The following is a 70,310-nucleotide window of genomic DNA, read 5'->3' as shown; positions in this document are numbered from 1 at the left end:
TTTATTGTAGCTGGATTAAGATAGGGAAGAAACAGTGACTCTCCACCAGTTAAGAGAAGTTGTAATTTCTCTTAATTATTTTGACTGAGTATTTTGCAAGCTACTTTCTTAAGATAAAAAGTGGACGTTCGTGCATTCATTAAAAGTGGCAGCAACAGGCCAGTTTCTGAGCTCGGGCTCTAACTGCAATTAAGTCTGGTTAGTCTATAGAAGAGAAATCACTTGACTGTGAAATTAAAAAAGAAAAACTCAACAGAAAATAATTTCAGCGTTGCATGCAAGATTAAATCTAGTTGAACTAGTTCCGTATTTGCAGACTTTGGCAAATGTAAGGTATCTGGACTTCAACTCCCAAAATTCCTTAGCCAGCATGGAGAGAAGTTTGGGAAACTCTGATCTAGTCGTTCCATGATAGTATCAGTTCAGAAGCTATCTACAGCACTTGCAAAGTCACTACTGTAAATCTATGTTTCTCAACCTTGGTCGCTTGAAGGTCTGTAAAACTTCAACTCCCAGAATTCTCCAGACAGCCATGCCAAGACTGAGAAACAATGCTGTAAGCTATGGCTACTTAAATAAATGTGTTTATTGTGCAACTAACACTGTTATGGCTTAATTGTCAACATCTCTGCCCAAGGAAGTTAGCTGATAAAATGCAGCAGAGTGCTATTTGCATATACCACAAGCACATGACTGGATACAGTTTAGATATTAAGAAGAATCTTTGCATGCTTGTTACGTCCACTTGAACAAGTTTGAGTTGCTTGATATCTACATCCAGAGTTTGCTCCCCAGAAACACGTCCTTTAAAACACCCAGTTTTGACATTATTTCTATCTGTCTAATCAAATCACACTCGGTACATCAGAAAATTAAACCATTACCCAGAGATAATATGTTAAGAAACAGAAACTAGTGTCTATTCTAGACCAAAACTTTGCAATACAAATAAACTTAAAAGAGGAACCTTACAAGCAAAATGTCACACTGGATGGGTAAAGCTAATGCAGTGTCAGCATTCTTTATTAGTAAAAAGAAAAAAAAAGTGTTTTCAGTATGCTTGGGTCCCTTGTAATTTGAACCGACTCCTGAGGAATAACTAAAACATTGCAATTAATATTGTCACTGGGAGAACAGAATGCATATTCCAGGCCAAGCACCACTCAGCCTAACAGTCACCATGCTCAATCACTGCAGAGTAAATCTTGTCTTACATGATTGAGCTGAGTTCCTGTAATTTTGAGTCTTTAGCAGGGGTGAAATTCAAAAATTTTTATTACCGGTTCTGTGGGCATGGCTTGGTGGCCGTAACAGGGGAAGGATACTGCAAAATCTCCATTCCTACCCTACTCTGGGGCCAGCCAGAGGTGGTATTTGCCGGTTTTCCGAACTACTCAACATTTCTGCTACCGGTTCTCCAGAACCTGTCAGAACCTGCTGAATTTCACCCCTGGTCTTTAGCAATAGCACTTGGACTTCTATACTGCTTTGTAGTACTTTACAGCCCTCGTTAAGCAGTTTACAGAGTCAGTTTATTGCCCCCAACAACATGGGTCCTCATTTTACCCACCTAGGCTCTTTATTAGAATCCAGTCCTTTAAGCAGTAACTCATTTGAAAAGTCCAGAGGGATCCCATTATTAGACCAGTGTTTTTGTCAGACTGGGTAACTTTTGTGTGGAACTTCAATTCCCAGAATTCCCCAGCAAGCATAGGACTCTGGGGAGTTGAAGTCCACCCAACTTAAATTTAAACAGCACTGAATTAAGCTGAGTGTCTTCATGTGGGAGTTGCTAAAGAAACTTTTAAAAAATTATTCCCAGTGCACCCCTGAAAAACACAGGACTAGATGTTCATTTAAATTTAAAGTCACTTCCTGGGTGGGCCAGCCTGAACTCTTATAATCATTTACTTCTGAGTAAATACACACAACTGCAGGTTAAATTAGTGGAAAAGGCCAGGATACTTTAGTTTGTATTTAGATACAAACTCAAGGCAAACTGCTCCAAACTGGATTGCAGAAAATACGACTTTAGCAACAGAGGGGTCTGTTGTTACATCCTCAAACCCCCATAACTTCAACCTTAAACTGTCTACCGTGGACCTCACCCCATTCCTAAGAGGTCTGTCCATAAAGGAGGCGTGCATAAGCAGACCAGCATGCCTACTATTGTCCCAATTTATTGGTAGTATCCATTTCCTACGTTCATATCCATGTTTATACTTATACCTATTACATGTTTGACAAACAAAAAACTAAATAAACAAAAGAAACGAAATACACAAGATACAACAAATACATAAAATAAATACAATAAAATACCAATTCTGCATCTCAGCCTCCCAGACACACCACAATTTACTTCCACGTGCAAACTTCCTCGTTTCCTGCCCCGAATGCAAGTTGCCTCACTATGCAACCAAGCGAACCTTCCTTCTCTCTCCCTCCCCCCGCCCACCCTCTAAAGAGGAAACCGAGGCATGCACAGGAAAAGGGCCCGTGCGAGAAAACCCACGAACCCTCGGACGCAACCCGGGAGCGTCTCCCCGCCAGGAACCAGCCCGGAACCTCCCCGACGTCTCCTTTGCAAACGAAGGCGAAGGGCTTTCCAAACTGCGCTCCTTCGCCCGAGGTGGGGGAGACCCTCCGGCCGCCCGGGGAAAGAGGGCCGCATTTCCCCCCCTCCAGCCTCCCGCTCTGCCCCTGGTTACCCACCCACCCACCCAAGTAGGAAGGCAGCCCCCCTCCGGACCTTCGCTTCCCCCGGCTTGTTGGCGAGGCTTGCTAACTCATTTATTCGCATTCATTATTCGTGTCCATGTTCGCACTTATACCTGCCACCTTGTACACGTTTGACTAAATAAATAAATACATTAAATGGATTAATTAAAATGCATACATACATACACAAACTAACTAACTAACTACCTAACTCAGCTCCCGCCGGAGATTTGGGGCAGGGGCAGGGAGCCATTGCAGGCTTAAGGGAAGGCGCACGGAGGCCTGCAAGTAGGGAGGCTGGCTGGCTGGCTACCCCGGGGAGCTGCCCTGGGCGCCGCTTTGGAGTTCCCACCCGGCCGCCCCGCGCCAAGACCTTCCCTGGGAAGAGGACCGGGGGGCAAGGGGGAAGGGGCTTCCCGGGACACGACGCCCCCCCTCCCGACTCCTCAACGCGGCACCCCGGTTTCTTGCAACCCTCCTCCCCCTCCCCGGGCCAAGCGGACGCTCACTTTCCTGCGAAGCCCCCGAGGGTCTCCTCTGCGCCCCCTCCCCACGGCGGCGGCGGCGGCGGCAGCAGCAGCATCAACAGCGGCATCCCCTCTCCTCCTCCTCCCCGTCCTCTGCCTCCCCCTCCACCACCCCCTCCAAGCGCCGCCCGTTCCTAGTCCGGGCCCCGAGGCGGACCTACCCCAGCAAGCGAGCCAATGAGCCCCGGCCTTGTCGCAACCGCCCCGGCGCGTCGGCTGGCTGGGCAGCCGGGCGAAGGTGGAGCTTGGGAGGCGGCAGCGGCAGCGGGGCGGGTAGGCAAGCCGACCCAGCAGTAGCAGCAGCAGCAGGAGCCTCCCCTCGGGATGGTCCCGCCGGCGCCAGCTGCGCGCTATTTAACCCTAAGCGCCCGGACCGCGCCCGGACCGCAGCTTCGGCGGGCTTAAAGGAGACGGTCGGTCGGTCGTGTTTCGGGCTTGCTTGTTGCTTGTTTTTTTCCCTCTCCTGCCCCGGGGATGCGCGCAGGGCGAGGAAAGCTGCCTCGCCTTGGCCGAAGTGCGGGGAAGGAGGCGGAGGCGCCTCCGTCCTGCCAACAGGGAGGGCAGTGGGGACGGCAGCGGCAGAAGCAGCAGCGGGGGCGCCTCCGGGCTCCGGCCATGCGCGCGCCGTCCGGCAAAGCTCGCTTGGATTGAGCGCGCCGCTGGACCTACCTCGCCATGGCCAAGGAGGAATGCAAGGCGTTGCTGGACGCTCTGAGCAAAGTCACGGCTTGCTACCGGCACCTGGTGCTGACCGTCGGGGGCGCGGCGGACTCGCAGGAACTGCGCGAGGAGCTGAAGAAGACCCGGCAGAAGGCGCAGGAGCTGGCCGGGGTGACCCGGACCCAGCTGACGGCCGCCCTGCGGGACAAAACCCTGGCCAAAGAGGAGCGAGCCGAGTTTGAGCGCCTCTGGGTCATCTTCTCCGCCTGCCTGGAGATCCTGGAGGGCGACATGCGGCGCGCCCTGCAGCTGGGCCAAGCGTTCCCCCTCCACGTGCCCAAGAAGCCGCTCATCCAGACGGGGCTGAGCGGAGGCACCTCCGGGGTGGCAGCCCGGGCCATGAGCGTCCAGAACATGAAGTACAACGCCGAGGCCAACATCGACATGATGGACCTGACGGACCTGGAGCAGGAGATCAGCCAGGTGGGCGAGATGATCTACGAGATGGAGATGAAGGTCAACGTGCCCCGCTGGACGGTCGAGGCCAAGCAAGACCCGGGCGCCGAACTGAATTCCAACGTCAGCGGGGGCGCCTCTTCCCTGGGCGCCATCTCGGGGGTCGAGAACAAGACCCTTTGCGATCCCAGCAGGGTCCTGGCTGGCATCATTTTCACCGCCGTCCTCCTGATGGCCATCGCCCTGGCGGTGTGTGTGGCCAAGCTCTCCTAAGGCTGGACGGGGAGAGGGGAAAGGGCTCTTCCTTGCACCGGGTAGGATTCAGCCGGTTCGCACCACTTTGGGAGAACCAGTTCTTAACTTTCTGAGCAGTTGGGTGAACTGGTTGTTGTAAGAAATCACTAGGGCAGACAAACGGTTGTTAAATTATTTGAATCCCACCATTGGGCCGGTTTACCTTTTTTGCGATCTGCAACAGCCGCGACAGGGACGGGGACAGGATCGGCTGAGACGGATGAGGGGTTTTTTTAATACTCCGGGACTGTTGATCCAAGAAAGATCTCATTGGGTATATTTACACATACGGTATATATTTTATTTTTTCAAAGCCTGCTGGCTGGGCCTTTCACGGTTAATAATGTGCGGGTATTATAACTAACCACAGTAGGGATTTGACTGCTATTTTTAGAAGACCGTTCTCGGGAACTGGGACGGAAATATGGTTTGTGATTTTAAGCTTGGGATGATGGGGAGGGGGTTCGTGTTTACACACGGGTAGTAATAATAATAATAATAATTCGCACACGATGTGGAGAGGGCTGTGAGCCAGAGGTCAAGATGGGAGAGGGGCATATATTGGTTTCAGTATAAACGGGGCATTAACTCTGAAAGCTGAAGGAGTGCATTACTCTTTTTCCCCTCAACCAAATGGTGTGGCCTAATGGCACGGGAAACTCATCTTTGTGAATGTAAGATCTGAACTGAAGTTGTTTCTGTTTAACCATGTGCAGTATAAAAATCCGCATTTGCAGAAGAAAACCGTCAGCAGCATTTAGAGAAAGATAAGGAGTAATTTTCAGTTCAGGTTTGTTTTGCAGGGGACAGGAGGAATTTTTTTTTTTAAAGAACACCTTATCAATAGGTTCTTCGTTCCGCACTAGCCAATTTTAAACAACTTTACACATAAGTGTAAATCAGTGTTTCCCTTCTTGAAACCTACTGCTGTACCACTGAATCCCATGGAATTCAGTGAAGTTTAATTCTAAACGTGCATCAGATGACATTGTGGTTTCCTTCGGCCGGCATACTTTTTGTGCACCGATGCTGGGATTCGTTTTGTGACAAGATCTTCAGCGAGTTCAGGATTTTAGACAGGACTTTTTCCTCTGGGTTTAGAGACTTAATCCTAAGGGAAGCAATTCTATTTAAACCTCCTGTCTGTCTGTTTTCAGATACTGAAAACTCTTACCTTCTAAACCAGACAAGTAAGGTTTTATCAATAATTTCTCAAGTGTGTGTATTCATTAATACATCAGAAAATCAGGGGACTCTTGAGTAAACTTGTTTCTATACTTGTATAGATGGAATTCATTTAAAAGATTAACAGTTTGAAAAATTGAAGTTGGTGAAGACAGAAACTTTCAGATTGATCTAAAATCTCTTGAGTTTGGATGTCCTGCCAACTATGATTATTATCTTGATTAATTGAAAAATTATATTAGAGTCCCTGGCGTTACTAGATAAAAGTAATCAGGCAGCAAAGAGTAATCCATTATATCTAGGCTGAATTTGCATGTCAACAACAGCCCTTCTACAAGTATAGACTACCTCCACAGCAAAGTTGCTGTGTAATTATTAAGAGACAAACAGGAAAATAAAGTGTCTAAAATTCTGTTTACCAATCTGTTAAAACCATCCTATTTTACAGTTGTGCATGGCTTTAGGATCAGTATACTGATCCCATTAAGTTCCTTGCAGTTGGACAGATGCGGGTGTTGTTTTAGATAAGCTTTACGAGGCAAATCCCCAGATTCAGGGGGTGAATTTCTAAAAATTGAGGTTCGTTGAAATGAGTAGCTCTAAACTTCCGAGAGCACGTTGAGTTATGAAGCTGAAACCCTATGGGTATCTTTTTAGAAATGAGATCTGTTTACAGGTAACCCTCGACTTACAACGGAGCTCAATTTTGTTTTTGTTAAGTGAGACAATAGTTAAGGGAGTCTTGCCCCATTTTATGACCTTTCTTTTCAGTTAAGTGAATCACTGCAGTACATAAGTTGGTAACCGGTTGTTAAGCGAGTCCGGATTTCCCATTGACTTTGCTTGTCAGAAGGTCGCAAGAATAGAATAGAATAGAATAGAATTCTTTATTGTCCAAGTGTGATTGGACACACAAGGAATTTGTCTTTGGTGCAAATGGGGATCTCATGATCTTAGGACACAGCAACGGTCATAAATATGTTGCCAAGCATCTGAATTTTGATGACGCGATTGTGAGGATGCTGCAAAGGTCATAACTCTGAACAACGGTCATAAGTCACTTTTTTCAGGGCCGCTAACTTTGACCGGTCACTAAATGAACTGTTGTAAGTCAAGGACTACCTGTATTTAATACGTCCACTTCTCAAGCTCCTGAATCAATACGCAAACGAACAGGGCTGCAAGGCAAAGAAAGACATAAATAATTAAAATTTGCACTTTGAGTGGCTAGCGCTAATGGATGCTGTGTGGTCAAAGCCAGATTCTGCATTTGCAACCAAGCGAATCTTCTAAGTATGTTACTTCAAAAATAAGTAGTCCTGTGTTCAGTAAGCAAGAAAACACTGCATTCCCAGGCACTCTTAAGGCATCAATATATTTTTGAATGTGGATTGTAAATATCTGATTTTAAGGAAGTCCTAGGAGCAGGGCTGGGAGCAACAAGGATGTCAAAACTGTGTATTCCTTTTGGTGCTAAAGTACCCACCTCTCTTTATTGTAGCACGATTCAGACGGCTGCTATTGTATTGTTCATTTTCACTTGAAGAGAACAGTCCTTATTCATTGGAAGGACCCACAGTTGTATGTTGACAAGGGCTAGAATATTTATCTTCAATACGTCTCATATATTTTATGGGAGAACACCTAGACTTCAAGTGCTCTTACATAGGCTGCATGCAACACTGTTATAGGCTGGGCGAATGCTCCCGAGACACTTTTTTAATTTGGAATTAAAACAGTATTCTTTGCACATTGAAAACACAAGTGTAAAAATTATCAGTATGGATGAAATAACCTCTCCACTCTTGTTTTACACGGTTTGTTTTGCAAAATCCAGGTTAAAGTGATAAACACATCACTGCAAAATACTTATTTTCCTGAGAACGAAGTTACTTTTAGAAAAATGTTTACATTCAGGAAACAGTTCCTAATCCCCAATAAGGTTTATTGTCCAAACAGACCTGATTTAGAAAGGTGTTTCTCATGTCTGTACATCCATTAACTGTCTCTGCATTACTTGTTTTTTCTCTCTCTCTCGCTAAGCTATTTCTAAATTACATCTCATCCAGTCCTGACACAGGGTTGTCACCATCTGATTAATTAATATCTTCTTTGCTCAGCTCTCATCACATCTGCTCAGCACCACCGACTGTGCGATATGGTTTAGGGATAGTTGTTTTCTCACGTGGGCAAAGCTGACCAGATGCAAAGGAGATTGAGGCTGGTGCTATCCTTAAATAATACTATGGAAGAAAAAGCTTCTTATGGGGTGTGTATGAGTGTCAGATTGATCTGTGGGAACTGATGAAATAATCCAAAAACGTGATATGCTTCTGTTCATCCATAAAAAATATAGGACATTTGTTCATTTTCACCTCTGTTCTAAAGTTCATAAAAGCATGACATGTTTCTTTCTGGAAGAAAATATCACGAAGTCTCATTTTTAGGCCATACATAACCAGAAACATTAGCACACAATTTTATTGCTGATCAAAGTTTGACCCACACGGAGGTTTTGTTTTAGCTAGGTCTTAAAGCCTACAGACTCTGTATAGATGGTTAAATCATCAGCCCTACAACCATCGTACGTGACATGGTTAAAATTATTTATTTATTTAAAGTTTATTTAAAGCCAAGTTGTTTTATTTTATTTTTTTAAAAAAACAACTATTGTTAACTGTCTTGTGTTTACAGCCATAGGTATTCAATTTTCATTGTTAACAAAAGTGTATGTTTTCATTGAAAAGAAACAAAAAGTCCCTTTTGGATAGGATTCTTTATTTTAAAAAGTCAAACACTGCTGTATTTTACAAGTATGATGAAGTTGAGAATTACGACAGGAGTGGTAATCGGAGAATTACGATCTCTGAATGTTTGGTTTTTTTAAAAAAACAGTGTTGATTTGTCGCATTTCCAGTGAATGCTGGGTCCATATTAAAATGATTGTTTCAGTATTAATGTGAAAAAGTAAGCATTATAAACTGGCATTCCGTGGTTCAAGAGTATTCTTTTATGCTCAGGATAAAACCTATTGCTATTATTTATTTAAAATAAAGCCTCTTCTGTTAACTTGCCAGCTTTTGAACAGATTGCTTTTCAAGACAAACTCCTAAACATACCTGTGTGTGTGTGAACTTCTTTAGCAATATTTAAATACTTACCTTTCACATGTTTTCATAAAGTCATTTGGCAATAATGCTGAATTACAGGCTCTTCAATCTTCTCCTTCACTGTGTTTCTAAGCTTACAGTGCCAAGCTGGGGACAAAAAATCAACCTTTTTTCTAAACTCAGTTTCAGTGTGCAGTATATCCCAAATGGCCTGTTGTTATTAAGACTTCAAAATTCGCTCACAAATTGGGGTCCAATTGAAAAGTGGCATTAAAAGAAACACTGATCCATTTTACACTTCATTCCACTTTTTTCTTGCATTCCAGTTGGAGCTGGATTCTACTTCACTGCTTAAGGCAGAAGAGATGCACATTAAATTTTCTTTGTCAAGAGTAATGGAGAGTATTCAAGCGAAGCAAAGAATACAATTTTGGATGTTAAGGTTGAATATTTGTGAATATTACTGTGTAGATTCAGCCAGGTAACCAAGGAGAGATGCAACCAAGAACTCAGGGCGGGGGGGATTCCTAACAGAGCAATCAACCAATGGAACAACTTGCCTACAGAAGTTTTGGATGCTCCCATCACTGGAGGCTTTCAACAAGCGAATGGACAATCATTTATCTGAAATGGTCTAGGTCTCCTGCTTGAGCAGAGGGTTGGACTAGGAGACCTCAAGTGTCCCTTCCAACTCTGTTCTAAGTATCTATGATGCAGAAGAATAAAACACACTTTCAAATTCTCCTTTGAAATACTGCAAAGCATTTTGTACATTGAAATTGTGAGCTGTGTGATTCCCTTGGATGTAAGCACAATTAATAATGTTGTGAGTGATTTAAGAGTAATCTTGCAGAACTAAACCACGGAGTCCATGTTTCCTAATTATTGCTCAGTTTAAACATTTCTTGCTTATGAAATAATTACAAGGTGGAATGGTCGACACAAGAATCTGGCCGTTTCATCTGCAGGATTTGAAATTGCCAAAATGTCTCTTAATAATCGCTATGCTAAAAAATTAAAGAGTCATTCCCCCCCCCCCATCTAACGGTATGTACTAAATAGGTTTTCTGGCCTTGAAAAACAGGCTCATCACCGAACTGCAATTTTATTTTATTTTATTTTTTTATATCGGCGAGCCCAGGGTAAACATTCATCTGTCCCATCTGCTACCTCTTTTATTTGCCGGTTCTCCGAGGAGTTAGGCTCACTTAAGTTCACTTGTTTCAGTGACAAGCGTTCCATACGATCAGCAGCAAGTTAAAAATAGGCCAAGCTACATAACAAGCTTACCTACAATAATCTGAAAGTAAGCAAACCAACTTTGCATGATCTAACAACACCTGTGGCAGCCCTGTAAGGTAGACCAGCCCTGAAAAATCAATTCCAGGGATGGACTAAAATCAACTTCATTAAGACCGGCTATAAAAAAAATTGGGCAAGTTTGTTTCTGCTTCACTTCTGCTCCCTTTTATTAAGGAAGAGACCAATATGATAACGGTAAAGATAAAAGTTTCCCCTGTCCCCTCCTTTATAGGAGCTTGGGGAGGGAGAAAAATGGCTTTAAAACAGGCTGAACTCAGCTGGCCAGTGCGCGCATGCAAATGACTGCGTGCCACCTGTGGCACGCATGCCATAGGTTCACCATCCCGGGTATAGGGTTTCCTGCCTAGGCAGGGGGTTAGACTAGAAGACCTCCAAGGTCCCTTCCAACTCTGCTATTCTATTTATGTTTGTATTTATATAACCGCACCAGCATGCCTACCATCCCTGTCCTACTATACCAGTGGTGGTGAACCTATGGCACGCGTGCCAGAGATGGCACTCAGAGCCCTCTCTCTGGGCATGCGGGCCGTTGCCCCAGCCCAGCTCCATCGCATTTCTCCCACAGGGGGGAGTGAGCGAGAGGGGGGGGAGGGAAAGAGAGAGAGGGAGAGAAAGAGGGGGGGGGGAAAGAGAGAGGGGGAGGAAAAGAGAAATGATATTACAAAAGTTTTTCTTTTTTATTGTTGCCAATATTGTTGTTCAAAAGCAGGGGAAAAAAGTGAAGGCGCATAAAAATTGCATTGATCCCGTTTTTCTTAGAACAATTAGCCGAACTCTGCCTTGTTTCTCATTATTTTAGGTAGTAAAACCTCATTATTTCAGTGTTCAATGGCCGTGTTGGCACTTTGCGAGAAATAAGTTATTTCAGTGTTCAATGGCCGTGTTGGCACTTTGCGAGAAATAAGTGGGTTTGGGGTTGCAGGTTGGGCCCTCCCTCGCTCTCTCAAAGGTTCGCCATCCCTGTCCTATCCCCATTGATCTGTACCCATTTCCTGGGTCCTTCTTCATGCTCGTTCTTATTCCTGTTATCGAATTCATGCTCGACGCAATAAAACAGGGGTGTCCAAACTTGGGAACTTGAAGACTTGTGGACTTCAACTCCCAGAATTCCCCATGGCTGGGGAATTCTGGGAGTTGAAGTCCACAAGTCTTCAAGTTCCCAAGTTTGGACACCCCTGCAATAAAACAAATAAAAATCAGAAGCAATAGATATATCTACCAACTCCCCGTAAGGCTGGGAGGAGGCGGAGCCGGCTTCTCGCCACCCAAGCCTCCCTCGCAGGGCTGGCACTGGCGGGACACTCGCCCAGGAGAGAGAGGAGAGGACAGGCGGGCACCACCGTCCCCGCGCAAAGCCCCGCCGCCCTTGGCCGGCTGCCCTTCTCCGCCCTGGCATGACTTCCAGGCCCTGGAGAGAAGCCGCCACGCTGCTCCTGGCGGCGGGCGGCGGGCGTCCTCCTTCTCCGCGCCCGGCCGCCTTCGACTACCAGGTGCTGCTGCTGCGCCGGAGCGCTCAGAGCGCCTTCCTGCCCAGCGCCCAAGTCTTCCCGGGCGGCCTGGCCGTAGCCGCCGACTTCTCGCCCGCCTGGCGGGAGCTGCTGCCCAAGGCGCCGCGCTGCGGGCTGGACGCCGAGCCTCCCGCCCGGCCTCCGCTCTTCGCCGCCCGGCGGCCCGAGCTAAGCGAAGCCGCCCTGCCGGCCGACGTGGCCTTCCGCATCTGCGCCATCCGGGAGACCTTCGAGGAGAGCGGGCTGCTGCTGGTGGTGCCCGCCGGGAGCGACGCCCAGCCGGCTTCGCTGCTGGGGATGCCGCCCGCCGAGAAGCTGCTGCCGGCCGGCCAGTTGGAGGCGTGGCGGCGGCGGGTGCAAAGCGACCCGGGGGATTTCCTGCAGCTCTGCCGCCGCCTCGGCTGCGCGCCCCACGTGCGGGCGCTCCACGAGTGGGGCAACTGGCTGACCCCCGTGCGCGGAGCCGGGGCGTCCGGCCGCCGTTACGACACCGCCTTCTACCTGTGTTGCTGCCTCGGGCGGGAGCTGCCCGCCGCCTCCCACGACCGGCAGGAGGTGGCCGATTGCAGGGTGAGGAGGAGGAGGAGGATGCCCCGGGCAAGGCAGCTGGCACGGTTGGCAAGCGGGGGTAGGTGGGCTTCAAGCAGGGGCAAAGAGACTGGGCAGAGAGGGGAGTTCCCAAGCTGGGATCTGGTCGGTTAGAGGTTGTCCTCAATTTACAACAGTTCGTTGACTGTTCAAAGTTTCAAGGGCGCTGAAAAAAGGGGCTTGGGACAGGGACCGTAGGGGGTGTGGTTTCTGCCTGCGTCCCACGGATAGGGGACACATTCTGCCTGCATCCTTCAGGAGCCAACAGGCAGGAGGTGGCTGATTGCAGGGTGAGGAGGAAGATGCCCTGGGGAAGGAGGCTGGCACAGTTTGCAAGGGGAAACACTTGGCATAGTTGGCAAGGCAGGGCGTGCTGCAAGCAGAGACTGGGTGCAGAGGGGAGTTCCCAAGGTGGAATCTAGCCGGTAACAGGTCATCCTCGACTTGCAACGGTTCGTTTAGTGACTGTGCAAAGTTTCAAGGGCACTGAAAAAAGAGGCTTGGGACAGGGACCACCCCCCAATCTATTGGGCACCAGGGACCAGTTCCTTGCGGAGAGGCTTTTCCACAAACCGTAGGGGGTATGAGTTCTGCCTGCATCCCACGGATGGGGACACATTCTGCCTGCATCCTTCAGGGAGATGCTTCAAGCAGGGGCAGAGAGTGGACATAGAAGAGAGATCCCAACTTTATTTTTGATTTATGTTGATTTATTTATTAGTTTGTCAAACATGTACAGGATAGCAAGTCTAAGTATAAACATGGACATGAACAAAGGAAATGAGTACAAATAAATGGGGACAGTAGGACAGGGTCAGTAGGCACGCTGGTGCGCTTATGCATGCCCCCTTATGGACCTCTGTCCATGGTAGACAGTTTAAGGTTGAAGCTGTGGGGGTTTGGGGATGTAACAACAGAGTCAGGCAGAGCTTCAAATAATATTTAAAACAATTTATTTCTGAACTTGTCAGTTGACATATATAGCATCCATTATCAGACTGATATCTAATAAAAAAATCTAAAAAATAAATACTAATATAGAATAAAATAGTCACTGAAAGTGCCAGAATCCGTTCTACAGAATATCCCTTTAATTTGGAAATTACATGGCTTGGAGATTGATTTTAATGCTTTATACTTTTTCAGTGGTCAACCCCTTTAGAAGCTGTTGAACTTTTTAACTCTGGAGAAATCTGGATAGCACCACCTCAGCTTTATGAGTTATGTAGGCTGTGCCATTTTTCATCCCTTCGTGATCTGGAGAGGTTTAGCTCAGAACGAGCTTTAGAAGGTTGTGAACGCTGGATGTCAGTTATGTTGATGGCTTCAGATGGCCACATGCAACTGTTGCCAGGTAGGTAAAAATGAAGGACTGGCCTTTAAAAAAAAAAGTAAAACACCGGTTTACTGATGCACTGAACACTAAACAAAAGATGCAACATGAATCTCTCTATCTGAATAAGTGGGTTGCTGGGGGCATACTCCAAAAAGTGGACTGCTTAGGGCAAAAGCTAAATAATGAAATTAAAATTTCCTGATTTAAATTTCACCTAGTACACTTAGTAGGATTAATCGGAAGATATCATTAATCTTCTGTTATAATGGAACATACAGTATACTCAGCTATAATGTTACATACTTGGTTGTAGAAGTGTTGTGTACTGTGAAAGCAGCAATCAAGGTTTGTAAATCTTAAATCATTGCGTAACTTATTTATGAACTGAGTAAATAAAAAGTACAATTTGATTGCATTCATATCTTCCTGTGCTTCTCTAAATACTTCTGCTCTTGGTACGTGGAGACAAAAACTATTAAAAATAGTGTCTCCTAATCCATATTTTGTCACAACTTTTCATACCACTGTTTATAGACTGAAGGTATTGTTATATCAAAAATTCACATTTATGCCTGTAATTATGAATGTAACCGAGAGAAATAATTATATTTTAGGTGACGATTTATATCCAAAAGATCCCGATTTTACTGGCGAAAAGAAATCTGTGTTGACAACAAATAAAAAGATCGAAGAACTAATGAAGGAGGCCAGAAACCTTCATCGTATAGTAACACGAAGCCGTAATAATGTAACTATCCACATGAATATTGAATCAAAATATAAACATATAAATCCAGTTCGACTGGACTCTAAAATGTGAAATAATGCAGATTGTAACAGTCAGTTGTAGTGTTTCTCATACTGGGATTACTAAGTTTTGAGAGATGTTGGAATAAAAACGAATTAATAGCACTGTGCCATTTCGTGGACCTACCTCAATATCGTATTCATGTAAATTATTTCAGTTTCAAGTTGGGTTGATCAATGTAATTATTCTTGCGATGCCAATTCTGGAATAGAGATCTATCTTCTAAGTTTTAAGTTTAAGTACTAAGTTTACTTTGTATGTTATAGCTATACTGACATATCCTTAAAAAAGAGCCAAGGTAATTTGCAACTGAATGACAATCATTCAATACTGGAAACAAAAGATGATCACATTATATTTTAACATATGTATTTGAATTATTATTACAATGATCATAAGTGATAAATAGCCATCCATCCAAAGTATATGGATTTGAGTCATGGCAGTGATCGCTTGCCTTGACGTTGATTTCAGAATAGTGGCTATGACCTAATGATTGAAGCCGTGTCTTTTTCAATATGCATTTAGTACATGCAACACACATCAGAAGGGTCAAAACCTTGGTCACCCGGGTGCATCTGCTGTTTTAAAGGCAGGGACCATTCCTGCAGATGCTCCTGTTGACCGATAGGTCATTTGCCAAAATTGAAAAAAACCCAAACACTTGAAATGTATGTAACAGTATATTTCTCTCTACCCGGGAATCATATTCAAAATAAGTGCATTGCAGATTGTAAATGCATATATTCAGAACTACTTCTTGGAAGCACTGTGTTAGAACACTTAGAAGCAAACAAAGTAATAGCCAAAAGCCAACATGGGTTTGTCAAAAACAGATCATGCCAGACTAATCTTATTGCATTCTTTGATAATGTGACAAAATTAGTGGACCAGAGGAATGCCGTCGATATAGTTTTCTTGGACTTCAGTAAGGCATTTGATAAGGTAGGCCATAACCTACTACTAGATAAAGTAGAAGAATGTGGGTTAGACAGCATCATCACCAGATGGATTCATAACTGGCTGACCAACTGCACTCAACGTGTAGTCCTCAATGGAACTGCATCTTCATGGAGGGAGGTATGCAGTGGAGTGCCCCAAGGCTCTGTTTTGGGCCCAGTACTCTTCAACGTCTTCATCAATGATTTGGATGAGGGAATAAATGGGGAACTCATCAAATTTGCAGATGACACCAAGCTGGCAGGAATAGCCAACACTCCAGAAGATAGGCTAAAGATACAGAAGGATCTTGACAAACTTGAACATTGGGCACTATCTAATAAAACGAAATTCAATGGTGAAAAGAGTAAGGTTCTACATTTAGGCAACAAAAACGAAATGCACAGGTACAGTATAGGTGGTACCTTGCTCAACAGTAGTAACTCTGAAAGGGATCTTGGAGTCTTAGTGGACAACCATTTAAATATGAGTCAGCAGTGTGCATCAGCTGCCAAAAAAGCCAACACAGTTCTAGGCTGCATAAATAGAGGGATAGAATCAAGATCATGTGAAGTGTTAATACCACTTTATAATGCCTTGGTAAGGCCACACTTGGAATACTGCATTCAGTTTTGGTCACCACTATGTAGAAAAGATGTGGAATAGCTTATTACAATCCTTCCTAGTCAATCATATGAACATCTTCCTCCTATGCAATCCTTCCTTCCTCTTCACATGCTTAAAACAGACATTTCTTTATCTATAACTACCTACAATGAATTCTAGACTTGACAAGAACAGAATAGAATCTTGAAGGGATCTTGGAGGTCTTCTAGTCCAGCCCCCTGCTCAAGCAGGAGAACCTATGCTAATTTATTTTTATTCAGTTGTCAAACTTGTAAAAGATAACAGGTGTAAGTATAAACAAGTATGAACACATGAATAAATGGAGACAGTAGGACAGGGACAGTAGGCAAGCTGGTCGACCACAATTTCTGGTGGCAAGCTGTTCCACTGTTTAATTGTTTTCAGTTAGGAAGTTTATCCTTAATTCCAGGTTGCTTCTCTCTTTAGTTTGTTTCAATCCATCCTTTCTTGTCCTGCCCTGTTCTATATAAAAGGGCATTTTATGTTTAGTACACATATATCTTCCTACGCATAAGATGTGTGTTTTCCTTTACATCACTTTTTGCTACGTATTTTGTTTATAACGGCAGGAACCAGTCCTTGTTTTGTTTTGTTTTGTTTTCCTTTGAGAAATAACAACATAAATAAATAGAAATAAAACTTCCGGTTCTGCGCAGACGGCCCGAACCCGAAGGCAGAACTGGGGAGGATGCTGGCGCATGCGTACACGCCGTCGTCACACCTCTAGAGGAGGCGAGACGGGATAAGTGGGCGTGGGTCAGGCCGCGTCGGCACGGAGGGAGCAAGTGAGCATGCGCGGGTGGGTTCGAATGGCGCCTTTGGCGGGAGCCTCGTGCGGGGAGGGGAGGGAGTATCCGAGGAAGGCGCGGCGGGTCGGGCGGCAAATTGGCCGTTGTCTCCCGGCAAGTCGCCCCCTCTTAGGTTAAAAGCCTGCGTCTAGGCTGCGCTTGCTTGGGGAGTGGGGGGAGTAGTGATGGTGGTGGGTGGGAAGGCGATAATGATAATAATACAATTGGTGTGTCGGTTGGTCTTCAGCCCAGGGAGGTTCCCGTCTCAGATAAAGGATTTAAAACCCCCAAATCAGCCTCCGTCGTATTAAACGCATGATTTTAAAAGAGTGGTAAAGGTATCTCCTAAATCCTACACACTTGGTGGCATTTACTTATTTTAATTGTTAAAACGTGGGAGCCGTCCAATTGGCATCACTCTTGGGAAGGAAGTAACTTGGCTCTTTGACTTTTCATTTAAATTTTGCCTTTCATTTAAATTTATTTTTCTTGATTTCCCACTAGCTGCCTGCTCTGGATTCCCGGGGTGTTCCTTTGCTTTATTGTAATTTCATTCCATTTTTAAAAATATTTTATTTCCCTGATTTTCCAATTAGCCCTCTGTTCTGGATTCTCTGGAATCTCACCTGGTGCCATTTCTGGATAGCACTTTCCCCCCCACGCACCCCAGATCTGAACAGCTGTAAGTGAAATGGGGAAATGAAATTCCTTGGAAAGAAAAAAAAGCAGCTTAAAAATTTGGGAAGAGCTGTATCTATTTGGAGGGGGAAGGAGCTGCAAGGGCCAGCTGAAGAGTATTGTGAAGTGAACACTTTTTATTTAACACAGAATTGGAGCTGCATTTGCAGTGATAAATGCTACAAGATTGACGTTTTTTTTTAAAAAAAAACTTTCTCATTTCAAAATGGCAGAAAAAGGATGCCGCTGGCTGTTAGCAGGTGTGATTAAAGGCAGGTCTAGCGTAAAAGGAATCTGGGACTACAAGTTGCCCACCTAGGAAACACAGGCTCAAATTGAGAAATCCATTTGCACTGCTGACAAGACGGGTTAACAATTTATGTTGCAATTCTGTCAATAGATGCTCACGTTTATTTTATTGGCAGTTTTTGTATCTGTGAAACCATTGTTTTGTTAATATGCCTTGCAGAATAAATCACAATTCGATTGTAATTTCAAGCCATTATTTTGTTAGTCATGTCTTGCAAAATAAATTGCAAATGCCCTTGTAATTTCAAACTAAACTGTAAATCATGGCTAATAGCCAAATGGCTTGGTTTATTATGTTAAGTCATAATGTGCTTTTGAGAGGGGGAGGTGTTAGCTTAGAATGAGGTATGAGCAAACCCACTGTGTGTAGTGGTTTACACCAGGGGTTCCCCAACCCTCATGCAATGAACCAGCACCCGTCCACGGCATGCAAGAAACTGGGCCGCACAAACAAATGAAGCTCCATCGATGGGATTTAGGCAACATATGAAAACATGTCCCCTCCACGGAACGGATCCCTGATGCCCAAAAGGTTGGAGGCCACTGGTTAAGGCCAGCTTCAGGTGTCCTGTTTGAGTTTATATCAAATAGATTTAGAGGACCCTACCACCGGAACTGTTGAAGTTATTCTAGTTTCTCTTTTTGTCCCTTTTTTCAAGACTTATTGAGATTTTATGTACGCGTTTTCTAAAATTGTGTCTTGGTCATTTCAGCTTCAGAATTACTTCAGCAATATTTTCATTTGGTGAAAGTTTGATTGATGATCTGTTGCATTTTCAGAAGTGCTGATAAAGCTTGCAATTCTCCTTAGAGGAAAAAAATCATTGGAGGGAAAAAATGATTGAAGTCATAATACTGAAGGTATTGTGATTAACATTCCGTATATTTTTTAAAAAATACATTTGGGGCTATGTGAATGTGTTTTAATATGGGTTTTGTCATACTTACTTAGATTGAAAATCCAGATTGCTTTTGGGTCTACATAATAGACAGAAAATTTGTAGACAATGAAATGGAATACGAAACACTTCAGACTGAAATGAATCAATTCTATAACAAACATTATCGATGTGTGGATGCCAAGCCCTTTGCGCTAGAAGAGGGACAGGTGATTTCCTCAATCTGATTTGTTTGGCTATATCTGGGAGAAAGATGAACCTACCTTCCTTCCTTCCTCCCTCCCTCCCTCCCTCCCTCCCTCCCTCCCTCCCACCTTCCCTCCTTCCTTCCTTCCTTCCTTTCTTCCTCCTTCCTTCCTCCTTCTTTCCTTTCTTCCTCCCTCCCTCCTTCCTCCTTCCTTCCTTCCTTCCTTCCTTCCTTCCTTCCTTCCTTCCTGTTGTTTATATGTTTAAAGATAATAAGCCTTCCAAAAATACTGAGATGCAGTGTCAAGTGCATTTGTAATAATAAATATTGGACAAATAATTCTGGAATCTTTGATCATAGCAATGACTTAGTGAGGTGGTAAGATAAGGGCTAAGAAAGCTTTTCTGGTGGTGGAGGAAAGAAAATATTAAAAAGTTAGACTTGTTAATATTAGGTGTAAGATTTGCTTTTTATGACAGTGGAAAATGCATTGTACTGTGTCAACCTTGGATAGAAAACAAGGAAATAGGTGTATCTTTTGCAAAATTCTTATGCTAGAATAATATTTAAATAATTGATTTTGGTATGAAAGCCAGCTGAGTGATTTGGGGACACTCATGTTTTCTCACCCCATGATCAGGTCGTATGACAAGCCAGTAAATCCATTTCTGTTGCAACCAATGGATTAACGCTTGCAGAGACTGCATTTATAGAAGATGATTTAAATAAATAATTTAAATATCTGTGGAAGAATATAGAAATCTCCAATTCCTGTCTGACATATATTCCATTACACATGTATTTACTCTGCCAATTATCTGTTATCAAAAAACAACCTAGATTGTATAACATTGAACATTTATTTACATATCTTTCTTAGGTTTGTGCTGTTTACTGTGAGGAACTGAAATCTTGGTGCAGAGCTGTTGTGAATTCAATCATATCGTATACGGATTATTACATTGCAGAATGTTTCCTTGTGGACTATGCCAAAACTGTTCCCGTGAACACTAAAAAGTATGTGTTTATAATCTGTAAAATCATCCAGCAAAGGATTGGACCAAGAATTGAAACATTTTGGTCATAATGTTACCTATCTGCCCAATGATATGGGCAATGGCCCTGCTGTATTGGTTTGATCCAGCTGATAAATTAATATAGGCATAGTTGGACATTTTTGGATTCATTTAAAGCCTAGGATTTTTTAGAAAACTTGGGTTGACTGGTTTGTAAATTTAAGAAATGAGAACAGAAATAGATTTGTCGGAAGGGTTTGAAGAATACAAGTTTATGCTCATTTTTCAGGTCACTATCTGGTTTTGGCTATAAAGCAGCAGCGCTTTTTTGTAAATAGAAGTTATAATCTGCAGTTTTGAGCACCAAATCTATGAAAATTATTGGTAGAACTTTGTGTGTTGTGAAATCTATTTTCTTTCAGGATCTGCGTGGTCGTAAAATCATTTATGAGACTGCCTTATAGAGCTACAAAGTTTAGGTTGTACTGCGTCAAACCCGTTACACTACGTGTCAACTATAACAATGACAACGCAGAGATAGTGTAAGTACGGCTGCTGAGAGATGATGTTAAATATTCTAAGAAGTCCTTCCACTAACTTCAGAGAGGATCTTTCCTGCATAACTGCTGGATGACTTTGGGCCAGTCCCTGTCTCTTAGCCAAACTCTCCTCACAGGGGTAGTGGGGTTGGGTTGGGGGGAAATAGGAGGAAGAGTATTAGGTATCTTTACTGCCGTGGATTGTTTATAAAAATAATAAAGGTGGGATGAAAATAAATCAATAAAAAACAACTTTACAGTCAACAGAATTTGATTGTTTTATACCTGCTTGTGCAAATGCCATTTGCCGGAGTTTTGTATGTTTCCTGTTTATTTTGCTGTAGTATAATACATTTAAAAAGCCTCGTGTTTCTTTCTAGGCCTGCTAACACATGGGATGTTGCAGCTATCCAGTACTTCCAAAACCTCCTGAATGGTAAAGAAAAACTAGAATAGCCTCTTGTATAATTTCAGTTATATGACGATTTATATTGTCATATTTTATTGTCTATTTTATAAAATTGTCATGAAATAATGCATTTAGGAGACGTATATTTGTAAATGGAGAGTTGTACAGAATTCATCTTTGTAGCAACATCCATTTCTCTTTTTAAATCTAAGCAAGTAAATGTCCCAAAGGTGCTTTTATTTCCCCAAGAGGCAACTGGACTTTCTGGTTTTTCTTTGAAGATGTTTCGCTTCTGATCCAAGAAGCTGCTTCTGTTCTGAAGAGCTGAAGAAGCTTCTTGGATGGGAAGTGAAACGCCTTCAAATAAAAACCCGAAAGTCCAGTTGCCTCTTGGGAAAAAAAAGCACCTTTGGGACAACTATGACCTGGATGACTGAGAATCTCCATAGATAAGCAAGCAAATATATATTTTGGACACAAATTAATACCTCATAAACTCCCCCCTCCTCCTCAGTCCCCATGGCCTACAACCATTGTAAGTACAGGTAGTGTTTCACTTACAGCAGTTCGTTTAGTAACTGTTCAAAGTTTCAACTGCATTGAAAAATGTGACTTAATGGCTGTTTTTCACAGTTATGACCTTTGTGACTCCATGATCATGTGATCAAAATTCAGCTGCTGGGAAGCTGGCTCATATTTATGGCCCAAGGTCATGTGATCTCCTTTTGCATCCTTCTGACAAGCAAAGTCAATGGGGAAGCCCGGATTCACTTTACTAGGTTACTAACTTATGAACTGCAGTGAAACTTCAGACAACTGTGGCAAGAAAGGTCGTAAAATGGGGCAAAACCCACTCAACAACAGAAATGTTGGGCTCAATTGTGGTCGTAAGTCAAGGACTGCCTGTACATGCGGGTTGCCAAGTTCCCGAAACACAATCAGTAACCCGGGAACGCCGTGACAGTCATAACTTCAAGGACCAGTCATAAAACACTTGTTTCAATGCCATCATAACTTCAAATGGTTGTTAATGAAAGGTCGGTTGTAAGTCGAGAACTGCTTGTACTTTGGTCAATGTCCAGTATAAAGAACTGATATTTTTTTTAAAAAAACACTGCTATGGTAATCTAATAAGCCTCATTTTAATCATAGCAGCCACTCAAGTGGAGGCCAAGTTATGTGCTGTTGAAGAGGATAATTTTGCTGTCTATCTTTATGTCACAATAAGTGATGAAAAGGTAATATTTACAAATTACATACAATCTTTTAAATTGAGTGTTGGCTTGCTGGCCATGTTAATCCTGTGCAGCAGAGTAGAAAACAATACACTCTTCTACGCTGTGCTTATAGTCAGGTTTGTGCTGCAGTATTTGAATAGAATTACATTACTTAGCGTTGCTCTGTGAATTGAGGTCTAAAAATCTGTTTTCAAAGTTCTTCATACAAAGACCCACAGCTGCAGCTGTTAAAACAACTAGAAGACAATTAATACAGTTCAGATTAATATTGCAGTGCCCATTTCTGCTGCTCTTAATGTGATATTCCTATTTTGACAAAACTCCTTAAACGCTAGAAATGCCTCATTACTTAATTATGTCATTCCTAATATATAACCTTGAAACCTCTGGTGTATTTTAATTTATCCTCCTCTTTAACCTTCATATGCAAAACATTGCTTTTGTCCCAGGTGTGTGTGAACGATGATCTTGTTGCAAAGAACTTTGCTTGCTATGAACTCAGTAAAACAAACCAGAAACGAGGTTCAGAAGGGGCCAAATGTCTTTCAGAGGAGAAGAATCCTGTAATGCTACTGTGGCCAACATTACTGCGAGAACCTAAGATTTCTGAGATGGGTAAGCATGAGAAATCGGTCCCTCAAGTAATATCATATTTTTTTGAGTATAAGACGCGCCAGGATTTTGAAGAGGCAAATGAAAAAAAAAGTTTTTGCACTCTGAAGACCTTTCAAAAATGGCCCTTTTTTCGTGAAAACAGGCCCATTGTTTTTTTTTTTTTAAAAAGGCATAAATGGCCTTTAGGAGGATTGTAGAGTACTACTGGGGGGGTGTTCCCTCCCCCCCCCCAAATGAGCAAAAATACGGTCTGTTTTTTTGTGAAAACGGACCTGTTTTTGTCAAAAAAAATGCATGCATAGCCTTTAGGAGGCTTATAGAATGCTCTGGGACGGGGGGCAGTATTGAGCAAAATAACGGCCTGTTTTTCGCTCATTTCTGCCCTCCCCAGCCTCCAGGAGCACTCTGCAAGGCTCCTAAAGGCTCTGCACTGCCATTTTGGTGAAGGGGGCGGAGTTTCAGGGGGGCAAAAAAATGCTGTATTCGGTGTACAAGACGCACCCAGATTTTCAGCCTCTTTTTGGAGGGAAAAAGGTAGGTGAGTGGTGAGAGCAGCTGAGATGAAGCCTCTTTTGGAACACACTCTGCCTGCACTCTAGATGCAGGATGGCCCAACTACGAGAAATGGGCTAGCTAGCAGGCTATTCCAATGTTTTGTGGTTAGAATGCAGTAGCAGGGATGAAACCGGGAGGGCAATGAGTCCGGGAGGTGAAGGAGGCGCTGGCACTGTGCCTTTCAGGGCTGAAGAAGCTGCAGGAAACCATGTGAAGGTGGCTGATTTCTTCCTGGCTGCTTCAATGTTTTGCTGCGGAGTTGTTAAAAAAAAAATAGCAAAACACAGAAAGATAAATGACAGGTGCTTGGAGTTGTCCCAATGTTTATAGCCTACACTGGAGCGGGGATGTCAAACTCAAAGCCCACTGGCCGGATTTACGGTGCGTAAATCTGGCCTGGAAATAGCAAAGGACCGACCTGCGGTGCCTTTGGCAGCCAAAACGGGGTGCAGGGAGTCTCACGTGGGGGAGCCCATACCCCGTTTTCTACCTGGATGGCCTCCAGCACCCTGCCAGCCAAAATGGGGTGCATGGGGCCCTGTGTACGCCCGCCACACGCCACGTTCTGGCTGACAGGGTGCTGAAGGAAGTGTTCATCCTGTCTCTCCTCCCTCCGCATTGGTCGGCTTGCGGGGGAGAACTACAATGCTGATCCAGCCCTGGAAGAAATCCAGTTTGACATCCCTGCACTCAAGTATCTGCCATAAATTATTCCCAATCAAAAAGAGAGGAAAAATGAAGGGGCATACTTTGGTTCATTGGACACTGAATTAGACCACCATTTACTACTAAACCAAAATTGGGAGTTCTAGAGTGTGCTATATTCTATATTCTATACTCTATACACCCAGAGTCCCTATACGAGATGGGTGTTTGTATAAATGAAAAGTGTACTTTATTTTATTTTTATTTTTTATTATTTTATTTCTAGGGCATGGCCTTCAGAAGATATATTTTTAAGCGTTTTAGTAAAAAGTCACTTGTACGTTTCTTTTAGGTGCTGCTCCTATTTGTGATAATTCTGAGAAAGCAGAGTTTACACATTTCCCAGAAACTAACTTACATAAAACAAAACAGCCTGTAAGTACTAAATACATCCTTTTTTTCTTGGTTTTTAAATTTCAAGCATTGCTGGATTGGGAGGGGGGGGTCCATTCAAAATTTGAATGGTTTATTCTAAATAAACATATACAGGTTATGCAGGAGATGATCGCACATATCTAGTATTTAGCTGCTTTGAGAAATATGATCCCAAGTATCTTGCTTTTTATTCTGTAGTGAAATGCATTCAGTTAACAAACATAGACATGGCCCTGTTTAAAAATATAAGATTCCTTTATTTTCCTGCTTAGGATATAATGGTACCTGTTTCCACTTTGAAGCAAGGAATAACTTTTTCTGTACCAACAGACACGCAAACAGTCAGGTATATTTTAAATTTTTGTATTTCGTTTTTTATGTTTCACTACTGGTAAAATACTATTTTCTTTTTTAAAAAACCATAGAAAATAGTTGGTTGAAATTCTTGAGCAAAATGAATGAGTAACCAGGGCTATTGTGGAGGGCGTGGGCGCCCACTCACCCACAAGGCCTTGCTTCAACCAAGATGGTGGTGGGTGGACGAGCCCGTATCCCCTCACAGAGTGGCTGCTCCTGGATTTGGTTTATAATTTCCAATTGCCCTCACATAGTCCAGACAACCAAATGGCCAGATGTGGCCCAGCAGCCGTAAAATACTCAGGTCTGTTTCTATTTGCATTTTTCATAATTAGCTGGGATCCCCCCCCCCCCCCCCAAAAAAAAAAAAACCCAATCCTGTGAGCAGAGGACACATATCCACTTCTCCCCATGCTGTTTTTCAGGGAGAATAAGACTCTCAGAATTTAGAAAGGTTCCTGATTCTTGCGTGCAATCTCTCGGCCGTTACGTTTACAGATCTTGCTAAGATTTTCTCAAACAGTTGTGCTTCATTTTAGCAACTCGCCTAACCCAAGTACCAAAATCCAGGAAGAGGAGAACGATCTCCACGAAAAGAACCTTGGGGTGAAGTAAGCTTTTTCTCATCACGACAGCCAATATTTATGAAGTCCAAGCAATTAATGTGCTTTGTATAAAGAACAGGCAGGCGCATTTACAGCTCTTCCTTGAAATAGGTCTGATTCTGTGTGTTTCAGGAAAGGACACTGTTGGGAAAAACGAAGTTGGCTTGTTATTACAAACTAGGAGACTCTAATTTGAGCTGGCCTTAATATTTAGCTGAAATGTGTGATTGCCAGCAATTCTTAATTTTCCCACAACAGCACAATCTTGACCGCAAAGATACGACATGCTTCAAAAAAAAAATTGAGCTCCCTGAATTTCAGAAAAGCAATATTTTGTACTCCATTACACTTGGGAAAAGGTACACCTTTTTCTCTGAATTATTCCTTGGAGAGGCTCAGAAAGTAACCAGAAGGCATACAAATGTTTCTTGAGCCTTTCCAAAATCAAGAGAAGTAGTGAAATTTATCCATGAAAAAAATAGAAAACTTACCAGTTTAAATAAATAAATAAACGTGCTTCTTAATGGTGAGTTGATCAATACCTTTGTTAATTATATTTTTCGGATATTAAACTACTGGAAAAGTATACTGAACTGGAGTATTGGGGTTAATCCTCAAGCCGTGGGGTGATCCATGTCCTGTTTATTTCAAACAATATAAATTGTTGCTAAACAGCAGTTCAGTTCCTACCACAAATTTTTTAATATAAGGAATTAAATGTGGTAAACAAAAAAAGTTACATTGTCAGGGGACTGGATGTGTTTTAATAGCTGAATAAATCTGTTTATAACATCTATCATTAGTTTAAAAGAAAAATTCTAATTTGGGATTTGGATTGCTGAGACTTGGGCCCAAAATTTGTTAAGTAAATGAACCAGGAAATGTTAATCCTTCAGCCCAAAACAGCAAGAAGTTTTATATTTGGCCCTCAACTCTTTGTAAAGCTTAGAGAAAAACGAAGGCTGGATGAATGAACTTTTAACGGATACTTGAAAAGTCAACTTGTGTGTTTTCAGGCTTCTACAGTTTTTAAACCCTGATCCTCTGAAAATTGCCACCGGACAAGAAACTGAGGTAATTGAAGCAACAAGTAGATTTTAACTTTTAATGTTTTAATTTGTGTGAACAAAGTAATATCTTTCTGAAATGAGAAATGTTTTAATGAAGGCACTGAAGCTTCAGATATACATATTCTTAGAAGTTTCTTGGATGTTGCAAGATCCAATTATCCTGGGACACGTATATTTGCCTTCATGGGTGCTTTTGTTTATTTTATGAAGAAAAATAAACTAAACAAGCTAGAAAACATTTGTGTCAGGTTGAACACTAAGAAAGTTGCATATGGCCTTTTAGTCTTTCATTGCTTTCTTTTTAGGAGCTGAAGCTGAATATCACTACATGTCTTCCTGTTGTGCTGAGTAATAAAATTGAACCATGTTCATCTCTTGAAACCGCACCTCTGTTTCCAGCTTTAAAAAAGGTATTATCATTATTATGATTGTTATTACTTGCAATGTACTTTGCAAGTACATTGAGAGCTGCACCAGAGAAAATTTCCTTTATGCCTAATTACACTTGGTTAAATTAAGTGTTCTGTTCTGTTTCTTGCAAGCAAAGTCTAACTCTATCCAATTATTCTGTGTTTCTTTTCTGAAAGGAGCTTTTAAGAAAGCAATTCCAAGGACCTAATCATGTACAGTCTTATTCCTGGCCTGCAATTGCACGTGGATATGATTCGCTTATTATCTCTTCCGAAAGTAACCCACTTTCATATCTTCTGCCAATCATTACATTTTTGCAGTCAAGAAATTGCTACATATCGTTATCAGCTAGACAGGGTGTAAGTGAAATATTCAATTAATGCTTCACAATTGCCTTAACTACTGACAAATACTTAAAATGGGCTACAGTTAGGTTATTATTGTTCCTAGTCCTATTGCATTTTTGAACATGCATTTTTTTTTAATGAAACTAGTTGATAACACGGTGTTGGTATTTATTTATAGGGGGGTAATGTCTGGACCAAATGTAATTTCTAATGTTGGATTTCCCCCCTTACTACAGAGAGCTCCCTTGTGAATGACTGTGAAGCCATTACCATGGCAACTTTGCTGCGTTGTACAGTATAAGCCATTTTATGGCAGTACAGTAGAAGCCATTTTAAGCCACAACAGGCTGTATCTTAACAGAACACACACCCCGAGGGGTGTTAGGGGTGTCTTACCCCCACAGTGTTTGTTTCCAGAGAGTCCAGAGTTATGTTGGAACACACACACGCACGTTTTTATATATATAGATTCTTTATGTAGAAGGAATCATGATTTTGGAAAGGTGACAGTGATTTAAAGATAGCAATAAATTTTAAAAAATGCTGTGTCTTAACTCATTGTAAAATGTTTGGGTCTCTGCACAAATTTGTATTGTTTGTAATGGCTAATCAACTTACTTTTTTAAGAGGTCTGATCTACCTATGTCTGATCCATCTCTGTATAATGTTTTGTATATGTAGCCAGTAGCATTAATCATATGCCCTGGCCAGAAGAAAGCAGAACTGGTATTTGAGCTCCTGAAAACGTACAGCCATTGCTCCAGGCCTCTCTACCCAATGTTGCTTTTCCTGGGAATGAATAAGGAAGAAATCAAGAGTGTAAGAATTCCAAGAGGATGTAAGCAAAACTTGATTAATTGTATTGCCCACGGGAAGGAATGAGCAGATAAAGTCATGACAAAAATGCGAAGGCAGTCCCAAGCATGAGGCGTAGAATTTTAGAATAACGCTGTTGCCTCTTAAAATGTTTTAACTGTAACTACAGACAGTCATCGACTTACAGTAGTTTATTGAGCGACCATTCAAAGTTGCAACATCACTGAATAAAGTGACTTATGGACGTTTTTCACACTTACGACCATTGCAGCATCCCCAAAGTCACGTGATCAGAATTTGGATGTTTGGCAATCAGTTCATATTTACAACCGTCGCAGCCTCCCAGGGTCATGTGATCCCCCTTTTGCAACCTGACAAGCAAAGTCAATGGGGAAGTTAGATTTGCTTAGCAACCGTGTTACTAACTTAACAGCCGGCAGTGATTCACTTAACTGTGGCAAGAAAGGGAACATTAGAGGCAACAACTGTCTTGCTTAGCAACAGAAACTTTGGGCTCCCTTGTGGTGGTGACTGAGGATTATCCATATCGATAGCCCAAACGAATGAAAGCTTCCTTCGTTTCAGGTAATGAGGTTTGTAAAAGCATTAGCGCTTAGATTTATATACCGCTTTTACAGCCCTCTCTAAGCGGCTTACAGAGTCAGCTTCTTGCCCCCAACAATCTGGGTCCTCATTTTTACCCACCTCGGAAGGATGGAAGGCTGAGTCAGCCTTGAGCCTGCTGAGAATCGAACTGCCGAACTGCAGTTAGCTGAAGTAGCCTACAGTGCCGCACTCTAACCACTGTGCCACCTCAGCTCTAAGACATAACTATAAGCCGTAAAGCATAACAAATTACCTCAGATTTCCCATTTTCTCCAGGCTAGAGTGCCCTTCAGAGATACCAGTTAGTGTCAGTGTATTTGAGCCATTAAGTTAATAATGTTTTATTTTCCCTTTCGAAGCCAATGAGCTCGTACCAGTGATGCGTTCCTTTTCATTTGACAGGTGAAATCGTGGTAACAACCCCACCGAGCTTTTTGCGGCTGCTCGAGCATCATAGTTTACTCTTCCTTAGGTTGTGTCATCTGGTGTTTGATGAGGTTGATGTCTTGTTCTCTGACGCAAAGGAGCAGGTGAGTTTGGGTTCGAAAGCACGTTTTGGCCTCTGATGAAGGAATAATAGCAAGACCACTTAGACTTATATACCGCTTCACGGTGCTTTACAGCCCTCTCTAAGCAGTTTATAAAGTCAGCCTATTGGCCCCCAACAATCTGGGTCCTCATTATACCCACCTCGGAAGGATGGAAGGCTGAGTCAACCCTGAGCCTGGTGAGATTTGAACTGCTGGCAGTCAGCAGAAGTAGTCTGCAGTACTGCACTCTAACCACTGCGCCACCACAGCTCTTAAGTGGAAGAAAATATTTTTCCCCTCTGCCCCCCCCCCCCAAAAAAATCAGCTGTGTTTTTATGCTACTCCCTATAAATAAAACATTTCATTGGGGCGCAGAGAGCTTGAACTTGATGGGATGGAATGGAAAGGAAAGAAAAACAGAACAAGTATGGATCTACGTAGCAATACATAAATCATAATCCTAATTCATTTCAAAAGAGCAGCTAGTAGGAAGTTACTTTCTTGTCCTGTCACTTCTATTCATAAATCTCCTGTATAGCAATTCTGTGTTGGAAAGACAGAAGATCATGACGAAGCTTTAATCCCTGTTTACAGATACTTACTATTTTACAATACTACAAATCTAACTTGAGCGTTGAAGAAAAGGAGTTTGCACCTCAGCAAATCGTTGCTGTTGGAAACCACTGGGACAAAAACGTAGAAGTTTTAACAAAAGAATTCATGAATGACCCATATATTGTAATCACCTCCATGGAGGAAGCTGCCATATATGGGAAAGTGCAACAGGTAAAAGGTTTTTTTATATCTTTTTTTATGTCTATATAATAGCAGGTTTTGATTTGGCGAATGCACCAAAGGCAGCTTCTTGAGATGGCTCTTAGTAGGTAATACAATACAATAGCAGAGTTGGAAGGGACCTTGGAGGTCTTCTAGTCCAACCCCCTGCCTAGGCAGGAAACCCTATACCATTTCAGACAAATGGCTATCCAACATCTTAAAGACTTCCAGTGTTGGGGCATTCACAACTTCTGGAGGCAAGCTGTTCCACTGATTCATTGTTCTAACTCTCAGGAAATTTCTTCTCAGTTCTAAGTTGCTTCTCTCCTTGATTAGTTTTCATCCATTGCTTCTTGTTCTATCCTCAGGTGCCTTGGAGAATAGTTTGACTCCCTCTTCTTTGTGGCAACCCCTGAGATATTGGAACACTGTTATCACGTCTCCCCTAGACATACCCAGTTCCTGCAACCATTCTTCATCTGTTTTAGCCTCCAGCCCCCTAATCATCTTTGTTGCTCTTCTCTGCACTCTTTCTAGAGTCTCCACATCTTTTCTACATTGTTGCGACCAAAACTGAATGCCGTATTCCAAGTGTGGACTTACCAAGGCAATATAAAGTAGTATTAACACTCCATATGATCTTGATTCTATCCCTCTGTTGATGCAGCCTAGAACTGTGTTGGCTTTTTTGGCAGCTGCTGCACACAGCTGGCTCATATTTAAATGGTTGTCCACTAGGACTCCAAGATCCCTCTCACAGTTACTACTATTGAGCAAGGTACCACCTACACTGTACCTGTGCATTTCGTTTTTGTTGCCTAAATGTAGAACCTTACTCTTTTCACCATTGAATTTCATTTTATTAGATAGTGCCCAATGTTCAAGGTTGTCAAGATCCTTCTGTATCTTAAGCCTGTCTTCTGGAGTGTTGGTTATCCAGGTAAAAGCATACAAATTAAATCATAAAAATGATCACATTTCTGTGCTGCTCAGCTCATGGCATATAAGACTATCCAGGTGGGAAAAGTTTCCTCTGTGAAAGAAAATATGTTATGGCATCTCTAAAATTCATTACTGGTAGCCCTTGACTTACAGCCATTCAGTTAGTGACCGTGCAAAGTTACAACAGCACTGAAAACAGTGACTTATGATTGTTTTTCACCCTTATGACTGTTGCAGCATCCCCAAGCTCATGTGATCCAAATTCAGATGCTTGGCAACTGATTCATATTTATGACGGTTGCAGTGTCCTGGGGTCATGTGATCCCCTTTTGCGTCCTGACAATCGAAGAGAACGTAGAAGCCAAATTCATTTAACAACCGTGTTCCTAACTTAACAACTGCAGTGATTCACTTAAGAACTGTGACAAGAAAAATAAAAAAATGGGGCAAAAGTCACTTAGCAAATGTTTCACTTATCAACAGAAGTTTTAGGCTCAATGGCAGTTGTTAAGTCGAGGACTTACCTGCATTGTCCTCTCAGAACAAAGGATCAAATTGAGTGTCAGCTGAACCATTGGGGATTTCTATCTTTTGATCCTTGACTGTGTATAACAAAATATTGTGGATTTCTGCTTAGGAAAATAATCCTGAAGGGGTTAGGTTTGCATCACTAAATCACTTGCTCAAAGGCGTTTTTAAAATGAGGAACGATTTCCATTCTAACACATCTGAATAATATGTAATTTCAGGTTGTACAGCTCTGCCTTGAGTGTGACCGGATCTCTACTCTACTTCAAACATTAGATTTTACCCCTACCGATGCTCAAAAGACTATGATTTTTACAGGTTCTCTGGAAGAAAGAGACATGGTATACAAGGTATCTCCTTCCTTAAAAATTGCCAAGGTTGGATGCCCCTGCTTTAGACCCCACATTTAAACAAAGTTAAGAAAAGATGTTAAGCACGGTTCGTTCAGGGAACTGTCATAGATAACTAAGCAATAATGGATGGACTCTCCCATCTTCCCCGACCCAAATAAATGAATCGCATTATATGACTCAGTTATTTTCTGTCAACTGAGCTTAAAACATGTTATGTGACATGATTGCATCCTCATTTTTACGATCAGGCAGTAGAAAGCATTTCACTCTTTTGCTTGAAAATGAACCCGGGAATTGGATTTCATTCTGATTATATTGTAGAGCAGTGGAACAAAACCATCAGCCCTGGAACCCATGTTGTATTGGGTAAGTATCTTCTCTAGGCTCTTTCTCAAAAAACAATTATTTAGCTCCGTACTTATGGTTTGATTGACTAATTTATAAAGCACTAGCCAATAACCTGGCTTTGTCCAAATATTTATTTATAGGAGGAAAATGACCGGACCAAATGTAATTTCTAATGGTGGAGGGAGCCCCCTTGTGGAGTACAGTGAAGCCATTACCATGGCAACTCCACTGCTTTGTAAAATAAAAGCCATTTTATGGCAGTACAGTAGAAGCCATTTTAAGGCACAACAGGCTGCATCTTAACAGGAACACCCCCCCCAGGGGGGGGTATTATCCCCACAGTATTTGTCTCCAGAGAGTAAGACATCTGTGTACCAAGTTTGGTTGAAATTGCTCGCGTTCCAGAGTTATGTTGGAACACACACACATACAGTACATCTATTTTTATGTATATTGATTTTTCAATTTTAGATTAAGATCAGCGTCAGTTCGATTGTGATCAGCTATGATTGTCTCGTTAAACCTCAGGGCTGGAGTTAATCGTATAATAAAAAACAAGAAATGAATTAGTAAGAACAGTATTTATTCTCGATGCTTCTATTAACCCATCTTGTCTACCTGTTCCAGGTGGTTAGTCCCTGCCTATAAAGGATGTGGTTTGTCTGATTTGTAGTTTCCTCCCAAGTAACTAATTATTAGTCTGAAAGCTACTATACAGGAACACTCCTTTAATTTTAGAATCAGGAGGCGAGATGAATCCTTACGTTAGAACTAAGCTTACAAAATCCTGTAGGGTTTGTGATGATTATAAAGTGAGCTAGACATATCTAGAAATATGGATTTTCTTTTCCGTTTTTGACAGCAAGTAAAAAGAGGCTTTTGCATTATGGATCTTCTGGTTTTTGTTTCCAGTTTTAACAGATGACTGCACGACAGCTGTAAAATTTACGGACGCAACCCGTGTCATTCATTTCAGCTTTCCGCCAACTCCAAGAATCTTTGGTGCCCGCCTACATGGCCTCTCCGCCAACTTCCAGAATTCAGTAGAAAAGGTCTGAGTTAAGCCTAATAAATTGTTTGTCAGCATGACGTACAGTTCTGCAATTTCAAAATAGAAACGTTCTCACCTGCCCCTTTCCCTCTTTTCTCTCTAATGCACCCTTCAGTGGCCATTGAGCCTCTCGCTCTACCAGTAATTCTACTTATTAATTATTATTTTTAAAAAAGATTTTTAATTTATGCCTGGAATCTTCTGTCCAACCCACAATGTAACACTCTCTTCTTCTCTCCTTCCGACATTTTTCCCCCTTCCTTGCAAAGAGTCCATCACTGGGAAAAGAACAGAGCAAAGCCAAATCCATCTTGCTCTTGACAGAGAAAAATGCCTGCCATGTAGTTGGAGTGTTGCATTATTTGAAACGGGCCGAAGCCTTCATCCCCTCTGACTTGTACAACTTTACCAGGGGAGTGTTGGAAGCCAAAGAGGAAAAGAGAAGCAGGCAGCCAATGTGTTCTTCCATTAAGTCCTACGGAACATGCAAGTAAGGAAATGCCAAGGCCATTTTAGGTCTTTGGAGATTCTTGGACATCCAGGTCATGGACATACATACATACATACATACACATACATATATATAAATATTAATATATTAATACATGTTAGGTGTAGCAGGTCGTTCTCCTGCTATAGTGGTATAACTTAGCAAAACATACAGAAAGTAATCTAAGGAGAGGAGTTTCGGAGACTTGTTCTGGCTGCTGTCCACATTATATTATCCTTTGACGATGTGAAACACTTGATCCATTCAAGTAACAGAGGAAAGAAGTATAAAATTTGGCTTTTTATCAAAACAACTTGTGAAGGAATGGAGAAGAGCAGCATCAAATCATGGATTTGTCGCAGCTACATCTGATCTTTCACATTGGACAAGGCTCCATACAAAACATGTGCTGAATCACCACGATGGAGCCTTTTGCTTGATTCCTTTAGTGAATCATTCCGGAATGCAGGGACACCCTCTTTGTGTCTCTCATTTGGGATTTACAGAACCTTTGATTTATTCATCATAGCAATCTGTGTTGCTCCAGTGACAGGTTTGTAAATGATCGTTTTGTAGATGTTTCTGCCCCTGCGTTCTCCATGCGAGCAGTGATTGTATAGATTCCTCTTCCGTAACTGCTTGCTTTATTCTGTGATTCCAAACAGTGCAATCTTTTGGAATTGCTACCCTAGTATTCATTTGTTATTTTAATTCTGTCTCCTTACGATCATACAGAAATAAGAAACGCTGTCCCGATCGCCATCGCATTAACCTTCAAATTGATGTGCCTTCAAAAGCAGTTGACGAAGCTCTGCAAACAGGTGGAATTATAACAGTGAGTCCGTAAAACACCTTCCGTTTCTAAATATTTAAAATAGCCTTGTGGATCAGAACAGGAAGCTTGTTCCAACTTTCTCACAGAAAACACTTTTCCTGCTGGGTCGTCTTGATCCCACTATGCCTCTCTCCGCAGCTGGATGTCATCCCAACTGCACCATGTCTTAATATTATTTGGGAAGATCTTGCAGAATTGCTTCATTTTCCTATTCTTTGGGTGCCAGCTCCCCTCCCCCGCCAAAAAAATCCTTGTATAAGAAAGAGAACGGTGAGAAAACAGTTAAAACAGATGCATTTTTAATGGGCATTTACAGTAAATAATAATTACTGATAGAAATCTTCCTTTGTTGACTTCCAGGAAATTTTTACGTGCATTTTCTATTTTCAGATACTGCCTCTTTTTATTGTGGATGCCACAAACTACTTAGGCCGTGTGGTAGGGAAATGGGGTAATCCCTACACAACTCTTGAGACAGAGCTAAAGGATTATTATCAGGAATCAAATAATTGTACCCCGGTTGACAAGGTGGAAAAACTGGCAGTGTATGGACTGCGGGAAGAAAATTCTTTCCACAGGTAGGCTACTTGTGGCATGTAGAAATAAATTAATTTAGCTGTCACCAAGCAATGCAGTCATAAAGCACAGTGCCAAAGGACCACACCAGGTGGCAACAGCAGTCCCAGCTGCGATCATAATTTCAAAATGTGACGAGTGTTAAGAGGTGCAGGAGTCCTAGATAAGGACTCGGGGGAGGGGAGGGGTGCCACAGGCTGCGGGAGGCCAGGGTAGAACTGATGCAGTTGCAGGAGGACAGGTAGAAGCTGCAGAGAGAAAGCAGGCGAAACTTACCGGAGCAATTTGCAAATTTCCCTTCCAGCTTCCCCATAGACTTTGCTTGTAGGAAGATGGCCAGGTTGCAAATAGTGATCATGTGACTGAAGCTCCCTGCAACGTCACAATTGTGAGCAGAGCACCCAGATTCCAATCCGTGTGTGTGTGTGTGTGCAATGGCTGGAACTTCAGCGACCAGGTGTACCTCCATATATTTTTTTAGCACTACTACAATTTCCACAACGGTCATTAAATGAATGGACACAATCAGGATTCTCTGTGTAATGACTGGTAGAGTGATAGTCTAAATTAGAAATAGAAGTGGACAAGGCTGTTTCTCTGAACAGCACTGTGCCCTTAGACTCACTCTTGGTCTGTTGTGGGGTGTCTGTTTTGCCTAATTCTGTTACTGCTAGGGTAACAAAGGGACCATATGTAGGCGCTGTGCAGGGATAGCCAACCTCCTTGTGGGCTATAGGAAATTCTGCTCCAAGCCGACTGGGGAAGCCAAGGGAAATCATCAAAACCACAAAGAAGTGAAAGCTAGAATATTTTGGGCATGTGATACAGTACCCAGAAAAATACGGCATGCTTCACTTAATCCTCCAAGGAAAGATTGAAGGCAAATGAGGTCCAGGCAGAAGAAGAACATCATGGCTTCAAACCTAAGGTTTGACTGGTTTGGACAAAACTCAACAGCACATTTTGGTGCGGCTGTTGATAAAAATAACATCGCCAACATGATCACCAACGTCCGATGACAGATATCGCACAAGAAGAAGAAAGTTATCTCCCCAAACAGGGGAGTTTGAGCATTAGAATCTTGACTGGCCAAAGATGATCGTAAGCATAGGGAATATGAACTGAATGCACAGTTTATTTGTTGCACTGAATTACACACTCTGGTAGGTTGTACAAGTACATAAAAGGCTAATGTGTATGTTTTAATAGTTGGAATTTCCTGGTGCCCTTTCCCCGCGTTCTCTTAAAGGGTCCAAGCGCTAGACGTGGAGCAAAAAGAAGCCCCCAGTGTGCTTTACAACGTCCACATCAAGTACATAGATGAAGGAAGGACTGGCTCTGTTCAAAATCATCACTTGCTTAGTTTACCGGAACACTTTCGAACGCTGCCTCCTCAGGCTGTGGAATTCATCGTTTGTAGGGTTAAACCCATTGATAATGAAGCAGAATGGCACCCAAAAGTAAGTTCCCAAAATTTGGAGTTGGTTTCATTTAGTTTTTTGGTCTTTGCAAACAGTATTTTTTTCTTAATAATCCCAAATATAATCTTCTCCAGATGTTTGGATGAACTATCACGCTAACTAGTGCCTAATGCCTGATTTTAAACAAGAAACAACAAATCCCCCTCCTAAAATTTAGTTTTAATTCTTTCATTGTGCCAAACAATGGGATGCACTCAATCTTTATGAGTTAGTTAATTAATGTATTTAATAGGCACCTATTCGTATAATTGCTTGCCCTAGGCTACGCTACACTCCTTCGGTAAGCTTCTCTTAAAAAGAATGCTGTAGTCATTGAAAAGGAACATTGTCTCTTTTCTGAAGATTGTCTTTGTTTTTTGTTTAGGTATCTAGACACATTAATGACAAAATCAGAGGGAAACCTCATGAAGCAAAAATAGCACTTATCTTGGGAAATACAATTTGGGTAGATCCAGTGGTATGTAATGCAGAATTCAACTGTTCCTTATTTCCTTTCTTTGAAAATGCAGGTAGTCTTCGAGGTATGACCACAATTGAGCCCCAAAATTTACATTGTTAAGTGAAACACTTGTTACACGGACTTTGCCCCGTTTTACGACTTTTCTTGCCCCATTTGTTAAGTGAATCACTGCGGTTGTCCCGTTTTTTAGTGCTGTTGTAACTTTGAACAGTCGCTAACCGAACTGTTGTAAGTCGAGGACTATCTGTAATAGATGTAGCCCTCGACTTATGACCAGAATTGGGGCCAGAATTTCCATTGCTAACGCAATGATTTTACAACTTTTTTTTCCCCCTTTGGCCACGTGGAAGTGAACCACTGCAGTTGCCATTGAATGAATCAAGTGATTGTTGAGGAAATCCAGCTTCTCCTATCGACTTTGCTTGTTGGAAGACAGCTGGGAAGGTCACAAATGGCAACCACGTGACTCTGGAACGTTGTAAATATGGGATGGTTGCCAAGCACACCCAAATTTCGATCCCATTGATGGGAGGGTGGGATGCTGCAGTAATTATAAGTGCAAGGACTGGTTGCAAGTCACTTTTATCAGTGTTGCTGTAACTTCAAACAAATCACTTAATGAATGGTTATAAGTCAGGTACCTGTTCTGAAAGTACTCCCAGGTTTTGAAATTAGAGTGAACAGGTAGTTTCTTCTGGGTAATAGATGTGATCAGTACCTTGTAATTCTAATTTTCGACAAAATTTTGCTTTCTTTTTGTTTTGTTTTTTACATCTACTTGAAGCTTAAATCTTAGAACCAAGAGAAGGACAGTAAGATCTGACTGGGTTTAGAAATGTCCAAAATTTAAAATGCAGTCTTGGTTGATGACCATCTTCTAAGAGAATGGATAAAACAATAAAAGGATGAGATTGTGGTCATAAGTAGGAGCAAGAATCAAGCAACCGTTTGGAGCCGCAAAGAAGAAGAAGTCTGCAAAAGAATAAATGTCACTTGTTTGTCATTTTAAATTTTAGATTCGAGTCACTAAACTTCAAGACCTGAAAACTTCAATCAACGAATATAATATTCGCTCTGAAATCCTATCTACTGGATTGGGAGTAGACAATCCTGAGCATATACAGGAACTTGAGAAATTATTTAATGAGACTGAAATGCCCCATGAGAAAAAAGAGGCACCTACATTGTAAGATATATTTTATGGATAATTCCTGGCTGCATGCACTCAAAACTGGATGATGATTAAACTGAATCATGTTGAGAACATTCTGGTTAAAGAACTATGTTGGTATATAGTTTCATGTCCTATAATATTCTAATGATTGTGGGAAGTAGGAAGAAGGGTAAAATTCATGAAGTTAAGTTGGATATTTATAGCTCTGATGTATGTGGATCTGTCTGTTTCAGGAAATAAGTAGTCCCTTGAATGCATGGTTGACATTAGGTTACTCCAGACACAAAGGAGTAAGGATACGGCACTCCCCCAGCTCTGCAAATACAGCTATGGGTTTCCTACCAGCCACCCACCGTTGGTGGCACACACCTTGGCCGGCATAATAACAAGCACAGTCCTTGTGTGAAGAAAACATCAAAGGGCATTTTTATTTTATAAGAATAGAATAGAATTCTTTATTGGCCAAGTGTGATTGAACACACGAGGAATCTGTCTTTGGTGTATATGCTGTCAGGGTACATAAGGAGAATAAAATACATTCATCAAGAATAAAAAGATACAATACTTAGTGATAGTCATAGGTTACTAATAAGCAATCCAAACGTACTAGGAAACAAATAAAAACAATATACATAAATTGAAAGATACAAGCAACATGGTTATAGTCATAAGTGGGAAGAGATAGGTACTAGGAAGGAGGAGGAGAATAATAGTAATGCAGCCTTAGTGAATATTTTGACAGTGTTGTGGGAATTAGTTGTTAAGCAGAGTGATGGCATTCGGGGAAAAACTGTCCTTGTGTCTAGTTGTTCTGGTGTGCAGTGCCCTATAGTGTCGTTTTGAGGGTAGGAGTTGAAACAATTTATGTCCAGGATGCAAGGGGTCTGTAGGTATTTTCACAGCCCTCTCTTTGACTCATGCAGTGTACAGGTCCTCAATGGAAGGCAGGTTGGTAGCAATGGTTTTTTCTGCAATTCTAATTATCGGTTGAAGTCTGTCTGTCTTGTTGGGTTGCAGAGCCAAGCCAGACAGTTATGGAGGTGCAGATGACAGGCTCATCTGAGCTTTCTGAATTGACTCAGAAAGAACATTCTTTGTTGTGCTTTTTTGATGACGTTTTTTATGTTAGGTGTCCATTTTAAGTCCTGAGATATGATAGAACCTAGAAACTTGAATATATTAATAGGTCAAGAACCCTGATAGCTTTAGAACTTTAGGAACGATAGCTTTAGACTTGAAAGCATCCTTTGTTTGTTCTTCTGTTTCAAAGACTTATTTGTTTGCTCACATTATAGGGAACTGTTTCATTAAAGTCTTTGCTTTGAGGTAGTTTGTGAAATCTCCTCAGCCTCTTCTCCCCTGTGTTGCTCTTAGACTTTTCATATCACTTCATAAAGAGGAGAGCAACACTTCTTTTGAGCACACAAATGAAAGTATGGTGGACCCAAATCAAGGGAGAAAATGCGATGTGAGACCTTCTGCTATCAATCATCTTTCCTCCCTTCTCAGAGCAGAGGTGCTCAAAGCTCCACCTTTCCATTTTTCTACCAGAAAGCTCTAGTCCTGCCTACATTTTCCACAAACATCTAAACCTTACTACCCACTAGAGGGTGGCAAAGAATCAAGAATGAGCTCTTCCCCTTCCAACCCTTTTCTAGCAAAATGTTTTTGGCCTATTAGATAAAAGAGTCTCTTTTAGGTTGCTGCCTTCGCCTGTCGCTAGCAACAAAATAGAAGACAGGTGATGCTTTGGCATTAGCAAAAATGAAAAAATAAAAGGATCTTAGAATTTTAAAATATATATTGTTCGAAGCTAAATCGGTTTTCTCTTGGCTGAAAACTGTCGATCCATCCTTTTGGCCATGAAATTCTCTCTCCATTTCAGGCCACCTCCCCCCACGGATGGAAGAAAGGAGAAGGTTGAATTTGTTGAACAGAATCTCTGCAAGCCTGCAACTCTGAGTTCAGAGGCCTCAGATAAACAGGCCCCGCCCGTTGTACAGAAATTGCAACACGGCCAAGATATCATTCATGATGGTTATTCTCAAGTATCTTTAGAAAATCATTGTAGTAAGTACGATGGAATAAACCAGGGGTGTCCAAACTTGGGAACTTTAAGACTTGTGGACTTCAACTCCCAGAATTCCCCAGCCAGCATGGCTGGGGAATTCTGGGAGTTGAAGTCCACAAGTCTTAAAGTTCCCAAGTTTGGACACCCCTGGAATATAATAAATATCCGTAGGAGGAATTTTGTTCTATTGTTTTGTTCTGAAAAACAGGAAAAACAGATACAGAATCTCCTGCTTGAGCAGGAGGTTGGTCTAGAACAGGGGTCACCAATCTTTCAGACCTCAGGGACCACTAAATTCATAATTTTAAATCCCACGGACCACTTATATGAATTTTTTAAAAAGATAAATAGTATTTAGTGCAATATAAAAAATGCAAATAATTTTCTGCGGTCCACCGGATAGTGACCACTGGTCTAGAAGATCTCCAAGGACCATTCTAACCCTATTATTTTATGTTCTGTGAAAAATTATGATCCCTAATGGTAAGACTACAGAGGATTAATTAAAAAGATAGGCAAATTTTGCTTGGTTTTTTTTTGCTTCATGACGGTGTTTTTGAAATTTCTAGTACCCAGCAAGGCCTACTTTCTGAGAAATGTGGTTTGCTGTTCAGTCCTTGAATATGCTTCAGCGATATTAGTGCTGATGATTGCCATTTGAAATACACTGAGATTAGGAGTATTTTTGTTCTGTGAGATAGCTTTACCTTGAAACAACCTTTCTAATTAATTAAATGCAGTTGGAACATGGTGTTCAGTTTTATGTCCATTGAAATCTGGTAAAGAGAGATACCACGCGAATTTAACTTGTTTGATTTCTTAATGTAGATGAAACGGTGCAAAATAAGAACAACGAAGACAATCCACAGACTTCGCCTAAATGGTATCAACCTTTATTTGATGGGACTTATATGTGCCTTAGTTCTACACGGCAGGGTGGAGAGTAATGTTTTTCTTGCTCTTTCCTTGTCTGTCCTGGGGTTCAAAGGGATGCTTTTAGAAGGGATTCTCCTGGAAGATCTCCAAGTTTTAAAACTTCTCAGAGAAAGTCCAAAGTTAGGGTTGTTTGAGCATTGAGTGGAAAGTATCTGATTTGACATGTAAATCACATATTTTTCAGATAACTACAAAATGCTTTTTGAAATGAGAGGCAGTATCACAGCAAAATTATTTCCAGAAAAAATTATGGAAGCAGACGAAGACATACACACACACACACACCAACTTCCCCAAAAGTGATTTCTTTTTTTGCTTCAGGCATAATCCATATTGTTTCTTGTTTTTACATATCCACATGTGTATCGTGGATTAACAAAGCTGTGTGGCTCTGGATTCAAATAATGTTTATTTTTCTACACATGGGATTTAAATGTATGTATGTATATTTATTTTACTCTTCCAATTTCAATACATAATTATTTTTTCCTTAAAATGTTTTTGCCCTACTTAATGGCACTGTATCTTCTTTCAGGGCATATTTATTTTTAGTTTTATAATGTGAAATTTGAACAGTTACATCTATGCAAAATGCAATTACATATCTAACTGGTACCGTAGCTTAGTTCAACTGTTGGATTGGGGTCATGGCCAAGAACTCAGTCAATGAATAAATATTCAGCTTTTCAGTTGGATGCTTTGTTTTGCTGATTTGGAGATGGGGAGGGGCAGAATAGACCAACTTTATGTAGATGATTTCATGGAAGAGTAACAAACACTGCTCATAAGCTGAAGTTACTTCATGAGTACCTCATCTAACTTCCTATATAAGCAGGATTCATATTTTAAAACTCCACTTTAACCCACTGTTTTAACGTTTCAGCTTCCATCCAACAATTAAATGGTTTGACAAGGAAGATGCTGTTGTCGTGAAGATAAAATTGCAAAACATCAGTAATTACGACTGCAGGATTTTTGAACAGAGGATCACTTTCAGGTAGATTGATTTGTATGGACAAAACCTTTTCGATGCATGGATTTATCGCTCTCTGACAAACTTAATTGTAACATTTGTGCAGCGCTTCAGCAAATGGCAAGTTTTATTTGGCCGACCTGGAGCTGCAGAGAAGCATCCTCAGAGAGAAATCAACCTGCGTACTTAAGGGCAACGAACCCACCCTGCTCCTTGTAAAAGTGAAGAAGGAACCTTGGGGCAACTTGCTAAAAGAGAAAGTGAGTTGTAAATAGTAAAAAAAATAATAAAAAATAAAGCATTTGATGCAGTGGCTCAGTGGCTAAGACACTGAGATTGTCGATCAGAAATGTCGTCAATTTGGCAGTTTGAATCCCTAATGCTGTGTAATGGAGTGAGCTCCCGTTACTTGTCCCAGCTTCTGCCAACCTAGCCGTTCAAAAGCACGTAAAAAATGCAAGTAGAAAAATAGGAATCAACTTTGGTGGGAAAATAACAGCATTCCGTGGGCCTTTGGCGGTTAGTCACGCCGGCCACATGACCACAGAGATGTCTTCGGACAGCGCTGGCTCTTCGGCTTTGAAAAGGCGATGAGCACCGCCCCTTAGAGTCTGGAACGACTAGCACATATGTGCGAGGGGAACCTTTACCTTTTAAAGCATTTGCATGATATAATGAGGCGTTTAAAATATTTGCCAACAGAACCATCATGTGTCTTTTGACTTTGATTACTTGGATGATAATGAGGAAAGAAGCCCGTTCCGTGTAGGTAAGCAGTTCACTGTTTTATTTCCTGTATCTTCACATCTAAAGGGATGGGAATCACTTCTGTACTTTTTGCAAACTGCTCAGGGGAGAAGACATGTATCCACAGCAAAAGGTTGTAAGTTGAGGACGGCCTGTAATTAGATTGGATGGGTCTCTTCCATGAGCCTGTGTATCTTGCCCATAGAGCTCAATCGAGAGACGGGCCAGTTCACGCCTGCATACTACTAATGCAGGGATCTGTTTGCAGAATACACTGTGTATTTCATGGTAAAGTTGGAAGCTGGCTTATAAATGCATTCTTTAAAAGTCTGTATTCATCCATTTGTATAATAACAATGTGATTTTCTCTATCAGGATCAAGTCCTAAGAAAGTGTATCAGATTCCTATAGAGGTATGTGACGAAGAAGAAGAGGAGGAGGACGAATCTTCAAAAGATAGTGATTCAGAGAGTGATTCATCCTCTTGTTAATTATATCTTGGGCTTTAGACTTTGATCCCCTACAAGGTTAAAGCATCTAAAATAGATAGTGCAAAACCCCTTGCAAGTGCATCAGATACCTTTTTCATAGTGATACAGCCCCAGCATTTTATTAAAAATGTTGACAACAGGACTTCTGTGGGGTGCCGCATTTGCTGCTTATTGACGGTTATAATTCTAAGTATGCTCGTTGCAAATGAATCTTAACAAATTTGAGTGAAATTTAATTTGATATACAAGTTGATAGTTATATCAAATTTAACAATTAGACCAGGTCAGATACAATATTGAAAATTGCTTTTCGGTTGCAGTTATACCAAAACACTTCTCAAAGAAAGCTGGTTTTTTTTTAAATCTTACTTTTTTAAAAACAAAACAAAACAATATAATCGGAGAGTTTTTGTAATGCTTCATGCTGCTAACGGGATAGGCCGATCCTTTATTGTAACTCGGTTCTTAGGGTGCTTAAAATGGATAATGTTAATTCAGTCGAATTGATATGATGAGGTAATTCTTTGTGAGAGGTAAAGCAGTCATGTAACATTATAAAAGAATAACTTTTGGTTCCTTTTTCACAATATTAAGTTTTGTGTTTAAGTTTCAGAAAACATTCAAATACCTGGTTTTGCTTTCAGGTGTATATATTGTGGTATTGCAATATATCAGCTGTGTCAACCAAAGCATCACATATTTCTTCCTCAAGAGGAAGAAAATAAAACATAATTTCTTGAAATGTTAACATGGAAAAATCTGAATACAGAAAACCTGTAATTATAAATGCAACTTATACAGAATGGTAACTTTTGCAAAATGTTATTGACATAGAGCGCTGTAGTATATGTTTGTGGGCTAAGGTCAAAGGTTTTTATTATTCTCAGGAATTCTTCACATACCCCACATTCATTAGAAGTGTGTTTCTCAACCCAGGCAAATTTAAGATGTATGGACTTCAACTCCCAAAATTCCTCAGCCAGCAAAGTTATCAAGGTTGAGAAATTATGTTAGAATATATAAGCCAGTTGTCTGAAAACATATTACTGTACAATCCAATTGTTCTAGTTTTATAGCTGTGCAAAGTTTATCAAAACAATAAAGGAAGCACAAATCTACAAACAACCTGTTTATAATTCTGCATTCAGATAAGTCAGATACTTGATCCTTCTCTGAATAAATATTGGTCCTGTTGACCGTTAGTTGTCTTTCTGAGAAAAAAAGAAGTGTTCATTAAAATTTAAAATGAATAACCACTGTTTTGTAAAATCTTGTTATTATTTGTGACTTGAAACTGCTAGAGTCAAAATAGTCCCAGAGGCTAATATTGAAAAGGACCAGTTCTGAAAGAGAGCACCTCAGATTTTTATAAAAGCCCCTGAATAATTTTCAAAAGCTAATATTCAGTAACGGTAAAAAGTCTGTGATCTCCCAACTATCATATGGCCCTGGGTTTTCCCATACTTGGTATTTCCTAAAAAGAAAATGATATACTGTTCCTGCATGTTTGGGGGAGTGACATCCTAACAGATTTTCAAAATTGCAGTTAGTAAATCTCACCAGTCTTTTAAAAAATGCTACAAACTCCTTTGTTGTCTTCCAATTGTACTTTGGTAATTAGATTTTGGGGTGTGATGCAGTTGTCCTCCTTGTTTCTTAAACATCCAACGTTGAACAGTGCAGAAGGCAACAGTCTGCATCATCAACCTCATAGTTAAAGCTCCACAGGAATGAAAACACAGACTTGGGTGTCGGAGGAGGAAAAACGTAGACAATTCCTATCTAGGCCGTGAGGATTAGATCTCATGCCAGGCCAATAAAGCTCCTATTATCCCATGCACTGATTTTGCAAAATGCTTTAAGTACAGAGAAAGCACAGCACTGTCTCAAGCTCTCTTGAGGCCAAGGATAGATTTGTTAACTTCCTCGGGTTTGAGAGGTAAACAGTTCATCTTCATCCTTCTTGCATCTCCTTGCCATCTGGATATGGCTCTCTATCCTATCTGATGCAGGCGTTGGCATCTTCTGTTGCGTTGGTTAACGGGTCTGTCAGACGCCTTGTCCTAAGAGATTTCCCAAAAGGTAATCCTTAGTTGTTAAAATGCTTTTCATTTTGAATGTAGTAGTGGAATCTCCCAGTTTCTTTTCTTGATTTTTTTCCACGCTTGGCTATAAATCTTAAAATTGTAACTGATGCAAAAAAAAAATGACTCCCTTTCTCGGTAATATGAAACAAAAAATCTTTGTTAAGATCTTTGCTGTTTCATACGTATTGTAAGATTTTTACTGTCGTGCGTATTCCGTAAACCCACCAGCACTAAATTTTGCTTGGCAAAATTGAGCTAGTTTGAGGATCCGGTTTCTGTCCTGTTTCAGAAGGAAAAATAGGATCTTTTTTTTTCATTCAGTAACTTCTTCTGGTGGGACGACTTCCAGCAGCATTTGAAGATGCATGGTGATGGGCTCTGAAATAAAGAGGTTATCAGAGTTACAGATATTCTATTAATTTAATATTTTTTCCTTTTCTGGAGAAGTTTCCAGTAAGGGTTGACTGCATGAGCCTGGTTGCGATCAAGCTAACAAGATCTATTTAGATATCTTTTCACAAATCCTTGTGTCCCCAGCAATCTACATTAACAGTATATTGCTGTCTGTATGAAGTTAGCAGCGGGTGTAAATGCTGATCTGATCTGTTTTAAACTAAAACTCAATGTAATTTTCTTCCCAACTTCACTGTCCGCTGATTCCAGACTCAATGACCACCACCCCATAAAAATTACCCCATTAGTAGAGAAGCATTTTGTTCCACTGAAACTCAGTTCCATGGTATGCTTTTTAATTCAGCATAAAGCCTTTTAACAAAATTAAGTCCCGACTTAAACCATTTTAAAAGAATGAGATTACAAGTCATCACTTCTTCGCATAGTAACTAACCAGCAGAGGCCTAAAGATGCCTTGTTGCCTGGTATTTCAGGAGCATAATTCTTGATCTTTGATACATGTGAAGGAATACTTTCGGAGGTTATCATTATAAAAAAAACAACAACAAATCGGACTTCATCCCATCACGTATCTAACTTTGCAAATTCCATTGACGAAGCAAACGTTTGTAAGCAGATACCCACAAGTGCCACCAGTTTAAAAAAATAAGGAAAGTTCATAAATATTCCAAAGTAAGAAGTCGGAATCCCAAATAATTTTTCCTATTCTAGGAAAAAGATTGTAAAAATGTTGAATTAAGATTTCTACGATGCTTTTTTTTTTTAAAGACTTCTGTGCTTGCATCCATAAATGATGTACCCATAAAGGAGAATATTTGTAGCCCAAGGTTAAAATGAGGAGTTTGGTGCTCTCAGCTTGGTTGTTTTTTTTTTTAACAAAGGTTTTGTTATCCAACCAGGTAACATCATCAGTGCATAAATGAAGTTTTAGGGAAAGAAAAGCTGGCAATTGGATGCAAAATCCACTTTTATTTGGATTTCAGAACCTAGCAGACTTGCTAATGGTTCTCCATTGGCTTCCATTTGCAGTAAACTTTAGTGAGGTTTATTTTTAGACCTCCATTCTTCGGTAGTTCCAAAGCTGATTTAACTTTCATCGCTTTATTGATGCTCTCGCTTTGCTCAGTTCCCTTCATCCCTATCACCTCTTTTAATGAATATTTTAAGGATTGCATTCATTTTATTGCATCCTTGGGAACAGGAAAATGGGCCAAACTTTACTTTGTTTTCTTAAAGGAAATCTGTCCCCCTTTTTAGGTGGAAACCATCCACGTAAAAAAAAAAACCATGTACTTACCTGAGATTTTTTGAGCCCAGGCAAACTTATAGTGGACGAAAAGAAGGTAAAAGATAAGTCCGCTAAAAATAAATAGGGCACAGTACAAATATGCAAACTCAGGCTCACTGATAATAGGCGCCAAAACCAGAACGATAGCCACTAGCACTACAATAAAAGGGATAACCAGTGGTATCTGTAGGAGAAAGAAAAAAAGGCGGTTGTGTAATTAGACGTAACTGACACAGCTAAATAACCCTCTCATTTCTAACTGAAAATAGCAAAGTTGGTCTCTTTATTCCGTCAACTTGGAGCAATTTGTTCCTTGTGAACTTAATACCCGATCCTATCTGTGTTTAGCTTGGCGACTTCTTTTACGAAGAAGGGAGCATAGGAGTCAATTTCAACCCCATACACGTTCCTTAGAATATTGAGAAGATACTCAGTGCCAGGGGTGAAATTCAGCAGGTTCTGGCAGGTTCTGGAGAACCGGTAGCGGACATTTTGAGTAGTTCGGAGAACCGCCAAATACCACCTCTGGCTGGCCCTAGAGTGGGGTGGAATGGAGATTTTGCAGTCCCCTACCACGCTCACGAAGCCACGCTCGCAGAACAGGTAGTAAATTTTTTTTGAATTTCACCACTTCCCAGTGCCGAGCAGCACAGATTCCCCAAAAGAATGTTGGTGATCCAACAATGCTTAAAAGAGACCACGAGTAAGCGTAGCCCAAGTCTTCATTTGCAGGGCATACGTGGCTAGAGAATTTGTACTTCTTTATTGATGGTCATATTTATCACATGTTTCAAACCTCGCTTTCCATTTTCGGCAAAGTTATCAGGAAGAATAATTTTTCTTCAGCGTAAACCCTGGTCGGAGGCCTATATGTTGAACTGCAGATGACTAGCCAAAGGGATGCGTCTGGTGAGATCAGTTGAGATCAGAATAATAGCAGAATAACCGAGTTGGAAGGGACTTCTTCTAGTTCAGGGGTCGGCAACCCCCGGCTCTGGAGCCACATGTGGCTCTTTCATCCCTCTGCTGTGGCTCCCTGTCACCAATTGATAGGGCCTTCAGTTAGGACAGGTAGAGGAAAAAGGATGCCACGCTGGGAGGAGACTCTATGGTGGGGGAACCGGACTTCCGGTTGGTTCCAGAATTGAATGGGGGCCTTCCGGTTAGGACCTTTGTGGCTCTTTGAGTGTTTAGAGCTGCCGACACCTGCTTCTCTCCTTGATTAATTTCCATCCATAGTTTCTTGCCTTCTAGGACTTTGGAAAAAGTAGGTTGGCACACACACACACCCCTACTTCTTTGTGACAGCCCCTCAAATATTGGAACCGCAAAATATCAAAAGCACAAGCAGTGAATGCTTGCAAAGCTGCAGTCCATTCCAGAAAGCTGGAAGATGCCAGCGTGATTTTCTCAACGCTATATTGATAAGCTGGATTGCAAAGCTTATGTTCCTGAGCCGCAGTGGCACAGCGGTTAGAGTGCAGTACTGCAGGCTACTTCTGCTGCCTGCCGGCTGCCTGCAATTTGGCAGTTCAAATCTCACCAAGCTCAAGGTTGACTCAGCCTTTCATCCTTCCGAGGTGGGTAAAATGAGCCAGATTGTTGGGGGGCATAGGCTGACTCTGCAAATCACTTAGAGAGGGCTGTAAAAGCACTGTAAAGTGGTATATAAGTCTAATTCCTATTACCATCCTCCAGATGTTGCCTGCAGCCATATTTCTCTTGGGTCTTTGGCCTGCCACACTTTCTATTATTCTACTATGCCTTTTTCTATTGTGGAAAAATGGTAAGGGGGATTGTACAGGGTTAGATGCTATGTAGCCATAACAAAATTCTTTCTAAAAACCCAAGGTTATCCTTTGTCTTTGCATCTGACCAGAACTGGATGGGTGGAAGCTGCCAGCATGGCAGTGGAAGTTTGAACCATGGGATGGACTTGTGGGTGTGGGGACAAGATCTTGAACTTTCAACTGGGTGGAGAAAACCGGGAAGCTTTCAGATTCGTGTTTTCCCAGATGTGCCAACATGGCTCGCTTTAATAAATTGGGACTTTGAGCAATACCGTGCCTTATTTTTGGATGCTCTTTGGAACCCTGACATCAGCATCCCTTCCTGTTGGCTGAGGCGGTAAGGGAATGGTGACCCAGTAACCTTTAGGAGTCAGGTTTCCCATCTCTTGTTTGCAAGAGGCAAGGAGGCAAGAAATTGGGGTTGCCCAATGAAACGCTTCTTCGATTGTAGGAGGACCCTCTTCTGGGTTGATACTTACTTTGATAGGCCTTTTAAGATCTCTTCTGGTATAGCGCATAACAATCAGCCCCAAGACAGTTAAGCCATAGAAGAGCCAGACTGCAAAGCTGAAGTAGTTAATGAGGGTATTGATGTCTCCTGGGAGGACATAAAAAAATGCTACTGTACCCTGAAAGACGGAAGAAAACAGAAAGATGGGTTAGAGCAGTGTTTCTCAATCTTGGCAACTTGAAGATGTCTGGACTTCAACTCCAAGAATTCCCCAGCCAGCGAATGCTGGCTGGGGAATTCTTGGAGTTAAAGTCCAGACATCTTCAAGTTGCCAAGATTGAGAAACACTGGGTTAGAGGAAGGAGTTGCCAAGATTTATACAGATTAACAGACTGGGAAGGGACCTTAGAGGTCGTCTAGTCCAACCTCCCCACCCAAGCAGGAGATCCCATATCAATACTTATTCTATTAAAATTAAATGATAGAGCCAAATTTGATAAGATTTTTTTGTTGGAAGCTTGAAATGTTATTTGGCTATTTGAGATACCATACTTACGTAAAAGATAACAGCGGGCGCAGGTGTTAAACGTTTAACGCTGATGTAGGATAAAACCTTTAACATGTGCCCTTCACGTCCTGCGACATAAGCAAGCCTAGGAAAGCAAAGCATGATATTACCCGTTTTGGTAATGAAATGTCTGCAAGAAAACCACCTAGCTCAGATACAGGCAGGCCTCGAGTTACGACCGCATGTTGCTAAGTGAAAACATTTGCGAAGGGGGTTTGCCCCATTTTACAACTTTTCTTGCCGCAATGGTTAAGGGAAGTTGGAAACATGGTTGTTAGGTAAATCTGGCTTTCAATACAATACAATACAATACAATAGTAGAGTTGGAAGGGACCTTGGAGGTCTTCTAGTCCAACCCCCTGCCTAGGCAGGAAACCCTATACCGTTTCAGACAAATAGCTATCCAACATCTTCTTAAAGACTTCCAGTGTTGGGGCATTCACAACTTCTGGAGGCAAGCTGTTCCACTGATTAATTGTTCTAACTGTCAGGAAGTTTCTCCTCAGTTCTAAGTTGCTTCTCTCCTTGATTAGTTTCCACCCATTGCTTCTTGTTCTACCCTCAGGTGCCTTGGAGAATAGTTTGACTCCCTCTTCTTTGTGGCAACCCCTGAGATATTGGAACACTGCTATCATGTCTCCCCTAGTCCTTCTTTCTCTTAAGCTAAACATACCCAATTCCTGCAACCGTTCTTCATATGTTTTAGTCTCCAGTCCCCTCATCATCAAAGATTTCCCATTGACTTGGCTCATAAAAGGGGATCGCAATCGTCATAAATATTTTCAGTTGTAACTTTGAACCAAGCGAACTGTCGTAAATTGAAGACTGCATGTATTTTGGACAAAAGGCTATTGGGTGGCATCAAAGATAAATCTGTTATAACGTCGAGGGTTTTATTTAATAAAAAAAGAGAAGGCTTTGGGGCAGTGTTGCTTGACACAAAAAGGTAAGAAAAACTGCCCAAGCTGAACAAAATGTTCCCTTCTGTACATCTATTGATGCTCAGAAAGAACAAAAAAAAAGTCAATGCAGCAAGAACACAAGATGATTCTCAGAATCCTTGGATATTACATGGTATGCAGCATTAAGATTTGGAGGCAGGAAGGAGAAAAATGGCATTTGGTTTGATCAAAGCGGGGAACAACGTCAAGGCCTGGAATGAATCTCGCATCTCCAACGCATTAAGATCATTTCTTTTTATTTTATTCGGTTCCTTCGAGTCGGTGTTGACTTTTGGCAACCCCCTGGACACATCTCTGCCGTTTTCGTGGCAAGATTTTGTTTTTTAAAAATCGCCACTTCTTCCTTTTTAGGGCTGAAAGAAAGTGTCCGGCCCCCCAAGGTCACTCAGCTGGCTTTGTGTCTAGGATGGGACTATAACTCATGATCTTTTGGTTTCTAGTCTGGTACTTTAACTATGACACTAAACTGGTTCTCCGTCTGGCCTATGCCAGAAAAAAAAAGAGAATGAAAAAGTCATATTTAAGCTTCTTTGGCTGATATTGTTGTTAGTTGCGAAGTCGTGTCCGACCCATTGTGACCTCATGGACAAGGTTCCTCTAGGCCTTCCTCTCCTCTACCATCCTCTGGAGTCCATTTAAGCTCATACCGACTGCCTCAGTGACCCCATCCAGCCACCTCGTTCTCTGTCGCCCCTTTCTTTTTTTTGCCCTCAATCGTTCCCAGCATTCGGCTCTTCTCCAGTGAGTCCTTCCTTCTTATTAGGTGGTCAAAGGATTTGAGTTTCCTCTTCAGGATCTGGCCTTCTAAGGAGCAGTCAGGGTTGATCTCCTCTAGGACTGACCGGTTGGATGGCCTTGCAGTCCAAGGGACTCACAGGAGTCTTCTCCAGCACCAGAGTTCAAAGGCCTCCATTCTTTGGCCCTCAGCCTTCTTTATGATCCAACTTTCACAGCCATACATTGGCTGATATCCTTTCCCCCAAATTTACCCCTAAGAACTGAACAAAACGTAAGAGACTATTTTCCCCCCAGTCATCCTAATGTACCAAATCCCTTTTACCAGGAACATTGGAGAGGTATGAACTGATGTTGCCAAGTCCTCCTTCGGACCATTAAATTTACACAATTCTTTAAGAAAATGCTGCAACAGCAATTTCTGTGTCTTAAAAACGATCGTGTGAATTAAAGAGGACACCTAAGAAGCCCGGAACCTCTCCAGAACAAGACTGCTAATTAACCGTGAAATTTGTCTCCAGCTTTGCAGTCTGACCCCAAAATTCTCTCCTCGCTTGCTACCATATATATAAAATATATATGTTTGTTTAAAAAAACAAGCACCGATGAATGAAATAGATCCAGACTGGAAAAAGCCAGGAATATTTCAAATTCATCATTTTTAGATTTTACCTTGTAAATTACAGCTTTTTATATTTTCCAAGGCCTCGCCTGATGACAGAACGAATTAGCTTCTGCAGTCTGTTTTGACAGCATATTTAGCATCTTCAAAGCAACGGTATAAATTTCGAGCTAAGTAGCTGTTGTGGCCCAGCAGAGGCCAGCAGGGCTGGCAGCAGATTCAGACAGTGAGGAGGTTGGAGAGGAACATGGGCCAGTCCTGGAATCTGTGAAGGCTCTGATGAGGGCTCTGTGTCGGAGGCAGAGAGGGGGCCAGAGCTGTATGCCAGTTATCAGCTGCCTTCGGAGTCAGACATCAGTGAGGCAGACAAACAGCTGGAGCCTGTTCTCAGTGTGCGCATGCGCAGAGTTGCCAGACGAAGGGAACAGCTAAAGAACAGGGGTCGACTTGGGAGTAAAGCCACAGGTAGACTATGAATGGCCCTCCCTTAGGGAATAAAAGAGGAGCAAAAGGGGAGTGGAGTTTGCAGGAGACAATTAGTTTGATTAATTGGCTGGTGACTCTCCAAGACTCCTTGCCAAGTTCTGCAGATATTGGCCTCCAAGCCAGATAAGGTCTGTGGCTGTAAATCCTCCCTGGAAAGACTGCTGGATATGAATGAGCAGAATTCACAGTCAATTAATAAAAGGATTTTTTGTCAGGACAAGGAGTTTGCTTCATGCTCTTGGGAAGCCTCGGTCAGAACAATGTCTTCAAAGTAACGGCATGAATTTCGAGCTAAGAAGCAGGGCTTACTTGCTACTTTCATTGGTCATGAAAAATACAGCGACTCGCTTATTAAAACATCTTACTAGGCTGTTCTGAGTTTTACCTGCCAGATGTGAAGCAAGTCCCATTGGCTGCCCCCAGGGCTGAAAGCGCCACGAAAAGTGGAACAATCCAAGAAGCGGGATAAAGGACTCGATCCCCGAACGTCTGCAGAGATGGAAGGGAAAAAGCACATTGCTTTAAAATGTGAAACTCACCAGGCTGGCTATAGAAAAAGGATGCTGTAACTTGCAAGGTTTTTGGAAAAAATCAATGTACCCTATGACTAGCATTAGGTCTTGTACATTCTGATTCATGATGAATGTATCTTGTCTTTTAGGTAAAGACAAATTCCTTGTGTGTTCAATCACACTTGGCCAATAAAGAATTCTATTCCATTCCATTCCATTCTTTCCTATTCTATTCTATTCTCTATATTCTATTCTATTCTATTCCCATTTCTCTCTTCTATTCTATTCCATTCCATTCTTTCGTATTCTATTCTATACTCCACTCTACTATTCTATTCTCTATATTCTATTCTATTCCATTCAATTCCATTCTTTCCCATTCTATTCTATTCTCTATATTCTATTCCATTCCATTCTTTCCTATTCTGTTCTGTTCTGTTCTGTTCTGTTCTACTCCATTCCATGCCATTTCTCTATTCCATTCCATTCTTTCCTTTTCTATTCTATTTTCTATATTCTACTCTACTCTACTCTACTCTACTCTACTCTACTCTACTCTACTCTACTCTACTATACTATACTATACTATACTATACTATACTCTAACCTATTCTACTCTAACCTACCCTACCTCTATTCTATTCTATTCTATTCTACTTTTTTTTACTTTTTTTATAAAGAATTTTTGGTCCGTGCAATTCCGTATGATACTTACCACTGCAACCGCTGGAGACTGCAAAAGCTCTGTGGCTGTCATGACCGTGAAATAAGAAACATTGATCAGAATATAACACACCGTGACCAGGGGGATTCCAATTATTATAGCGAGTGGTAGATTTCTAAATAATGTGAAAATATGTGGCATTAATTCATGTGTGCGTGAAAGCTTGTTAGTCAATTATATCTCCATATGTTTGCAGCTGAACAAACACTATTTATAAAGAAAAGGAACTTGGTTTATAGATAATGCTCTCTACTGCCCAGTGAGCTTGATAAGGTTTGTTCTTTAGATGATGCTCAAATATTGCTATTACAGAAAAAGGAGTTCCTATTTCATTCCTACTTCACGTTTTCATACCCTCAAAGATTATTGATTTAGCCACCAGTGGCGTAGCGTGGGTTGTCAGCACCCGGGGCAAGGCAAGTAATTTGCGCCCCCTAAAGCGAGGGCGGCCCGACTGCAGCTGCCCCTGGGTCGGCATCAGTCAAGTGAGGCTCTCCATGCTGGCCTCCTGCCTTCCTCCCGAGGAGGAGCTCGAAGGGCAGCGGGAAAAGGCTCGACTGAAGGGAAGCAGGTGCCGCGGGGGTGGGAGGCGCACCGGGGGCTTCGGGAAGGCGCCGGCTTCCCGGGGCGCTCCAGGCGGAGCGGGAGGACACGGTGGCGTTGCAGCGGCGGGCAGACGGAGCGCAGCGCAGCGCCGCTCTCCTTCGGCTCCGCCTGGAGCGCCCCGGGAAGCCGGCGCCTTCCCGAAGCCCCCGGTGCGCCTCCCACCCCCGCAGCACCTGCTTCCCTTCAGTCGAGCCTTTTCCCGCTGCCCTTCGAGCTCCTCCTCGGGAGGAAAGAGACGGCCACAGTCCGGCAAAGGGCGGCGCAGGGCGAGTCAGGGCGCCCCCCCAGATGTTGCGCCCGGTGCGGCCGGCCCCCCCTGCACCCCCCACGCTACGCCACTGTTAGCCACTCCAGGAATTCCAAAGATACTATCTTCTAATCTTTGATGGGCTGAGTTACTCATCAATTTATTAATTTTCATTCAAAGTAATTCATAGTCATACTTTTCATTAATTCCAAAGTGGAAAGTTGGGTTTACCCAATGAAAAAGATACGTCAAGTCACTTAAGGCAGTCCTCAGATTCTTGCAGATAGCAATAGCAACATCATTAGTACTTATATACCTCTTCACGGTGCGTTGCAGCCCTCTCTATGCAGTTTACAGAGTAAGCTTATTGCCCCCAACAATCTGGGTCTTCATTTTACCCACCTCGGAAGGATGGATGGCTGAGTCAACCTTGAGCCGGTCAGGATCGAACTGCTGGCAGTGGGCAGAGTTAGCCTGCAATACTTCATTCTAACCACTGCGCCACCTCCGGCTCTTTGATTCAGACTATGCAGATTTATTGTAATAAAAAAGAGGTTGGACCACAGAAGGTTCACACTGGCTATGTGGCCCACCTTGCATTTATTATTTCCTCATTTATAGCTGCCCTACATGACATGCAACTTATTTGACCGGCTCAAGGTTCTCTCAGCTCTCCATCCTTCCGAGGCCAGTAAAATGAGAGCCCATATGATTTGGGGCAATTTGCTGACTCTGTAAAACGCTTAGAGAGGGCTGTAAAGTCCTACAAAGCGTTATCTAAGTCTTAAGTGCTACTGCTGTTATTTCAAAACAGGATGGAAATGTCCATTTTTAGATTCCCGCTGTTGTCCAAATAAAATGCTGTGGCTCTCTCCCATCTTACCTGTAAGGATTTTTAAGCTCTTCTGTGATATAATTAAGTTGATTCCTGGAAGAAGAGAAACATCAATAGTTACTCGGTCTAAACTGCAGTCCTAAATTATGCAAATTTGGAAGGAAACCTCTACAGAATCTGTTGGGAGTTAATAAACCACCGAAGACTATAAAGTTAAGTGTTGATAATGGCTACAGGCTTCAAGTATCCAGCCAGCTGGAAATGCCCTCTTAAACCTCTATCTATGATGGTCAACCAGTAGGAAACCCACGTTCAAGATATAGTTTCCCCTAGCATTATTTCCCCCGATATTGGTGTAAACGTGTATTCTATTGATGGTAGTTTATCCTTTGTGAATTTACTCAATTCTCTTTACAGGCTATCAAAGTTTAGTCATCATTCTTTCCTTAGTAGATTTTTAGGCAATAGCTTTTTCCCATGGAAAATCACTGGGAAACCAATAAGAAGATGCTGCAGCCATCAGTTCTGCAGATTGCTATAAAATCTTCCCCGTTAACTAGAGCCTCCCTGCTACATTCTGAAGGCATAACATTACTTCTATATTTTATAGGAAATAACATTAGTTATATAGTTTTAGTGGAACTGCAGAAGGAAATAAGGTGTTTCCTGATGCCTTCCCCAGGCAGAGAAGGTCACGAGTTGCAGTTGGGTGATGTCTCACTTAACAACTCGGGCGGGGAAAAAAAGTTGCAAATATCAGGTGTGATCATATGATGCCCCACTTGATGACTGCTTTATTTAATGACAATTTTTCTCATCATACGTTGAGGTCTTATGTGGCACTCCACAGGCATCTGAACTGCAACCCCTAGTATAGTGATGGCGAACCTTTCAGAGTGCCCAAACCTTTCTGAAGGAGGGCCGGATGTCAGCCTCTGCTTCGCTTGCTTGCTATCGGCTGCCATAGAAACGGGAAGGGTGGGGGCATGGTATTTGGGATGGGAATAGTATGGAACTGGCCCCTGGCCATCATCTTCTAAAGCTTTTTTAGAAGCCATCGGACCATAGCAGCCATTCCCAGCTGAAACTTGAGATTCTATAGCTACCTGGGCTTAGTCTGTCTAAAGGAGAAAGGAGTTTCACCTTAATTGCTCATCTCTACGAAACATCAACACATGTAAAATCACTTCAACTGCTGTCGTTTTCAGGTGCCACCCTTCAGAATTATCTACCAGTGGGAACGGTTTAATTGGAAATTAGAACAATGTAAATAGGTTACCATCCATCATAGGCCCAGAGTCCGCTGTAAAATGCCAGGCTTATGCCTCCGACGGAAATGGAGGAACTGTCAAAAGAATTGTTAAAATTTTTTGTGTTTCCTGAAAAACAAAACGAATCCTACATGAATACGACACGCAGCAGGAGATTTGAAGAGCACCCTACAAAGTTTTTTCCAACAACAAATCATCAAGTCCCCAGGATGCCAAGTAGGCATTCTTTAGACTGAGCCATAAGATAGAAATTATTTAAAAGCAATGGAAGAAATATTTTTAAAACGTGTGTTTCCCATTACTTATGTTGTAGAGGGGAAGGTATCTCTGTCTCTCATTCTTGTTTTCTCTCTCTCTCTCTCTCTCTCTCTCTCTCTCTCTCTCTCACACACACACACACACACACACACACACACAGACACACACACATGTATGCACAACAAAAACTCTTCCATTTTAAGTTTCAGTAACAGTGATGAGGTGTTTTTCTTCATTGACAAGAAAGTTTTTGAAATGAGCATTTTCCCCAAGAAAAGTATGACACAAGTAGTTCTCGACTTACAATTGGTTGCTTAGTGACATTCCAAATTACAACAAACCCTCCAAAAGATACTTGTGACACAGTTCCAAAATTCCCAAAACCGGGATCACCCTCATGGTCCCATTAACTGCATTTTGGGCACTCGGAAACCAGCCTGCATTTTGAGCTCTTTGCAGGGTCCTGAAGTCAAAATGACTGCGATTTACAACAATTTTGCCAAAAACCAGCATTGGGAAAAACACCCCATAACGAACAATGTGTTCACTTAGCGACAGCCACAAAAAATAAGATAGTAAAATCAGGTTGATCACACGATTACATGGTTGATCCGTTTTATGACCATCATGACTTATGACCGTAATTGACAAGCTTTATTATAGGCATAAGCTGAGAACTACTTGTATATAAAAAGGCTAGATTGGACTAGACTAGACTATAAACTCAGTCTTTGCAATGGGACACAAGGTCTAGATCAGCCTTTTCCAATCAATCAATCAATCAATCAATCAGAATAGAGTTGGAAGGGATCTTGGAAGTCTTCTAGACCAGGGATGGGTTGCTGCTGGTTTGGCCCAGATCTGGAGGCTCTGCCCACTCACCCAGATGCTTCTGTGCATGCAGAAACGTCATGAGAGGGACCGTGCCCGGTAGTAAACAAATTAGTAACCCACCTCTGTTCTACATCAACCCACTGCTCAAGCAAGAGATCCTATACAATTTTAGATAAGTGGCTGTCCAGTCTCTTTAAAAACCTCCAGTGATGAAGCACCCACAATATGCCGAACGGGTTGCAGGAATTGGATATGGCCAGTCTAGAGGGGGGGAAAGGAGTAGGGGGTGGCATGTATTCCAGAGTTCCAGTATTTGAGGGGCTACCACAAAGAAGAGGGAGTCATTTAGCGGGTCATTTCCACTTAGCATTCCCCAGATCTACTGGATTTCTACTCCAAAAATTCCCTACGAGTATTCCAAGTTTAGAATCCTGCATTTTGCAGACATTCTCCGTCTGGTTCCTGACAACGTAGAGGGGGTTTATGTATCTTTATAAGCGACCAGAACATACCTTTGGCCAGGAGAACGATGCCACTTACGATGATAATTATGACAATCACCATTTTAGTGGCAGTTAAAATGTTCTGAAGGTAGCTTGTCCATTTGACACTCAGTGAATTCAGGACTGTAATGCCCACTGCAAGACAAAGAAAGAGTGGCAAAATGGTTAAAACATTGGTTTTTCCTCGCTTTTCGTTTTTAGCTTAGTCTGAAAATGTAGACGCAGACAGAGAAGGCATGTAGGGTTCAATCACTGTTTCGTTTGGGGCCTTTTATAGGGGGTTCAGAGGTCAATGTCATATTTCATTAAAAACCTTCCCAGGTTTTTTCCATCATTCTTCTATATTTATTTTTCTAACCACAAAATATTCTTTAAGGAAGAGAAGTATGATGTTGAGATTTTTCCAGATGTGTCTGCTAGAACTGTGAAAAGGACAGAAAGGTAAAATTATTGCATTCAGCTCATTGTTCATAGATTTTTTTTACTGTGGAGGGAAATCAATCTAAAAAACATCTATCTATCCATCCATCATTCATCCATCCATCATTCATCCAAAAAACATCTATCTATCTATCTATCTATCTATCTATCTATCTATCTATCTATCTATCTATCTATCTATCTATCTATCTATCTATCATCTATCTATCTATCATCTATCTATCTATCTATCTATCTATCTATCTATCTATCATCTATCTATCTATCTATCTATCTATCTATCATCTATCTATCTATCATCTATCTATCTATCTATCATCTATCTATCAAACTATCTATCTATCTATCTATCTATCTATCATCTATCTATCTATCTATCTATCTATCTATCTATCTATCTATCTATCATCTATCTATCTATCATCTATCTATCTATCTATCTATCTATCTATCTATCTATCTATCTATCATCTATCTATCTATCTATCTATCATCTATCTATCTATCTATCTATCTATCTATCTATCTATCTATCTATCTATCTATCTATCTAAGTCTATCTATCTTTCTATCCATCCATCATTCATCCCAAAAATCTGTCTGTCTGTCTGTCTGTCTATCTTTCTATCCATCCATCCAAAAATATCAATCTCATGGTTGCCCTCAATGGTTCTCCTCCAGATCTACTTCCGCTTCCATCTCTAACTTAGTTTCCCTCCTTTAAAGACCAAAGACTCACCAATGGCTGCTGCAGCCAGGCACTTAACGACCACCACAGGAGGGTCACATCCTGGGTAAAATGGAGCTGAGACATACTCTGCGAAACTCAGGCAGATAATGGCGAAGGCGCTGGGCTTGATGACCATGAGACTGGACCAGGAAAACAAGAAGGCAGGGATGGGCCCGAAGGCTTCCAACAGGTAAGGGTATTCTGCTCCGGATTTGGGGATCATTGTGCCCAGTTCAGCAAAACAAAGAGCCCCTGAAAGTGGAGTTTCAGCATTAATGAGCCACGGTGGCGCAGTGGTGAGAGTGCAGTACTGCAGGCTACTTCTGCTGACTGCCGGTTGCCTGCAATTTGGCAGATCAAATCTCCACCAGGCTCAAGGTTGACTCAGCCTTCCATCCTTCCGAGGTGGGTAAAATGAGGACCCAGATTGTTGGGGGCAAGAGGCTGACCCTGTAAACCGCTGTAAAGAGAGTGCTGTAAAGCACTGTGAAGCAATATATAAGTCTAACTCCTATTGTTATTCCTTCCTTCCTCCCTTCCCTTCCCCTCCCTCCCTCCCTCCCAGTGGTTAAAATGAAGTATTGCAGGCTAACTCTGCCCACTGCTAGGAGTTCGAACGTGACCGACCGGCTGAAGGTTGACTCAACCTTCCATCCTTCCGAGGTGGGTAAAATGAGGACCCAGATTGTTGGGGGCAAGAGGCTGACCCTGTAAACCGCTGTAAAGAGAGTGCTGTAAAGCACTGTGAAGCAATATATAAGTCTAACTCCTATTGTTATTCCTTCCTTCCTCCCTTCCCTTCCCCTCCCTCCCTCCCTCCCAGTGGTTAAAATGAAGTATTGCAGGCTAACTCTGCCCACTGCTAGGAGTTCGAACGTGACCGACCGGCTGAAGGTTGACTCAACCTTCCATCCTTCCGAGGTGGGTAAAATGGGGACCCAAATTGTTGGGGGTATGATGCTGACTCTATAAAGCACTGTCAAGCTGTATATAGGTCTAAGTGCTATTGCTATTAATACTGATGATCAGACCTGCCTTTTACTACAGTTTCTAAATAAAAACAACCCTTCACTCCATTTGTTGAGAAAGGTGTCATTTAATAGAAATCAAGTTATTTTTTAACCATACCCTGAAGAAACCTGCAGATGATGAGCAGAATGTCAGCAGAAGTTTCCCCCTGACTAATCTGCCACTCTAACCACTGCACCCTAATGCCAGAAAAGCAAGCAGCGCTCTCTTGATTGAGCAGAGCAAGACTTGCAGCAGAGAAACAGGCACCAAAAGAGGAATCAAAGAGGTGAGTGTGATAAGCCATCTTTCCATAACCCGTCAGCAGTCCCTGAAGGTTGTGTTTGGACCTAGGCTTCACCAAAAAGCACGAGGCAGAGTCCTGGTCCCGACAAAATCCCTTTTATTAAACGAATGTGAATTCCTCTCATTCACATTCAGCAAAGGCCTGGTAAACAGTCTTTCAAAGGAGTATTTGTGACTACAGACCTTATCTATCTTGGAACGCTGCCATGTCAATATTTTCCAAATGAGGTGCTGTGCAAGGAAAGACTGGGCACAGAGTCTCTGAGATTCACGGACAGATCTCCACACTCCTGAAACGAATCTAACGACCGAACGAACGAATTGTTTCCTGCAAAAGCCCACTCCCCTTTCACTCTTCTTTTATTTCCTATGGGAGATTTCCAATCACCTTCCACCTGTGGCTTTACTCCCAAGTCGACCCTGATTTCTGAGTTGTTTTTTTGCTTCTGGCAGCTCTGCGCATGTGCACACTGGGAACAGGCTCTAGCTGTTCCTCTGCCTCCCTGCTGTCTAGCTCTGTAGACACCTGATCACTGCCACACAGCCTCAGCCCCATCTCTGCCTCCAACGCAGAGCCCTCGTCCGAGCCTTCCCCAGCCCCCAGGACTGGCCCATGCTCCTCCCCAACCTCCTCACTGTCTGACTTTGCTGCCAGCTCCGCTGGCCATTGGTGGGCCACAACAGGTTGTGGGGGGGGGCAGCAAATGTCAAATTTGTATTCCATCAGAACAGAGCAATAGGATGTGAAAAAGAAACTTGGCTTGGCTTTCTCTAAAAAACAAAGAAATAAAAAAAAATGGAGAGCACAAGAAACGGCTTACCTAAGGTGGCCAACACTCCGCAAGCTGCCCAAATAACCAAGCAAGGTCCGATTGCTCCAACATTAGCCAGAACGGATTTTGGAGAAATAAAAATCCCTGAACCTATCACGGTTCCAACAATGACACAGATTCCACTGATCAGACCCACCTAAGGAAGGAAGTGGGGAGGGGGAGGGAGGGAGAGCAAACAGATTTGAGATGGTTCATTTATTTTCAATTCACAACGGGTGATTGTTTGTGTGATATTTACGTGATGTCACCAGAAGTGGACCTACAGGGGTAATAAGTAAACCATCAGTCGGATGGAAGAAACGAGTAGAATAATCAATTATTTCGCTTCTCTGTGAACCTTAAACGCTTGCAACTTTGATATCTACAATGCAATACAAGGGACACCAATAAGCAATAAGCGTGACCCCATGGACCATGTTCCTTCAGGCCTTCTTGTCCTCTACCATCCTCTGGAGTCCATTTAAGCTCAGACCTACTGCTTCAGTGACTCCTAGACTTCTCAATCTAGGGAGCTCATTTTGACTTCAGCCAATCACCGGGTATCAGGCGTGATAAGATACGGAGGATTTTGTACAGATGTTGGCACGATGCTAACCCGTCCTCTAACTCAGTTGTAACTCCCTAGTTACAAATCTGAGTGCCTGAGTCTTAAGGCCCCGCTTTGGAGGAGATATCTTTAACAGCCTTTTCCCCCAAATCTGCTGGGTAGCTCATGAGCTTTTCTACCAGGGGAGGACCAGTGAGGTTTCTTAAGATCGATGATTCTGCACCGCCATGTTTCAAGAGTGACTTTTGTAATACAGAGCTTTATACTTTTCACCCACTTTACATCTAGATTTGTTTTGGGGAGGAATGAGCTTGGCCAGTTATAAGAGGCCAATCCAACTTCCTGCTTAGTGCACCAATCTGAACTAAAGCATTGAACATTCATTGATAATATGGCTGCTGTAACTAGAAGTGGAAGCATTTCATTGGTTTGTGTAGAAAGAAAACCCTGCTTTTAGATGTATTTTTGGCCTGATCTAATAAAACTCTTTATCTACTTCAAACTAAATGGTTCCAAAACAACTTTTCTAATCTCTTTTGTTCCCGATATGTTGACATATCTGGATGGATTCTCAGTTGTCAGAAACAGTGAATGGGAATTCTGAAGGAATCTTCTCCAGAAGTAGCCTTCTAGCATAATCAAGATTCTCTAAGTCCGTGATGGCAAACCTCTGGCACGCATGCCGGAAGTGGCACGTAGAGCCATCTCTCCGCGCATGCCAGCCATTGCCCGTTGCTCTTCCAGGTTCCAGTACGCACATGCGCACCAGCCAGCTGGTCTTTGCATGTACATGTGCACCAGAAACTGGAAGACTGGATGACTGGTGCACATGCACACTCCGAAAACTGGAAGCTCAGCTTCCCAGTGTGTGCATGCACACTGGGAAACTGCTCGTTTCCGGCGCGCCCCTGCGTGCACGCTTCCGTTTTGGCACTCGGTGCCGAAAAGGTTTGCCAACCAATTTTTTGGAACCTAAATGTTCAAAAAGAAAAGCAAATCCATTCCATATTTCCAGGATCAAAGAAATGGTTAGCTAATTCACCTTCAACCAAATTTGTTTCTGCTGGTAAAATAGATCAGTTCTTTCCTATTTTTCCTAGGACCAACTATTTTATGTATTGTTTCAAATCTTCAAATTCTATTCTTTATCTAACTCTGTCTGATACCCAAACCCACCAAATAATTAGACAGCAAAAACACCTGCATAAATCAGGCTCCTCTCCCTTTCAACAATACAAATTAACAGCTTGGGCTACGATGCAAACATTAACCCGGCATTCCAGGGAGCAGAAGATTTTTTTAAAGTTCTTGTGAACTTTGTTAAGCTATTCTTCAATCACTGTTCTACTAATTAATGTGTTAACACGGAGGGGGGAGGACATGCTTGGCTTGCTCTTTTGGCACTATAGAAACGAAATGTTCACCTTGTACGTTACTTGGATTCAGAGTGTGATTTCTCGTTTCAGATACGACGTGAATCCAACGCTGGCATTACAGGCAGGGAGGAAGGAGTTACTGTTTTGGTTGTCCTCCCAAGGAGGCTTAACAAAAGTGGGAAAGGGTTGTCACTTTTCAGGATGCATCTGGATGACCAGACAATATGACTAGGATGAGCCTATGGTATAACTCAACAAAACTCTTGGGTCACATAGCTTCCTGATCACTGTAATTGATGCTCTTTGCTTGCCTGCTCCTTCTGTACCACACCTCCTGGAAAGATCTTAAGCCTCTCCTGGTTTTTTTCGGTCCAATTTGAACCTCAGGTGGGAAAGTGCTATACCTGGAATCTCTCATTGTTATGAAAGATCATTTTATCTTCTAAATCAATAAAGGAGAAATGGTACCTTCAATTGGATGCAGTTCAAGGTGCTGGTTGTCACCTTTAAAGCCCTTCATGGCTTGGGACCAGGTTATTTGAGGGACCTTCTCTAATCCTAACCCTAACCCTGGTGGGATCCAGAAGAAGGGCCTTCTCTGTGGTGGCTCCCTCTCTCTGGATCATCATCCCCCCCTTGAGATTAGAACAGCCCCCACTCTGACACTGTTCCGGAAGGCGCTGAAGCCCTGGTTCTGCCAGCGGGCCTGGGTAACCCAGAGTGGGATGGAGTCCATTAAATTGCTCGTGGGATCTGCTGTCCCCGCCGGGGCAGGGGCTGAGGGTGATTTTATTATATTATATTAATTTATTTGATTCTTTTTATTAGTTTGATTGTTTTAAACGAGGTTTTATATTCTGCAAGCCGCCTTGAGTCGCCATGGGCGAATAGGCGGCAATATAAATTCAATAAATAAATAAACACCTACCTACAGTGTTGCATCCAAGGAGAAAAATTTAACGAGATCAGTAAACTACTTGCGAGGCGAGCCACCAAATTGTGCATCTAAGGATATTTAATTGTTTAAAAGATTATATTCTACAAATCTTACCTCTTTCTGTAAGCTTGTGGATTTGGGTTTCTTGCTTGTAACAGAGACATCATCAAGACCCTGATTTCCATTTGGTTTCCTCTGTCTTACGTTCCCCATCACCTTTCTGAGTGTTGACAAACCTGCCAATATTAGCAATCTCTGCAAGCAACACAAAAGTTAACGATAATTATATTAATGCCAAATGTTATCTAGAGGCTACATTATAATTCATTTGCTCCCTCCAGTCCTTTGCTAAGTAACTATCAGCAGACGGATGAAATACAGCAGTTACATACTCCAAATTCACCAGGATCGGGAAGCACTTTTGATAAGTCATCCTTTTCAAATAATAATTCAGAAGGTCTGTGAAACTGAGTGAAATTGTCTCCCATTCAGACCGAGGGCAGAAAACGCTCTCATCACTCTGAAATTAATGAATCTATCAATCTTCTCATCGTTCCTCTCACCCATCTCCTTCCACTTATGACTGTATGACTAACTTTATTGCTTGTATCCTTACGATTTATATTTATTGTTTCCTAGTATGATTTGATTGCTTATTTGTACCTATCATTAAGGGTTGTACCTTATGATTCTTGACAAATGTACCGCATTTCCCCGAAAATAAGACAGGATCTTATTTTCTTTTGACACCCCCCCCCCCGAAATAAGCAGGGAGGTCTTATTATTTTTGAGGTGCAGGAGGCGGCGAGCGTGGTCACCTCATGGCTGCTGCTGTGTTGCAATATTTTCGGGGAGGGATTATTTTCGGGAGGAGGGATTATTTTAGCGCATGCGCTCAAAAGCCTGATTGGGCTTATTATCCGGGGAGGTCTTATTTTTGGGGAAACAGGGTATAGTTTTCTATTTACACTGAGAGCATCTGCAGCAAAGGCAAATTCCTTGTGTGACCAATCACGCTTGGCCAATAAAGAATTCTATGTATATCTATATAGAAATGTTTCTGTACAGAAATTTCGCTTAGCGACAGTAATTTGGGGCTCAATTGTGGTTGGAGGACAACCTGTATTAAAGCCCAATAAAACACAGCCTTATTCTCTACCCCCACCCCCACCCCTGCATTACTCTACCTGCTAAGCTGGCTGGCAAACAGGAGCAAAAATGGAGGACCCTGATAAAACAAACCCAATAATATTGGTTAGGCTCTTAATCTCTATACCAGAAAATTGTCTGGCAAAATCTGAACTCCTTTTACCATAATTTATTACTTAAACGGGCTTCAGGAAAGATTTTCAATAATGTGAACTGTGTGATCACAATCCAATACATCACAAAGATCGCGTGCGAACTTTGGAATGGCAGTTTGCTGTTTCTTTCTTGAGGACAAGACATGACTCATAAAAAGGATCTCATCAGATGAGAAGAAAATTGGCCATAAAACAGTTTATTGCGGCTAATGGATGCTGCTTATTGGATAATTTACAAGAAAGTGTTCACCTGATTATTTCTTTTATGTTGTAAATTTTTATGGATGGTCTTATGTTTTAATCTGTAAATACTTTCTATAAAAAAACTTGATAGGTTTTTAAAAAAATCTATTCTACTCAGCAGCGATCAGAAGTCATAACCATTGAAATGTCAAATGTCAAAATCTACATTTTAGGAAAGAATATGACATTTTATGAAGCCCTTTTGGCTTTATCAAGCCTGGGGCTCAGCAAAGAGAATTATTTTACATAGATGGAAGGAACTGTGTGCTCCTTGCATTAAGGAATGAATTCAAGGTTTATGCCCTTTTAAAAAATGTCTTTATGTTCCAAAGATGAGAAGATGAAACAGTTTGTTCCTATATGGCCAAGATTCTATTTCAAGCCTAAGGACAGAACCAATTTTACATTATTTGGATCTTATTTTTTTCCTCTTTCCCTAAGTTCTCCTTATTTCCTCCACTTTAGTCCTATATATATGTGCTGTCTTACTATATTATCATTGATGCTTTGCTCTTCTTGAGCAATGCCACAGTATATAATCCTGGAAATTTCTTTCTTTCTTTCTTTCTTTCTTTCTTTCTTTCTTTCTTTCTTTCTTTCTTTCTTTCTTTCTTTCTTTCTTTCTTTCTTTCTTTTCTTCTTATCCCACCACAATCCATACAATCAAGATTAACTGGGAATCTCTTGTCACAGAATATAAATGAACCATACTTGAGCATTCACAATGGAAACAACCATACTTGAAAAATAATGGGCACCTTTGGCAAGTCATTAAAGCAGCCAAATCTGTTTTGAGAATCCTTCGTTGCTTCTGGAAATGCACATAGCTGCTTTAAGGAGCCACTGAGAGTTTCAACATTCATAATTCAAAGCAACTTTTTAGAGCTGAATCCAAAACTTTTGTCCATGTGCTTTCGTGGAAATCGGACATGAAAACAGCAGGGAACTTTAAGGCCAATTTTCAATTGTCACCAAATATTGGACACTCAAGTAGCTCAGGCGGGACTTTCAAAGCCTAAAAGATTTTTGCTCCAATCTCCAACAATTTCTTCAGTTACAGATGAATATTAATCTTAAAATAGGTGATTTCAAAGCCTGGGTAAGTAGGAAGGCTTCGAATGGAGGGAAATTTACTGTAACTTATTAGGGAAAAATATATAAGAAATATGCAGGGGAAAAAAACTATGAGAAAATTGTGAATTCTGGACATTATTGTTTCAAATATGACCATAACCGTTTTCTCATTACCCAACGCATTTTCTGTGACAAATGGATTATTTCATCACCCTCACTCCACACACCCACAATCTAACACAAATATTTATATTTAATATTTAACTTACTTGAGTTTTTCTGAATACATCCTTTGCCAAAAATGTGGGTGTTTTTTTTTTTTTTGCTTTACTGTGGTTTTTTCCCCCTCAGCTCGTTATATTTTGTACTGATTATCCAAAACAAATTTCTGTTTGTTTTTAATTTGTAGTGTCATCATCAGAAGTGTCTTATCTGCACTCTAAGTAGATAGATCAACATCTTAAAATGCTCATCAAGAAGATTATGTGTAGATATAGGTAGTCCTTGACTTACAACAGTTCATTTAGTGACTGTTCAAAGTTACGACGGCACTGAGAAAAGTGACTTATGATCATTTTTCCCATTTACAACTGTTGCAGCCTCCCCATAGCCACATGATCAAAATTCAATTGGCAACTGACTCATATTTATGACGGATGCAGCATCCCAGAATTATATGATCCCCTTGTGTGACCTTCTGACAAGAAAAGTCAGTGGGGAAGCCAGATTCATTGAGCCACCAGGTTACTAACTGCACTTAACAACCGTGGCAAGAAAGGCAAATAAAATAGGGCAACATTCACTTAACAACTGCCTCACTTAGCAACATAAATGCTGGGCTCAATTGTGGTTGTAAGTCAAGGACTTTCTGTGTATCTACTAGACGATGTGGTGGCTCAGTGGCTAAGACTGAGCTTGTTGATTAGAAAAGTTGGCAGTTCGGCGGTTCGAATCCCTAGCGCCGCATAACCGAGTGAGCTCCCATTACTTGTTCCAATCTAGCAGTTCAAAAGCACGTAAAAAATGCAAGTAGAAAAATAGGAGCCACCTTTGGTGGGAAGGTAACAGCGTTCCGTGCGCCTTTGGCGTTTAGTCATCCCGGCCACATGACCACAGAGATGTCTTCGGACAGCGCTGGCTCTTCGACTTTGAAACGGAGATGAGCACCACCCCCTAGAGTCGGGAACGACTAGCACATATGTGCAAGACGAACCTTTATCTTTACTAGAAGATGCATGTTTCTTATTCCTGAAGAAGAGTTCAGAGGGTTGAAGTTCTATAGATTTCCTCCCACCCTTTGAATGGCACCAGGTAGGAATTTAACCACAAAGTTCCGAGACAATCCTAAAATATCTTAATTTCTTTTATACATGTAATAAGTCTGTTATTTTTTTTTAAAATTACTTTGCGCTTTGATCACAATTCGGAGATGGTTAAAGACAGCTCATAACTAATCCCCTGTCCTTCAGCAGGGAACTAAGAATGTCACTTACTGTGGTCGGTCTTGTGTCTATTCATCCAAAGTGTCCTCCAACAGGTACTTCCCTTCCCTTCTTCCTCAAGTGTTTTTCCTTCCAAATTCAGCATTCAAGAATACCCACGGCTGCAAAAAAAAGGAGGAGAGTGGGAAATTGCAGTGGCTACTTAAGCTTAGAGGTTATAAAAAAAAGATAATAATTAAACCAGCGTGCTTGCAAGGAGCATTAAGGGGCCCAATTAATTCATGTTGAACTGTGTGCATGTGTGAGTGGGTTGGGTGGATTAACAGCCGGCCAGGGACAAAGAAGAAGAAGAAGAAAAGAAGAAGGAGGAGGAGGAGGAGGAGAAGAAGGTGTGCAAATGGAACGAAAGAATGCGATAGTGCAGCTGGCGTATCATTGGAGGCGCCAGTAAATTGCAGGTTGCCATGACTATATAAAACATCAAAGTCATGCAGGCTTCATTAGAGAAAACAAACAAACACACAGCTTTGGGGGAAAGAGAAAAAGCCGGTTTTCCATGGTTGTAACTCCAGTTAAATGCCGGTGGTATTTCTCTCCCCAAACCCCCCCGTTTTTGGAAAATCCTCTTGCAGACTTGCCAATACCCGTGTCATCTAAGGTTGAGGATTGTTCCGAAGGTGCTTTTTCCCCCCTTCTTTTTCAAGAGGCAACGGGACTTCCTGCTTTCTCTTTGAAGACCTTTCGCTTCTCATCCAAGGAGCTTCTTCAGCTCTGAAGACTGGATGGTGGGGAAATGGAAGGATTTATACTCCTTGCAGACAGCTGGGCATCTGCATTCTTTCAGAGAGTCCTTAAGGTCACCTGAAGGTTTATCTGTGCCATCAGGACCCCCTGAGTGATGCAAATGGGTGTGGAGCCTTCTTGGAACTGTTGTGGAAGGACTGTGTTGTAGATTGGAGATAGATGATGTCGTCTCCGTCCGTCCGTCCGTCCCCATTTCATCTAACGCTCACAGAAAGTAAAATACAGAGTTACATTCCAAATATCTTTACTTGTCTTACATTTTTTAGAGCCCCGAATTCACTCTAGGCGGATGGCATTTCATATTTCGTATTTAATCATAGCCTAACCATGTTATTGCTGTTATTTCTGGTCAGTTATTTTCCAACCAGGCAGGGTTTGCAAGAATATGAACTGCTGCTTAATTTCTATAGATGTTTGCTCGGTTATTATTGCTTCCATTTTGCCTTTTGTCTCACAAGAAATTCATTGAGAGCTATTACTTGCTTAGAAGTCCTTGATGCTGTTGGAAGAAACGTCCCTCTGGCTCAGGTCTTAATGGCCCATTGACAAAGGTGTGGTGGGCGGGGCAGGAATCTGCTTTGTCTTTAAAACACGTTTCTCCTTTTCTCATCCAGAGAAATATAATATTTTGCCTTTTTAATATTTCCTAAAACATTTCATTTTTTCTAGGAGAGCGTTGGG

General features: G+C 41.8%; 5 protein-coding genes across 7 annotated transcripts in view; 3 read left to right on the top strand and 2 right to left on the bottom strand.

Annotated features, from left to right (window-relative positions):
• Positions 1 to 3,542, bottom strand: part of ANKRD27 (ankyrin repeat domain 27) — a 51,858-nt gene extending 48,316 nt beyond the window's left edge. The window contains exon 1 of one of the 2 annotated variants that reach the window (XM_081963215.1): positions 3,410 to 3,542. The gene's annotated coding sequence lies outside the window, so the exon portion shown is untranslated. Of the gene's footprint in view, positions 1 to 3,230; positions 3,335 to 3,409 lie in introns of those variants that run through there. The other variant, XM_081963216.1, reaches the window with a different exon arrangement.
• Positions 3,543 to 3,923: 381 nt separating this feature from the next.
• On the top strand, positions 3,924 to 6,413 carry RGS9BP (regulator of G protein signaling 9 binding protein; the record flags this gene model as incomplete). Its single annotated transcript, XM_081962917.1, has 1 exon — positions 3,924 to 6,413. The coding sequence occupies one exon, from the start codon at positions 3,924 to 3,926 to the stop codon at positions 4,635 to 4,637; it is 714 nt and encodes a 237-aa protein (XP_081819043.1). The 3' UTR covers positions 4,638 to 6,413.
• A 5,152-nt stretch (positions 6,414 to 11,565) lies between these two features.
• Positions 11,566 to 14,623, top strand: NUDT19 (nudix hydrolase 19). The gene is made up of 3 exons (XM_081962895.1): positions 11,566 to 12,354; positions 13,519 to 13,726; positions 14,323 to 14,623. Exons 1-3 carry the CDS (start codon positions 11,671 to 11,673, stop codon positions 14,526 to 14,528), a joined length of 1,098 nt encoding a protein of 365 aa, XP_081819021.1. The 5' UTR covers positions 11,566 to 11,670; the 3' UTR covers positions 14,529 to 14,623.
• A 2,216-nt stretch (positions 14,624 to 16,839) lies between these two features.
• On the top strand, positions 16,840 to 44,647 carry TDRD12 (tudor domain containing 12). Of its 2 annotated transcripts, none has more exons than XM_081963702.1 (32): positions 16,840 to 16,902; positions 18,592 to 18,739; positions 18,831 to 18,986; positions 19,845 to 19,981; positions 20,403 to 20,522; positions 20,900 to 20,955; positions 22,081 to 22,166; positions 22,616 to 22,781; positions 24,334 to 24,416; positions 24,689 to 24,762; positions 25,313 to 25,384; positions 26,395 to 26,452; positions 26,754 to 26,858; positions 27,036 to 27,218; positions 27,888 to 28,044; positions 29,031 to 29,158; positions 29,753 to 29,944; positions 31,627 to 31,755; positions 32,007 to 32,124; positions 33,019 to 33,158; positions 33,427 to 33,647; positions 34,383 to 34,482; positions 34,873 to 35,060; positions 36,308 to 36,518; positions 36,904 to 36,996; positions 38,016 to 38,185; positions 40,059 to 40,243; positions 41,073 to 41,127; positions 42,064 to 42,177; positions 42,260 to 42,413; positions 42,856 to 42,922; positions 43,276 to 44,647. In XM_081963702.1, the coding sequence occupies exons 2-32, from the start codon at positions 18,716 to 18,718 to the stop codon at positions 43,389 to 43,391; spliced, it is 3,858 nt and encodes a 1,285-aa protein (XP_081819828.1). In that variant the 5' UTR covers positions 16,840 to 16,902; positions 18,592 to 18,715; the 3' UTR covers positions 43,392 to 44,647. The 2 variants fall into 2 exon arrangements, with proteins under 2 accessions (XP_081819828.1, XP_081819829.1); XM_081963703.1 differs by having other exon boundaries at positions 16,875 to 16,902; positions 18,659 to 18,739.
• Positions 44,648 to 45,216: 569 nt separating this feature from the next.
• On the bottom strand, positions 45,217 to 69,041 carry SLC7A9 (solute carrier family 7 member 9). The gene is made up of 13 exons (XM_081963679.1): positions 68,877 to 69,041; positions 64,877 to 65,017; positions 61,891 to 62,038; positions 59,765 to 60,007; positions 58,594 to 58,719; positions 56,998 to 57,097; positions 55,767 to 55,811; positions 54,022 to 54,145; positions 53,180 to 53,283; positions 49,978 to 50,074; positions 49,450 to 49,599; positions 47,190 to 47,364; positions 45,217 to 45,856 (listed from the first exon to the last, which is right to left on the bottom strand). Exons 2-13 carry the CDS (start codon positions 64,973 to 64,975, stop codon positions 45,792 to 45,794), a joined length of 1,476 nt encoding a protein of 491 aa, XP_081819805.1. The 5' UTR covers positions 64,976 to 65,017; positions 68,877 to 69,041; the 3' UTR covers positions 45,217 to 45,791.
• Between the last annotated feature and the right edge of the window lie 1,269 nt (positions 69,042 to 70,310).

The sequence above is a fragment of the Natrix helvetica genome, assembly GCF_964273705.1.
Source record: "Natrix helvetica genome assembly, chromosome: 10".
Taxonomy (NCBI): Eukaryota; Metazoa; Chordata; class Lepidosauria; order Squamata; family Natricidae; genus Natrix; species Natrix helvetica.
This window is presented reverse-complemented; position numbering and strand designations above follow the sequence as displayed.

Excerpts from the sequence above, each read along its gene's own strand:
- SLC7A9 (XM_081963679.1), bottom strand. The coding sequence starts at position 64,975 with ATGGGGAACGTAAGACAGAGGAAACCAAATGGAAATCAGGGTCTTGAT. Across the intron at positions 57,098-58,593 it reads CATCGTTCTCCTGGCCAAAG|GAAACACAAAAAATTTTAAC; the intron begins GTATGTTCTGGT and ends TTTGTTTTTCAG. Across the intron at positions 54,146-55,766 it reads GAGCTTAAAAATCCTTACAG|AAATCTACCACTCGCTATAA; the intron begins GTAAGATGGGAG and ends CACATTATTTAG.
- TDRD12 (XM_081963702.1), top strand. The coding sequence starts at position 18,716 with ATGATTGAAGTCATAATACTGAAG. Across the intron at positions 26,453-26,753 it reads CCACCGGACAAGAAACTGAG|GAGCTGAAGCTGAATATCAC; the intron begins GTAATTGAAGCA and ends CTTTCTTTTTAG. Across the intron at positions 41,128-42,063 it reads CCACAGACTTCGCCTAAATG|CTTCCATCCAACAATTAAAT; the intron begins GTATCAACCTTT and ends TTAACGTTTCAG.
- NUDT19 (XM_081962895.1), top strand. The coding sequence starts at position 11,671 with ATGACTTCCAGGCCCTGGAGAGAAGCCGCCACGCTGCTCCTGGCGGCG. Across the intron at positions 12,355-13,518 it reads AGGAGGTGGCCGATTGCAGG|TGGTCAACCCCTTTAGAAGC; the intron begins GTGAGGAGGAGG and ends ATACTTTTTCAG. Across the intron at positions 13,727-14,322 it reads CCACATGCAACTGTTGCCAG|GTGACGATTTATATCCAAAA; the intron begins GTAGGTAAAAAT and ends ATTATATTTTAG.